Source organism: Salvelinus fontinalis, chromosome 7 (assembly GCF_029448725.1).
Source record: "Salvelinus fontinalis isolate EN_2023a chromosome 7, ASM2944872v1, whole genome shotgun sequence".
Lineage (NCBI taxonomy): Eukaryota > Metazoa > Chordata > Actinopteri > Salmoniformes > Salmonidae > Salvelinus > Salvelinus fontinalis.
In genome coordinates, this window is record NC_074671.1 from 30,175,716 (window position 1) to 30,247,418 (window position 71,703).

General features: G+C 43.4%; 4 protein-coding genes across 5 annotated transcripts in view; 2 read left to right on the forward strand and 2 right to left on the reverse strand.

The window, feature by feature from the left end:
• Positions 1-269: 269 nt before the first annotated feature.
• On the forward strand, positions 270-14,646 carry vps41 (VPS41 subunit of HOPS complex). Its single transcript, XM_055929088.1, has 28 exons — positions 270-470; positions 800-838; positions 2,570-2,677; positions 4,126-4,203; positions 4,299-4,373; positions 5,777-5,839; positions 5,974-6,039; positions 7,654-7,773; positions 7,984-8,197; positions 8,316-8,413; positions 8,539-8,668; positions 8,799-8,914; positions 9,102-9,158; positions 9,460-9,521; positions 9,654-9,735; positions 10,243-10,335; positions 10,453-10,580; positions 10,716-10,860; positions 11,174-11,215; positions 11,312-11,362; positions 11,481-11,618; positions 11,763-11,817; positions 12,005-12,145; positions 13,029-13,165; positions 13,268-13,367; positions 13,450-13,494; positions 14,195-14,274; positions 14,378-14,646. Exons 1-28 carry the CDS (start codon positions 450-452, stop codon positions 14,456-14,458), a joined length of 2,565 nt encoding a protein of 854 aa, XP_055785063.1. The 5' UTR covers positions 270-449; the 3' UTR covers positions 14,459-14,646.
• A 2,941-nt stretch (positions 14,647-17,587) lies between these two features.
• Positions 17,588-30,430, forward strand: LOC129859372 (mucin-5AC-like). 2 transcript variants are annotated; one of them, XM_055929091.1, is made up of 12 exons: positions 17,588-17,662; positions 18,380-22,670; positions 22,789-23,484; positions 23,698-23,832; positions 24,117-24,204; positions 24,534-24,603; positions 24,698-24,806; positions 25,106-25,237; positions 25,474-25,563; positions 25,879-26,022; positions 26,792-26,976; positions 27,283-30,430. In XM_055929091.1, the coding sequence occupies exons 2-12, from the start codon at positions 18,381-18,383 to the stop codon at positions 27,449-27,451; spliced, it is 6,108 nt and encodes a 2,035-aa protein (XP_055785066.1). In that variant the 5' UTR covers positions 17,588-17,662; position 18,380; the 3' UTR covers positions 27,452-30,430. The 2 variants fall into 2 exon arrangements, with proteins under 2 accessions (XP_055785066.1, XP_055785065.1); XM_055929090.1 differs by lacking the exon at positions 17,588-17,662 and adding an exon at positions 17,669-17,925.
• A 2,414-nt stretch (positions 30,431-32,844) lies between these two features.
• LOC129860056 (uncharacterized) lies at positions 32,845-44,093 on the reverse strand. Its single transcript, XM_055930398.1, has 3 exons — positions 43,443-44,093; positions 43,026-43,086; positions 32,845-40,935 (listed from the first exon to the last, which is right to left on the reverse strand). Exons 1-3 carry the CDS (start codon positions 44,082-44,084, stop codon positions 33,296-33,298), a joined length of 8,343 nt encoding a protein of 2,780 aa, XP_055786373.1. The 5' UTR covers positions 44,085-44,093; the 3' UTR covers positions 32,845-33,295.
• A 25,783-nt stretch (positions 44,094-69,876) lies between these two features.
• LOC129859373 (transcription factor Sox-17-alpha-A-like) overlaps positions 69,877-71,703 on the reverse strand; it is a 2,362-nt gene continuing 535 nt past the window's right edge. The window contains exon 2 of the mRNA XM_055929092.1: positions 69,877-71,252. Coding sequence (XP_055785067.1) covers positions 70,360-71,252 — 893 coding nt within the window. The 3' untranslated portion in view covers positions 69,877-70,359. The remainder of the gene's footprint in view (positions 71,253-71,703) is intronic.

Here is a 71,703-nt window from a genome sequence, read left to right on the forward strand (position 1 = left end):
GTTCTCAAACCTCTCCTCGGGCCCCCCAGACATTTCACAGTTTTGTTGTAGCCATGAGCTAGCTCACCTGATTCAAGTAGTCATGGGCTTGATAATTAGTTGACAAGATTAATCAAATGGTAGCGCTGGAATTGTTAAATACATGGAATGGCTGGGAATCCCTGAGCCGAGGTTTGAGAACTACTGGGCTAGTGAAGACTGGATGACGTGCAGTCCATTTGGCAACAAAAAAACTCTGAGACCCATAATGCCACACGTTTCTGGTTTCTGTCATGTGATTTTTTCTTATGACTGGCACAGTTACGTTTGTCAACGAGGGGGTGCTTTGTGAATATACTGGCATTTGGTGAATTCGTTTAGTTTTCTTTTGAGCAGCATTAGCTCAATATCTAAATTGACTAATGGATAGTTGCAAATAGAACGCTGTTTTGCTTTCTCTTCCAATCATCATGGCAGAAGTAGAGGAGAAGGTAAGCCTCATCTTGTCTGTCAGACATTACAGCAATGTTTTGCAGTCAATTCGACAATCGACTTTATCTTCATGTATCGGTTTTCTAGGAAATGATTCAAAATTTAAATGGTTTAATTGCATTTGCGACCTCGTGTGCAATCATGCATTGTAATGGAGAATGCCTGGACATGGCTAAACAATGTAAACAAAGACAACATAACACTTAACAGTATTTTCCTAGCTAGCTAACGTTACTCTTGTACTATTGCTCTATTATGCGTGTAATGAGTTTGCTCTAGCAGATTATAAAGTATTGCCCTTGTTCATTAATAAACACGTGTAATTTAGGGCAGGAAACCAAGTGAAGAATCCACAGATGAGTCTGAGGTAAGTGTTGTATACAAACAACAAGACATTTCATTAATTTAGGCTGAAGTAACTGTAGCAAATGTATATGCTGTCCGCATTGATGCTATACCGACCAGTAAGCATAATACAACAACCTCTTATTTTACAGAAACAAAACGGCAGATTTAGAGAAATGTTCTTATGCAATTTTCTGGATGTTTTCATGTTGTGAAAAAAAAATCTGGATCAACAGCAGAATATACCATGTCTGACTGTCAGAGATGCATGCGGTTGTGAAGTACACTGTTGCAACAAACATTTAGATTTTTTGATATGTTTTAAATCATCCAGCTCCTTTAATTTTGTGTCTGCGAAGCGCTAAATAAAATATAGCATGCCAGACTGCTCGGGTGAGGAGCAGCCTGTTTTTAAATGATACAGAGAATGAAATGTCAGGAATAGCCAGTACATTGAACAATTCCATCCTTACTCCCCAAAAGAAAAACAATTCAGAATGGGGGGGGGGGGGGTTAGGGTAGAAATCTCAACCAGTAAATGAAAAGCCTGCTGCCCCCCTATCACGAGTCCACAAACAGAATCCACTCTACTACTTTAACACACAAACACTGACAGGCAAAACAAAAGCACCTGGGACTGCATGATTGTATGTCCCCTTTGAATTGTTACAAGGCCCTGTTTCTTTAGTTATTGTGTTGTAGCTTGCCCGTTTGCTATTCGCCTGTCTCCGTCGCTGGGTTGTCAGCAGACAAACTTGATGAAGGCAGTGAGAGTGCAGCCGACGTGTTTAAGGCTTTGCCAGAGATTACTAGATAGGAACCAAGTAACATGCTCCCACCAGTCTCTTGGCCCATGCTCTGCAGACCGATTCACGTTCACTCAATTTTTCCCCCTCATGGGTTGTTGTAATATACATTTTCTGTCAGACTCCTAACTTAGCATGCCCTACTGAATATTTATTAATTGAAAAATGTGTTGATGTGGTAGAGCCTCATCAGCCTAACAAAAAAAGAAACGGAAACTTACCACACTAAAAAAAGTCTGCAAAACAGTGCATGTTGTCTCCGTATGGGGCAAGAGTTTGTTGTTGTTCTGTGTTATGGCTCGGTAAACCGTGACAAATGCCCATGCATTAGAAATTTCACAATGGGAATAAACAGGAAATAGACATGGCGGTGTGGAGTGGGAAAAGATGGTTCTTGGAAATGACATTCTCTCCACACATTGCCAGCCCTCACCTTCTCCCATAGTGCTCATAATAGCAGTCTTTGTTTTGTGTTGATGCACCATATAGGCGGCCACAGTCTATGCAGCATTGGTTATAAACTGGGTTATGGGGAATATTCAGGCTGTGACCGCAAATGTACACAGGAGAATATGGCAGCAGCGCTTATTCTCTGGATTCTAGGGAGGGCTGTAAATCCATTTCAGTTCCTGGGACAGTGTGTGAAGCAGGCAGTAGAGAGGTTGGATGATCTGGTTACAGGTGGAGAGTTGACTGACCTTTGACATTTGTGTGACTGTGTGTATCTAGAAACATTTACCTTGCTGATAAGGAATGGGAATTTTGAATGAGATGTATTGAATTCCCTACCTTGCTGATAGGGAGTGGGAATGGGTATTCTATAAATTCCATACAAAATTCCCATTCCCTTCAGCAAGGTAAATGTATGAATCTGTGCCAGTGTAATAGTCTGTATATTATAGATTAATCATGTTGGATTGTTTCAACTGAATCCCCCTTTAAACTAGGAGGAGGACAGTGTGGAGGAGCCTAAGCTGAAGTATGAACGATTGGCCAATGGGGTGACTGAAATTCTCCAAAAGGATGCTGCTAGCTGTATGACTGTCCATGATAAGGTACAGATCCTAACCAACCAGGGCTCTTCAGGCTAAACTAAAATAGATTTCAAATGTAATTGTTTGTGCACGTTTGATATATATTCAACATTGATTGGCATTCTCTCTGTAAAGTATGGAGAGGCAGGCCATTCCTTTCTCACCCACCACTCATTAGCAGCCACCAGCCATTGTCATTTTCCCTTGTTCCATTTCATCCATCTTTTCGCTCCCCTCTTCTCTTTTTGAATGTTGATATTTTTCAGTGGGCCACTCTGAGCTGGATGGCTAATCGTCATGGCACCGAGTGCACTCATGCACGCCTGAACAGAGGACGAGTCATACCTGGTTCTGTCTGCTCACCTGATGTTTTATTAGCCACTATTGATTTTCATTTATTTATTTTTACTTTGAGGATTTTCTTCCCCCTTTTCTCCCTCTTTCATCCTATTAAAAAAAAGCAAGTGTGGCAGAGTGAGAGACGAGACATTGCTGTGCTGAAATGCCAGATTTGTTCTGACTCTCTTTCTTACCAGTGTTTTTGTGCTCCTGTACCTCCTGCCGGCTACAGCACCTGCACTGTCACAGAGACCCCCGACCCAGCCAACCCCCAGCACCTTTAAAACCACCAACATCCCGCATTGCCTGATGTTGCCTCATATTTTAAGTGCCTGAATCGGGATTTAATTTGAACAATTCCGTTCTGATAAATCCTTTTAAAAGTCACTCCGCCTCGCTAGGTTGACCCTTTTTATTTATTTATTTTTGGTTATTTTATTTGGGGAGATTGCAGGGGCTCTGTTTGACATGCTCAGCTGTGCCTGTAAATATAAGCATTTCATTACAGACTGCACTGAAGCATGGTGGGCTCACCGCACACGCAGGCCTGGGGGAGGGAGGGATTAGGGGGAGGGTCTGAAGCTGGGCCTGGGTGGAAAAGTGCACACTTAATCTAATGCCAAAAAGTCACCCAGTTTTTTTATAATTTCTTGTCCCAGTGGACCTACACACACTCTCTCTCTCTCTCACACACACACATACTCAAACACACTCTCACACACATACTCTCATACGTGGCAGAAGCAGGAAACATGGGGAACCAGTTTCTGCTCTGTAGAAAATAATAGCTTTATGGTGGGCAGGAGAGGCGGTGATTGGGTTGCTGGCGACGCGAGGAGAAGCCAGATGTACAGTGCATTTATTATGTTTAACCCTTTTAATTTGAGAGACAAAATACCATTTCACACTGTCTGCCTTAATAAATAGGGTTTTCCCTCCCCCTGTAATTTCACAGTTTTTGCCCCAGAGCAAACTGATTCCACCCCACTCTACCCACCTCCCTCAGCTACGCTAGACAGGGTGCATTTTTAATCCTCTTGCCACAGCTTTCGTCAGTATAACATTTTTGCAAAAATCTTGGATTGTTCCCAGGTGTTTTAAAGATTAATCTCAGGTTCATTCCATTTCAGTTCCTTGCGCTGGGCACTCACTTTGGGAAAGTTTACCTTCTGGACATCCAAGGCAATGTGACTCAGAAGTTTGAAATTGTAAGTACTCCACACAATCCCCAAAAAGTCACTTGCTCTCTGCCTCAGAACTTTCCCAGTCATTTAGTGTCCATGTTGTTGTGGTCTCTCCTCAGAGTCCAGTGAGGATCAACCAGATCAGCCTAGATGAGAGCGGAGAGCATGTTGGGATCTGCTCTGAGGACGGCAAGGTGAGAGCTCCCTGCTCAGAACTGGTGGCCATAAAGGAGGCTACGTCCTAAATGGCACCCTATTCCTATATAGCCCGCAGGGCTCCGGTCAGAAGTAGTACACTATGTAAGACAAGGGTAGGCAACCCTGATTCTGGAGTGCCGCAAGCACTTTGTGTTTGTGATTTTACCGACCTGGAAGATCAGGTGTGTTGAATTTAGGCAATCACTGAACTAGTGATTAGTGGTCAATTAGCTCAGATGGTCAGGTGTGGTGCCTAGTTGGAACAAGATCCTGTGGCACTCCAGGAAAAGGGTTGCCTACCGCTGATGTAGGGAATAGGATGCCATTTGGGATGCATCCTAGATTTCTGCACCATCATTAGGTGGTATGCATGACACATTCTGACATTCAACATCACTTTCCACTTACCCCATGCAATTATACAATTTAATGAACTCATATCATTCATATTTAGGATTTAATAGAACTTGTTACCTGGAGAAAAGTAATTTAGAAATCTGTGCCCAAGTTCTCATAGATTTACAAACCAGAAGCTGTATCTTCCTCATACCTGTTTACTTTCATAAATCTACACATTTCTAGGAATTTTGAACAAGCACTTGTTCGTGAGGGGAACGACTCTCCCATCCATCTGCCTGTCAGTCATCAGATCTCTATGGATACCCTGTCAGTGTTCTCTGCCTTGTTGTTATCTCTCCTCTCCTGATCATTATTACCATCCTTCATGGATCCTGCAGTCCAGATATGCTCTCTGATATCGCCCCTCACACGCACTCCAGCAGCAAAACAAGATCTTATCGACACCGAAAGTGGCGCCAACAATTAAAATTGTCGCCACCGCAGTTGTTCATCCTTGACCAATTCAGTTTGCCGTTAATCCATGTCAATCCTTTCAGATAATCCAGAATCATCTATGCGATTCAAGATGGAGAGTGCAAAGGCCGTGATGTTGTTTATGTTTGCCTTTTTATGACTCGCGGACAGTCAAGCTGTGGTACAGTATAATTGTTGCATTAGATATTGCTGCAGCTACGCTAACTGCGGCTGTGGTAAAAACCTGGTATCAAAGCACCGGACGGTTCAGAGAATCAACCTGTCCACTAATTGGTGACCCGTCAGATGGCTAGCAGTGATCCAATCAAAGTCTTACTGTCCAGAACTCCCCCTTCATACACAACAGTGACTCTGTAACTCTCAGACTGCTCCCAGACAGCTGCAGACAGACATTAATTAGGGACAGAGATGTATTTTGCCAAAGGCCCTGGCCTATTCAATGAACCCTGTAACTAGGTTGGAGGAACAAGTTGGAAAAACATTTACATACATTAGTTTCATTATTTTTCATTTCGTACTATATTGACTGATCCTTTCTTGTCATTCTATCATGTCTTTATTGCAGGTTCAAGTGTTTGGACTCTACACGAGGGAAGGCTTCCATGAGAACTTTGACTGTCCTGTCAAAGTAAGCAGATTTCAATATTCGTTTAACTTCATACTTTTATGACAAGCTGAGAGTATATGTACCGGGCGGTATAATAATAGCACACAACATAACTTGTATGCGTTCCAAATGGATCTAATTCCCATATTCTCCAGGTGGTGGCGTTACACCCTCGGTTCAGCAGCTCAACCCACAAACAATTTGTCACTGGAGGCAACAAGGTGAGATTGAAAGGGATTTTTCAATGTGAGTACAGTATACAGCCCATCTCAACAGTGTTGACAGGAGTGTAGTTAAACTGTTGCGGATTAGCTAACGTGGACAGAACTCTATATTCATGTTTTAGTTAACAAATATTCAGCATAAATTAGCCTTTGTTTTTCAAAATAATGAATTTAGATTTTGTTCTGGTGAAACAGATTCACTTGAACCCCCCCCCCCCCCCCCCCCTGTGCTTGGTTGATGGCTGTGCACACACAGGCCTTTGTTGACTGGTGTGAAAGCCTCCTACTTTCCCCTGTCTCTCGTCTGGAGTGCACTCCGGGGCAAGCGGCCCATTTTCACAAAGTGCTGCTCGCTCAACAGTGTTTGAAAGGCAGTGCTTCACAAGCACACCAAATAGATGTCATTATCAGGAGGACCCATAGTCTTAGGGTCCTGGGTAGGCTGACACAGCAGTCTCTTCTCTATCATACCCATAAATGTGTCTCAGATTCAGAAAACACTTTATGTTAGGTACTAATGTTCCCTTTCCATGGCCAAAGACTGCAGTCTGCCGCAACACCACTTAGTGCAAATGATACAACAGACAAAAAATCTGTACAGTACGGTACAATCCCCCCCAACAACATTGGAGAAAAAAAGTTATATACATACCTACAACCCTGGCGAAGGTAAAAGTGTTTAAGCTGCTCTACTTATGAAACGCTCATTGTTAGTGTTATTTTTCCATTTTCTCACAATTGGTACTGATTTCTTCCCTCTCCGTGTGCTCAAGACCCTCCATAAAGCACCCTGTGAGGAAAATCAATAAGCCTCAAATGGAGCCACATCCTGTCAAAGGCAATTCAATTCCGTCTCCACAGTTCTTCCAGTGTCATATCCTCTCTTTGTGGAGAGAACTGTTAACATTTCCAGACTGTTGAATTAAAGGCCGGGGCTGTCTCCCTCTCCCCCCCCCCCCCCCCGTTCATAATAACTAAAGGCTATTGTACATCCGTCTGTATGACTATGACACTGAGAGATGCTTTTTATGTATATGGCCTTCTCTGAGGTGAAGCCACAGCCGACTGAAAAGAGGGACTACAGCCAACGTTATGTCTCAAAGCCATTGACGAGAATCAGTGATTCAGAGAAATAGCACGTATGCCGTCAAACCTACTGAAATAAGGAAGTTCTCGAGAATTGATTTTGTCAGTCTTGTATGAAGACCACAATCTTTCGTGCCATCTTTAGTTTACCCTTCCAGTTCTTTACTCACATCATGTAAATATCATAAACATTGATCAGTTAGTTGAATCAGGTAAAGATGAGATCATGTCTGCTCACCGAGCTGTGCTAGACGGTGTTGAAAGACAATGTCTGTTTACTTAATATTTATTATGTTAAAGCTCAAGTTGAATACAATCCTCCCACTCTGGGAGACCCACTGACACAACACTGTCTGTCCTCCTGTCCCTGTGCTCTACTGCCCTCTGGTGGTGGAAATACAAGAACCACAATCCACAGCTCTAAGGACACAGTTGCTTGTGCCTGTCTTGAAACCATGGTAGTAAGTTGTATATTAATGGCACATGGTTCTGATGTGAAATGTTTTTTTATGTTGCTCTCCCAAGCTTCTTCTGTATGAGAGGAACTGGCTGAACCGCTGGAAGACATCCACTGTGCACGAAGGGGAGGGCACCATCACTAACGTCCAGTGGAGGGCCAATCTCATCGCCTGGGCCAACAATGTGGTAAGGACAGCAGTCAAAGCCTCAGATACATGGACTATACAAGAAACACGGTGGACTTTTATTGTATGTGTTTGGAATGATATCTTTTTTTGCATCATACAGCGTGTCGTCTTAAATAGACGCGTTGACATGTCTGTCACAAACATGAAATGCGTAGTGCGTTAGACATGCAAAGAGTGAATCTACTCTGTTTGTATTGGTCTCTTTCAGGGGGTGAAAATCTATGACATCAGCACCAAACAACGAATCACCAACGTCTTGCGGGATAACGTCAGCCTGCGGCCTGATATGTACCCGTGCAGTCTGTGCTGGAAAGACAACTCCACCCTCATCATCGGCTGGGGCTCCTCCGTTAAGATCTGTGCCGTGAAGGAGAGGGACCACGCGGAGATGAGAGACCTTCCTAGCCGTTATGTGGAAATTGGTGAGGGCGGGGCATGCATGTACTAGTCACAGTATTAATGTAACGACATGTTCTGTTGGGACTTTACTGTAACAGGATGTGGAGGTGATGTGGAGTCATTTGAGCTTCTCTCTTGCAGTGTCTGCGTTTGAAACCGAGTTCTTCATCAGTGGCCTGGCGCCTCTAGCAGACCAGCTGGTCAACCTGTACTTTGTGAAGGGAAACTTTGACCACATGGTACTGTTTGGTTAGATACTGTGTGATGGAATGGCTTAAGTGGTCACAGACATGATATTTAAATGTTGATCTGGTCGACATGTTTACGTGTGTGTGTGTGTGTGTGTGTGTGTTTGTTTGATCAGGAGGAGGAGTTCAGAGCGCGGCCTCGTCTGGACATCATCCAGCCTCTCCCAGAGGGCTTTGAGGAGATCTCATCAGACGCCCTGACCGTCCGCAACTTCCAGGAGAACGAGTGTCGAGACTACCGACTGGGTGAGTCGGTCAGATGCCTCCCCCCGGCAAACACTACTCCGAGAGACAGTCTGCATTTCCACGTTCTAGCTACTTTAACCTACTATGCAGGATAGATCACATGCTCTGTCCTGTACCCTCGTGTCAACAGAACATTCTGAGGGAGAATCCCTCTTCTACATCATCAGCCCTAAAGACATTGTGGTGGCCAAAGAGAGAGACCAGGATGACCACATTGACTGGCTGCTGGACAAGAAGAAGTATGAGGTCAGTGTTTTGAATGTTCCAGTCAAGCAGACTTGGTATGAGGATTTCAGTATTTTTGCTGCGATGTACAGTATCTTCTCATCTGATCAGTTGAGAGCAGATTTTCAGGAAATGTGTTGCGTTGAGATACATATTATATACCTTAGAAGATATGCGTGCTTATAACAGGTAATAATGCATTATACAGGAAGCTCTGATGGCTGCTGAGATCAGCTTCAAGAACGTTAAACGCCATGAAGTCCAGGTACTGTATAGGCATTGCTCATCTTTTATTCGTACCTTGAATAGTGCTATTCACTCTCTATTCTTGCTCCTATTTTACCTACACATATGCATTTTACCGGATCCCACCATAAGTCAACCCGCTTTAGCAAATTAACGACGCAGAGGTTGGTAAAGTCACCTTTGTCTTCTCAGTTGGTTGAAATCACATGATACACACCAGATGAAACTACAGAACATACAAGACTTGATGAAATTCCAGAAGACACAGTCCATTACTCATGTTTTGTTCCCTAATGGACTTTCTCTTCTGTTCTAATCAGAAAATTGGGATGGCCTACATAAATCACCTGGTGGAGAAGGGTGACTACGACACCGCTGCCAGGTACTACAGCCTTTTAGTTCTGTCAGTTGTGTTTCTTCTGCAAAATACCAGTACAAGGAGTAGATTAAGTGGTTGTTCCCCCTCTCTCTCGCTCTCTCGCTCGCTCTCTCTCTCTTGTTCTCTTCAATCCAGGAAGTGTCAGAAGGTGCTGGGGAAAAACATGGAACTCTGGGAGAATGAGGTGTACAGGTTTAAAACCATTGGGCAGTTGAAGGTGAGTCAGACCACCTTGTCACATCGCAAAGTGACACATTCCGGACGATACCCGTATTCGCGATACTCCTTAGTATCGTGGCAAGGAAACCAAACACAAAGCAGATTTAACTTTAGGAAAACAGCCCTAATGTTGGACACAAACATCATTATGTTGTCATCCAGTCACAGGTATTTATTTTGCAAGCTATAGCACATAATATTTTACATACAGCAGGTTTTAAAGAACCAAAGAGTTTGGTCTGCTTCGTGTTTTCATTTTTGCCATGGAAAAAAATATTGTGACACAAGCGTCATCCCGGCCCTAAAAAGTGATCAATTATGGCATTAAAGACTAAGTAAGTTTTAGAAGTAACAATACTCTGTGTTGCCCTCAGTATTAACTGTTGTTGTAAGTATCTCTCTATCATTTTCTCCCTATCATTTTCTCCTCTCCATATATACTCATATAACTCTCTCTCGTCTCCTTTCGTCCTCCCCGCCTCTCCTCCGGTCTCTGCCTCTCCAGGCCATCAGCCAATACTTGCCCAGAGGGGACCTGCGTCTCAGACCTGCCATATATGAGATGATCTTAAATGACTTTCTAAAGACGGACTATGAGGTATGTCTGTCTGTTCCTGATGTTCTTCTTACTGCCGTGTTGTAGTATTATATCAAGTAGCAGCAAATATGAACTCATTTACCCAGCCTCTCTCTGCAACCTCTCTCTCTCTCCAAGGGCTTTGCCACGTTGATCCGCGAGTGGCCCGGAGAGCTCTACAATAACATGACCATTGTTCAGGCAGTCGCCGAGCACCTCAAGAAGGACCCCACGAACAGCACCCTGCTCACCACACTGGCTGAACTGTGAGTGACTCTCCACTGGTTTCACAATTTGGATTGACATCATAACCTCTCAATTGTTGCAATGTCCATTTCCTTTTTGATAGCTTGAGAGCGTTTGAAGTGTCACTAAGCTGCGTCTTTGTAATGTCCGTGCAGGTACACATATGACCAGCGGTATGACCGAGCCCTGGAGATCTACCTGAGACTGAGGCATAAGGATGTTTACCAGCTGATCCACAAACACAACCTCTTCTCCTCCATAGAAGACAAGATTGTGCTCCTCATGGACTTTGATAAAGAGGTGGGTAGCCAGAACATCACGCATAATCTTTTGATAAAGTCGACTCCTTGCTGTATCATAGGACCTTGCACCTGTATAGCTGTGTTGTGTATACTTGTCCTCACTTGAATAGTAATATCATCCTGCCTTAAAAAAATAAAATAAAAAGTCTGTCTTTGGAGTGCTTTAAGCTGTGCAAAAGTCATGGAAAACCTTTGCCTTGAGTCATCGTGCCTCGCACACCTCTTAATGCGTTTGGATTGGAAGACCACAAAGGTCATAAGTCACTTTGTGTTTATCTCCGTCTGAAGAATGGGTTTATTTGTGTTGTCAGAAAGCTGTCGACATGCTCCTGGATAATGAAGACAAAATATCGGTATGTGTACCTTGCTACCCTTGATCTTTTCATAGAGTTTCAAATAAAAATGTTAAAAAACCTGCTAACCACGCTTCTGTCTTCAATGTGCTACAGACCGACAGAGTAGTGGAGGAGCTCCGGGACAGACCTGAGCTGCTACACATTGTGAGTCGCACTTAGTCGCAGTTATTTTCGTGATTTTAAAGTTTCTCGTTTCCTGGTGATTATCTTGATTTGAAAATTGTATGACTTTAACAATGCCCCCCCCCCCCCCTTCCTTCAGTACTTACACAAACTGTTCAAGAGGGACCACCACAAGGGTCAGCGGTACCATGAGAGACAAATTGGCCTGTATGCTGAGTATGATCGGCCCAACCTGCTGCCATTCCTCAGGGACAGCATCCACTGCCCACTAGAAAAGGTACTTAGAGACACTTTCATACTGCCCGCTCAAATACAATTGTCCATGAAGTACATTTCTTTGAGTTGACATTCATATGATCTTATCAAGTATGTCAGATATATTAGAACCATGATGAATCATCTTACGTGTACAATCCTTCAGGCTCTGGAGATTTGTCAGGAGAGAAACTTTGTGGAGGAGACTGTCTTCCTGCTCAGTAAGTGTCCCCGTACAGTTTATGTTCGTAACGCTCATGAATAAGCCATTATAAAGTGCTTTATAAATTGTTACAAAGGCTTCTAGATGTGGGGGGGGGGGGCAAGCTGAACTAAACCACCAGCCAGTCAGGTAATTGACTGCATTTGGTCTGAGGAAACTGACCCACTGTTACTTGCCCCTCATAGGCAGGATGGGGAACTGTAGACGGGCCCTTCAGATGATCATGGAGGAACTGGAGGATGTGGACAAGGCCATAGAGTTTGCTAAGGAGCAGGATGACGCTGAGCTGTGGGAGGATCTCATCTCCTATTCCATTGATAAGCCACGTAAGTCACATGAATACGCAAGCACTTTCAAACTAACATGGTCCAAGCACACCAAGACAGTCGTGAAGAGGGCACGACAAAACCTATTCCCCCTCAGGAGACTGAAAAGATTTGGCATGGGTCCTCAGATCCTCAAAAGGTTCTACAGCTGCATCATAGAGAGCATCCTGACTGGATGCATCACTGCCTGGTATGGCAACTGCTCAGCCTCCGACCGCAAGGCACTACAGAGTGTAGTGCGAACGGCCCAATACATCACTGGGGCCAAGCTTCCTGCCACCCAGGACCTCTACCAGGTGGTGTCAGAGGAAGGCCCAAAAAATTGGCAAGACTCCAGCCACCCTAGACTGTTCTGTCTGCTACCGCACGGCAAGCGGTACCGGAGTGCCAAGTCTAGGGCCAAGAGGCTTCTAAACAGCTTCTACCCCCAAGCCATAAGACTCCTGAACACCCGATCAAATGCCTACCCAGACTATTTGCATTGTCTCTCCCCCTCTTTTACACCACTGCTACTCTCTGTTGTTATAATCTATGCATAGTCACTTTAATAACTCTACCTACATGTACATATTACCTCAACTCACCGGTTCCCCTGCACATTGACTCTGTACCGGTACCCCCTGTATATAGTCTCGCTATTGTTATTTTACTGCAGCTCTTTAATTATTTGTTACTTTTTTTTTTTTTTGACCTTTTTTTTTTAACTGCATTGTTTGTTAGGGGCTCGTAAGTAAGCATTTCACTGTAAGGTTGTTGTGTGTTGTTCACCTGTTGTATTCGGCGCATGTGACTAATACAATTTCATTTGGATTTGTTTAAAAAAGGTCTACAACATAGTGTTTCCATCACTGTCATTTTAAGTTCCTCTTTTTTTCCTCTTAAGCCTTCATTACTGGTCTCCTTAATAACATTGGGACACATGTGGATCCCATCTTGCTCATCCACCGCATAAAGGAGGGAATGGAGATTCCTAACCTCCGAGATTCTCTCGTCAAGATCCTACATGACTACAACCTGCAGGTCAGAATATCAGCCATCGCATATTGCACCTAGAATATCACCGTAACAACAGATGAACAGTCCAGCCTTACCTCTTCTCTCATTTGTTTCTCTGTATCTCAGATCTTGCTGCGGGAGGGCTGTAAGAAAATCTTAGTGGCTGACTCGCTCTCCCTGCTCCAAAAGATGCGTAGGACTCAGATGAGAGGAGTCCGGGTGGATGGTGGGTAGATGGTCAGTTTGAATATGTGTTCATGTTTACTGCTTAAGATTGACTTAAACCTTGTTATTGTTGTCTTTTTCAGAAGAGAGCATCTGTGAATCCTGTCACACGTCAATATTACCATCAGGTGGGATTACCTTTAACATTATACAGTATTATATTTTATATTGTTATACAGTGTCTACACTACAGTATCATAATTGGGACGCTTCTTACCATCATTATATTTTAAGCTATTCAACACACCTCTATTCAGTAATGGCCCTGGCTAATAAACTCATCTGATGAGGCTTGCTGGGTGGAGCTAGATTATTTTATGCTGAATTAGTCTCGGACATCTGTTAGCAATTTATGTTGTTCTTCAATAACACAAACTCCAAAGCAAATCAGGGGGAGAAAAATAGGTTTATTCAGAGAGGACAAATCCAGATGTTATGCTGGGAGGTAGATGTTCAGATGTCAGTCTCCCCTGTCCTCAGCTTTTCTCCCCCGAACAAAGGAACAGGAATGTCATTTATAATCCCCCACACTAGCCTGGGGTTGCCAATCAGAAGTCCTTGTAGTACAACTTGGCCAATGGCCAAATAACAAGCATCCTGCCCCCGACTCAATGTACAGACCAATGACAACGTGGCACATGCCGCTCTGAGTTCAGGAGTGACATCCCACAGATCCTAAACAGATGTTGAACTGAAACCCAACTCCTATTTACAATTCGCTATTGACCATTAGTACTCTAGTTTTTAGTCCTCTCATCCTCTGCATTGTGTATTTATCTTCAAAATATTCTTATACATCCATTAATGCATTTGCTCCTTTTGTTGTAGATATGGCCCAGAACTTCAGTGTGGCTGTCTTCCACTGCAGACACATGTTCCACAAGGAGTGTTTACCTTCTCCTGGAATAGTAAGTATCTACTCCATCTCCCCTTCTCTTTCTCACTCCATATGGCCTTTCAGATGAGAGCAGCAGACTAGGGACTAATATGGCTTTTGCTTTTCACTTTCAGATTCCTGGAGTCCAGTTTTGCAACATCTGCAGTGCAAAGCGGAGAGGACCAGGAAGTGGGATACTGGAGATGAAAAAGTGACAGGAAATGCACACCTTATCATGCCATCGCTTCGTCTTTCACCAGTTGGGATTAATGGCAGTCTCTGGGTTGATAGATTTGATCTTTCTCCTTTGCTACGGTGTGATCTTCTGAATCAATGGCATAATATATCATTATATTAACTGTTACCAAAATAAAACAACAAATGTTGCACTATGACCTCTTAATACACTTCTTGCAATTTGCTTTGTGATCCTAAATTCAACAAAATCTCAATGTGTGCTTAAAGTGATCTTTGATTTTAACTGTAGCTCATTGACGAATATATTTGGTCCTACAAGGAAAACATAACTTTTGGTCTTCAGTGACAACACATGTGTGACTCAGTCGGTAAAGCAATGCACTTGCAACACCACAGGTCGTGGATTCAAATCCCATTGGAGCCACCCAATCGTTAAAATGTATGCTAGCATGACTGTAAGTTGCTTTGGATAAAAGCGTCTACCTATTCAGAGGAGGGCATGCTGTACCGTCATAGGAGGATATTCCAGTTATACAGACGCGCTGTAGACTATGTCCCTACTGGACACAGCTCTGCACTGACTTCACTGTCAGCCTCTTCAACCCTCCATTCAGAGACTGGCTACCCCTGACCGAAACAGTGACTGGCAGGAGCAGCCTAAACCAACTGACCATACCAAAGTCGAACTGAACGGTACAAGGGGTCACCCATCCCATATTTCTGCTAATTAATGAATGTCACTTTAAGACCGCAGGACATTTTTGATTTATTAGGAGTTCACAGTGAAGCCAACTGGTTTGCGACTATGACTCCCCATTGTAGGCAATTCAATCGCATAATTATAAAAAAAAGTTTGGTCAAATTACACAAGCATAGATTGACATGTTTTTTTTCTAATTTGGCACAGAAACTAGAGGCCATGAGTAACTTGGTCAAAAAGAATGGCATCGATTGGCCTATAGGTGGCGGTGTTATAAGCGGTCTCACTTAAACCTTCATATCTGTCACCCTTAGACAATTGAAACTTTGTCTGTAGGTGTCTTTCCTCATGCTCAACAAATTTGCCTAAGTCCTCAGGATCATAGAGAATGATAGAGGCCTCTCGTAGCCAGAAGGCAGTGTTAGTATGGGCAGCACCATTGAGGGCTTCCACCATTTTAATGTAGTCAACTTTGTATCTGTGCCATTATAGCGGCTTTGACGGCTATCTTCTTCATGGTTGGCTGATCCCTCTTGATGACCCGGTTGGACATGACTCCAACAGGGTCACCAGGGATTAGCCAATGATATTGGAAGTCCCAGACAAAAGATTGGGGTCACTTAGAAATATCCTTGCTTTCCATGAAAACATACATGAAATGAGTTGTAAAATGAATAGGAAATATAGTCAAGACGTTGACAAGTTTATAAATAAAGATTTTTAATTGAAATAATAATTGTCCTTCGAACTTTGCTTTCGTCAAAGAATCCTCCATTTGCAGAAATTACAGCCTTGCAGACCTTTGGCATTCTAGTTGTCAATTTGTTACAGTAATCTGAATAGATTTCACCCCATGCTTCCAGAAACACCTCCCACAAGTTGGATTGGCTTGATGGGCACTTCTTACGTAACATATGGTCAAGCTGCTCCCACAACAGCTCAATAGGGTGAGCTCCAGTGACTGTGCTGGCCGCTCCATTATCGACAGAACACCATCTGACTGCTTCTCCCCTAAATAGTTTTGCATAGTTTGGTGCTGTGCTTTGAGTTATTGTCCTGTTGTAGGAGGAAATTGGCTCCAATTAAGCGCCGTCAACTGGGTATGGCATGGCGTTGCAAAATTGAGTGATAGCCTTCCTTCTTCAAGATCCCTTTTACCCTGTACAAATCTCCCACTTTACCACCACCAAAGCACCCCCATACCACCACATTGCCTCCACCATGCTTGACAGATGGTGTCAAGCACTCCTCCAGCATCTTTTCATTTTCTCTGCATCTCACGAATGTTCTTCTTTGTGATCCGAACACCTCAAACTTAGATTCGTCTGCACATTGAGAAACAGATGCCTCACTGGCAGCTTCATTAAATAGTACCCGCAAAACGCCAGTCTCAATGACAACAGTGAAGAGGCGACCCTGGGATGCTGGCCTTCTAGGCCAGCACATTTGCACATTTGTGGCCTGCTGGAGGTCATTTTGCAGGGCTCTGGCAGTGCTCCTCCTTGCACAAAGGCGGAGGTAGCGGTCCTGCTGCTGGGTTGTTGCCCTCCTACGGCCTCATCCACGTCTCCTGATGTACTGGCCTGTCTCCTGGTAGTGCCTCCATGCTCTGGACACTACGCTGACAGACACAGCAAACCTTCTTGCCACAGCTCGCATTGATGTGCCATGCTGGATGAGCTGCACTACCTGAGCCACTTGTGTGGGTTGTAGACTCCGTCTCATGCTACCACTAGAGTGAGAGCACCGCCAGCATTCAAAAGTGACCAAAACATCAGCCAGGAAGCATAGGAACTGAGAAGTGGTCTGTGGTCACCACCTGCAGAATCACTCCTTTATTGGGGGTGTCTTGCTAATTGCCTATAATTTCCACCTTTTGTCTATTCCATTTGCACAACAGCATGTGACATTTATTGTCAATCAGTGTTGCTTCCTAAGTGGACAGTTTGATTTCACAGAAGTGTGATTGACATGGAGTTACATTGTGTTGTTTAAGTGTTCCCTTTATTTTTTTGAGCAGTTTATATATATGTGTATATATATAATATGTATATATATATATATATATATATATATATATATATATATATATATATATGTGTGTGTGTGTGTGTGTCCATATTGTTTACTTGTGGATATATCGTATGTTTCAAGAGAAAATAGCCTAATTAAAGAAAAAAGCATCTAATCAACAATGGCATTATTTTCAATGAACTCTGTAACTCTCCCAACTATTGACTTCTTTCACAACTGCCCCCAAACGTACCCAAAAAGGCCATTAGATGTAATCTTGTAAAATTCCCGCAAAAACCCTTAAAAGCTACCAAAATTCTGATATTTACTGGTAACCCTGTCACTAATTTAGGTATAACTGAGGTATAACTGAGGTATAATAATTACGCTCTTAACACACCCTAGCCCCGCCTCCTCAGTTCCGGCATTTTTGCTCCGGAAGTACACCAAATCTTTGGTTCACAGGAAAAGGAAAAAAACAGCTGTTGTTGGGAAACAAAACAGTAAAGTGAGTTTTAGTGACGAATGTGTTTATTTTATAGTTTTATTATAGGACTACGTATCATAAAAAATGACGAGACGTGATTTAGTTTAGCATTTTTGTTTCTTGCAAATTTTAGCTAGCTAACATTATTAGCTAGCTTGGTACGACACTAGGCTGTAGCCAATTCTCAAGTGTCAACGTTATCGACTGAAAAGCAGTGGTTTGCTCGCAATCTATTCATTATCAACTAACTGGCGTGCTAATCTCTACCTGCATAGTGAATGGACGTGAGTTTGATCATTGGAGTAACTAGATAGGTGGCTAGATAAATAGCTAAGTAGCTAGCTTTCTTGTTATTGTTGCAGCTAACAACATTAGCTAGCTTGCTAGCTGTCTAGCCATCCACTTAGCTGTTGCGCTCATTACAGCAGGCAAGCTAATTCGTTTTCGTGCTGTACTTAGCTAGGTTACATATTCCAATTACTAGCTTTATAGGCTACAGTACAAGATTTGAGCAATAACCACATACCACGCTTCGAGTAAGTGTTTAATCTGTCATTGGCTGCTTACTCTGATAGTTATGATTTGACACTGACACAGAAGCACATACAGCTTACCAATACTCCATGTAGCGTGGTTATTATATTCTCAATGGTATTGACTGTGTTATACTTTTTCAATAATAACAATGACAACAAACACCTATTGCCATTCATACATTGCATCACCTTTTCTTCATAGAATGCCTGCCCCTAAAAGACAACAGACTTCTCAGGATCCTCAAACTAAGAGAAGAAAGTTGGATCAGAATGAAGTGGCCATGCCATCTAACAAAATGACACCAGCCTCTGCAACATCAAGCAAGACCCATAGAGAAGGACCTTCACAGAGAAGGAATAAGAAAAAGCCCCCAGTACAACGAAAAGACAGAAATAAACCATCAAAGTCCGGCCGTCATTCCTCTAAGACAAGATCAGCCCAAAAGGCCACCACAAGGACAAAGTCCAATCCCCTTGTCAAGAATGCCAAGCTGCCGAAAGCCACAAGTACCTCATCAAATAATCCCAACTCCAAAGGAACCCTAAAAAGACCAGCCAAGATCTCGAAAACAGCTTCCACAGAGTCAGACGAGGAGCTTATCAGAACTCGCAAACCCGATTGCATCAGAAAATACTCTAATGGGGATAGAGGGAAGCGTAAAGGGGCACAGACTAACCCAAATGAAGCAGCCTTACCCTCAGACCCTGTGCAAATGGATCACAATTATGGTATACCCCCTGCATCTCGTAGTCATTCTGAATGTGAGCAAAGTAAAACGAAGGGATTCACAGAGTCCACCAGAAGCCCAGAGAGCCAGAGAGATGTAAAGATGGGAACTCAAGCATCTTCAGTGAAGGCTTCAGATCCCGTACCTGGACAACCTGAGCAGGTGAACCAGAGCAGTGAGACACAGGAGATGCAGGGAGGTTCTGTGACTACAACTACAGATGAAGTTAATGAGAGTGTAGAGACCAAGCCTGACACACAAATAATGTCTCCTGCTATAGTAGCATCCTCTGAGAGAGCTTCAGACCCTATCCTTGAGCAGTTGAACCAGAGCAGGAAGATACAGGGAGATTCTGTGACTACTCCTACAAATGAAGTTAATGAGAGTGTAGAGACCAAGCCTGACACACAAATAATGTTTCCTCCCGCTATATTAGCATCCTCTGAGAAAGCTTCAGACCCCATCCCTGAGCAGTTGAACCAGAGCAGTGAGACACAGGAGATGCAGGGAGATTATGTGACTACTCCTACAGATGAAGTTAATGAGAGTGTAGAGACCAAGCCTGACACACAAATAATGTCTCCTCCCGCTATAGTAGCATCCTCTGAGAAAGCTTCAGACCCCATCCCTGAGCAGTTGAATCAGAGCAGTGATACACAGGAGATGCAGGGAGATTCTGTCACTACTCCTACAGATGAAGTTAATGAGAGTGTAGAGACCATGCCTGACACACAAATAATGTCTCCTGCTATAGTAGCATCCTCTGAGAGAGCTTCAGACCCCATCCCTGAGCAGTTGAACCAGAGCAGTAAGATGCAGGGAGATTCTGTCACTACTCCTACAGATGAAGTTAATGAGAGTGTAGAGACCATGCCTGACACACAAATAATGTCTCCCGCTATAGTAGCATCCTCTGAGAGAGCTTCAGACCCCATTCCTGAGCAGTTGAACCAGAGCAGTAAGATGCAGGGAGATTCTGTCACTACTCCTACAGATGAAGTTAATGAGAGTGTAGAGACCAAGCCTGACACACAAATAATGTCTCCCGCTATAGTAGCATCCTCTGAGAGAGCTTCAGACCCCATTCCTGAGCAGTTGAACCAGAGCAGTAAGATGCAGGGAGATTCTGTGACTACTCCTACAGATGAAGTTAATGAGAGTGTAGAGACCAAGCCTGACACACAAATAATGTCTCCTCCCGCTATATTAGCATCCTCTGAGAAAGCGTCAGACCCAATCCCTGAGCAGTTGAACCAGAGCAGTGAGATGCAGGGTGTTCAGGAAGGTTCTGTGACCACCTCTACAGTTCAAGTTAATGAGAGTGTAGAGAACAAGCTTGATGCATGTATCAAGTGTGCAGACCCTGTATCTGAACAGAGCACCAAGACGCAGGAGATGCAGGAAAATGCGACGACCACCCCTACAGGTCTTGTTAATGAACGTCTAGAGACTAAGGTCAATGCGAAAATATTATCTCCTCCAGCTAAAGGCCTAGTAGCATATAGCAGCAGTAGTGATTCCGAAAGTGAAAGTGAGGAAAATGAAAGGAAGGCAGTCGAAGAGTCAAGAGATGTGACAATGGAAACTCAAGTGTCTTCCGAGAAGGTTCCAGACCCTGTACATGAACAGGTGAAGCAGAGCAGTACGAGCCAGCAGATACAGGAAGATTCCATGACCACCTCTACAAATGAAGTTAGTGAAGGTCCCATGACCACGCCTAGTGAGAGTGTAGACACCAAGCTTGATACAAATATAAAGTCTCCATCTATAGAAGCGTTTTCAGAGGACGCTTCAGACCCTGTCCCTGAACAGGTTAATCAGATATGTATCGAAATAGAGGATATGCAGAAAAATTCTATGACCACCTCTTCCGATGAAGTAGTTGAACATTTAGATACCAAGCTTGATGCAAAAATAGATATCCCTCCACCTCTAGAAGCATCCTTTGAGGAGACCCATACAGTTGAAGTCAGTGAGAGTGCAGGGACCACGCTTGATGCAAATATGAAGTGTCCACATCCTGCAACTGTACATGTGATGCAGAGCACTGAGATGCAGGAAGATTCTGCGCCCACCCCTGCAGATCAAGTTAGTGAGAGTTTAGACACCAAGCTTGATATCGAAGTAAAATCTCCTCCACCGGTGGAAGTAGCCTCAGAAGAGACGGTAGACAATGTCTCAGAACAGGTGAAGCAGAGCACTGAGAGACAAGAGGTCCAGGAAGATTCCATGACCATCCCTACAGATAAACTTAGGGAAAGTTTAGAGACAATGTCGGGTGCTAAGATAAAGTCTCCACCCCTAGAAGCACTGTTCAGTGCTCTGAAGGAGTCCAGTCTTTGCAAACACCCCCTGTCTGATACAATGCGCTCAAATGTCAAAGAGTTTCTGGAAGTAGAGGATTCTTTAGAAACCATGAAAAAAGACTGTGATTTTGATGTGACAGAGAGTATTGAGTGTACATTAGACCTGGAGACCCCGATTATTGTTGAGGATATGGAGATCGGTCACTGTGTTGTGGAGGTGGTGGGAGAGAATGGGGAAGATGTGGATATGGATAGTGATCTGGAAATCATAGACAACTCTAAGGAGGTGCCAGAGAAGACAGTCCAGCTAACCAAAGGGTCTGAAGATGAGTGTCGTCTAGATAACAGTGAAGCTGGTACTGAAAAGAAAGGCACAAGTTCCTCTAACCAAGACAACACAAATTATGTCAAGAAGGAAGTTGCCAAAAAGACACAGGGTAGCCCGGAAAAACCTAAGAAACAGCAGATGAACCCTCAGGCCCGGACTAAAGCCAGACTAGCAGCGCTAGCTGAGCAAAAGGCAGCCGCCTCCAAAAAAGCGAGCAGGCAGCTCAACCTCCTAGCCTTATGTGAGGAAATAGCGGACGATATCGCCACGGACACCATGCTATTAAAGACGGAGGAAGAGGATGAGCAGGTTGTAACGGTTGAGGCTGAACCCAGCAAGGAGCCAGAATGCCCACAGCCTTTCACACAGGCGGAGACTGTCCCTATCCCTCCAACTCCTGCCGGGCCCAAGGAGCCCTCTACCCCAGTAGTACCCGCTGCTGCAGTTTCTGCTCCAGCCAAGCCCCCAGCTCCAGAGCCACCACAGAGACGCTTCTTCATCAGCCAAGTGACGGTGCCCCTCAAAATCCACGAGAAGAAGAAGCTTACCAGGTTCCAGAGGCTGCGGCAGGTGGAGCTGCAGCGGGAGAAGAATATGTCCTGGACCATGGTGAAGAAGCTCAAGTCCGATCAGGCCAATCAGAAGATGTTTCCGGAGACCGAGGCTAAACCTGCCCCCCCATTACTGTCCACTCCAGCAGTAGCAGCACCCATCCCAGTGACCGCAACACCCCCACCCCCCTCAGCCAGTCCAGCAGCACCCACAGTAGCTGCACCCTGTCCTACCCCAGCCGCAGCCAGCCCAGCAGTAACCCCTAAGCTTGAGCCCCCCAAAGTTGAGCCCCCCAAAGTGAACCCAAGTAAGGGACCCACCCTTAGAAAGAGGACGCTTCCAGCAGTACCCCCACCGATGCCCAACGGACTGAAAGCTCAGAAGGCCAAGCCTGTGGCGGAGTATAAGCCTTACAAAGCCAGGCCCAAGTACTCTTTTGATGACTTTCAACTGGATGACGAGCCGAAACCCACAGTGCAGAAGGCAGTACTACCGACCGTGCAGAGGGCAGCATTGAGACCTACGTCTACCACTATTCCGAGGGCAGCAGTGACACTTACGACAGCGGCCAAACATGAGGTAACTTTCTTGAACGATGATCTTAAATGATAAAATGCACGGATTAGTTTTTGTGTGGCAAAAACTGGATTGAAATTCATTCTAGAAAATGCATTCTAAACCTGTTCTCCTTCCACAGGACTCAAAACCTACCGGCCAGAAGACAGCAGTGCCTACCGGCCAGAAGGCAGCAGTACCTACCATGCAGAAGCCAGGGGTACCTACCAGCCAGAAGACGGCAGTACCTACCATGCAGAAGCCAGGAGTACCTACCGGCCAGAAGACGGCAGTACCTACAGGCCAGAAGACGGCAGTACCCACCGGCCAGAAGACGGCAGTACCTATTATGCAGAAGACGGCAGTACCTACCAGCCAGAAGACGGCAGTGCCTACCAGCCAGAAGACGGCAGTGCCTACCAGCCAGAAGACGGCAGTACCTACCAGCCAGAAGACGGCAGTACCTACCAGCCAGAAGACGGCAGTACCTACCAGCCAGAAGACGGCAGTACCTACCAGCCAGAAGACGACAGTACCCGCCGCGCAGAAGACGACAGTACCCGCCGCGCAGAAGCCGGCAGTACCCGCCGCGCAGAAGCCGGCAGTACCCGCCGCGCAGAAGCCGGCAGTACCCGCCGCGCAGAAGTCGGCAGTACCCGCCGCGCAGAAGCCGGCAGTACCCGCCGCGCAGAAGCCGGCAGTACCTACCGCGCAAAAAATAGTTGTACCTACCACTCAGAAGACCACACCAACTGTGCAGAAGGCAGTTGTGACAAAACCAACAGTGCAGAAGTCAGTAGAGACACCGACCCCTATGCCCAGAAATGGCAAACATGAGGTAACATTCTTGGTTTTAATTCTCCTTGAAGTAACCTTCTTGGTTTTTATACTATTGAAAACGACTTGTAGTACAATGAGTGCATACATTTTAAAAATATCCCTGTGGGATTTGAACCCTCGACCTGCAATGCTCTTACCTACATCCTTATAATTGATCTAAAAAATATTATCTTGTGTGGTGCAAGTGTCTTCATCTCCCCTCCTCCCACAGGACTCCAAACTCACTGTACAGAAGGCAGAAGTGCCTAAACCCACTGTACAAAAGGAAACAGTGGTACCTACACTTACCCCTCAAACTGAGCAGAAAGAAGAAGCATCACCTACGCCCAAAACTGCCAAAGATAAGGTAACATCCTTGGACCTGATCTTTCTTTATTAAGATGTAAGAATGGTATTTTTGTTGATCAATTATATTGAAATCTATTCAATAACTGTACAGGAGCCGGTTTCCCGAACGTTTCTTAGGGATAAGTTCATCATATGAACTTAGCCTTAAAATGCTTTTCAGAAACTTAACCCTGGTAACTTCAGTGACACATTTCGAAGCAGTGTGGATGATCATACAGCAGTTTTCATGCCTGACATAGTTTTGGGGATGCAATTTATCCCTAACCGCTTGTCTTTCCATAGGACTGCATAGCACCAGTGTCTTCCCCTCCCTTTGAAGAGACCCCACGAGATTCTGTTGACAAGGATCAGTGTGAAGAAAAGCCTGCTGGTACCCTCATGTCTGATAACATCTAACCAAATGACATTTTGAACAGTGTTATAACTACGGCTGTTAGATTGCTTTATCAATTTACCTGATTTTGGTAACCGTTACTTTGGACAGAATCAAGACGTCAATATCCTGGTAATGCTTTTTGTAGAAAAAAAATCTGAAAGTACAGCTCAATTTGAGAAAATTCTGAATTTGTGATTAATCACAGCAAATCCTGCAATTAACTCTATTACATTTTAAAAAAAATAGTTTGACAGCCCTAGTTATAACATATCGTCATATCCCCAGTGTAACATGCTTTGTTATAGAATCTGTCTCTTTCTTAGTTGCTGAGATTAAACCGGCATCCCCAGAGGTCAAGACAGAGGGCACGACAACAACAGAGTCCTCTGACTCGTAAGAACTAGCACTCAAATTGCAATACATCTTTTCCACACAAAAAACTATTTTCCAGAGTTAATTCGAACAAATTCTGTGTTTCCCGTGGTAGTGTGGTCGTGCAATCAGCAGATAATAGCAGTCCCCTCTCTGACGTATGTCTGCAGCAAGAGATAAAAAAACTAAAGGAGGCCGACAAAGATGAAAATCAAACCACCACTGTGAGTGTTTTGGTCTTTTGCCAAATACTGCCCACTGTATTACTGTACTTTGAATAGTTCTCTTTTGTAGAAGAGGGGTGTTATCCAAAGACTATATATGTTCCTACCATGGTCCCGGATCTGTTTGTGCTCTTGCCAACTCACTCGCTGTCATTGCCAAGCATTTGGCATGACAAAGATTGACAAGGAGTTGATTGCACAAACAGACTGGCACTCAGGCTAGTAAGTTCCTGTAATTATATAGAATCTAGGTACCGTATTTATGTCAGAACTGATCCAGTCCACGCGTCGTCTCCTAGGATGCAGGGCAGAAGCACTTTGGAGCGGTGACCTGCGGTGTGTGTGGGATGCTGTATTCCGCTGCCAACCCGGAGGACGAGTCCCAGCACCTGCACTTCCACAACCAGTTCATCAGTGCTGTCAGATATGTGGTGAGAACTAGCGGTCTCCCGCAGCATGTATGCGTCCAAAATGGCACCTTATTCCCTATGTAGTACACTACAAGAGTAGTGCAATACTGCATATAGGGAACAGGGAGAGCCATTTGGGACACAACCCTTGCGTGCCAACTCTACCTAACGCGTCACCTCTGATTCAAACAGCATCTCTCACACACATCATGCATCTCTCATCCTATAAAGCCACTGATTTGTCATGTCGTCCACAGGGGTGGAAGAAGGAGAGGATTCTGGGAGAGTACCCCGATGGCAAGATCATCCTTGTCCTTCCAGATGACCCCAAATATGCACTGAAAAAGGTGTGCTTCAGGCTCGGACTTTACACATGATCACATATGGAAAAACCTTTACTGTAATACAATCGAAATATAACAGCATTATTGATCTTAAATATACTTTGAAGCCCCTGATACATATCACAATAGTTTATTCGTCCTGTAGTCAAGGGTTGTATTCACTAGGCATCAAACGGACGAAAACTCACCGGAACGGGGAGGGATAAGAAACTCTGGTTTTCGTAGCGAAGCGTTTTCTGTTGCAAAACCGTTTTGGATACGACGTGCACTAATGACTAGGACCCTGCGAGGATGTCTCACAGTTTGTTGTGCTGTCAGGTTGAGGAGATCAGAGAGATGGTGGACAATGACCTGGGCTTCCAGCAGGTGGAAACCAAGTGTCCCTCCCAGACCAAAACCTTCCTGTTCATCTCCAATGACAAGAAGGTGGCTGGGTGCCTGATCGCTGAGCACATTCAGGAGGTGAGCAAGACGTCTGTGTGGGTTGGGGCTGTACTACTTCCTTCTCCCCCAATGCTTGTTAAGTGTTGTAGTATTCTCTATAGAGCTCAGTAGGAGCATTTCCCAAGCAGTCACAAGTATAGGGATATCACAGTAGACTGTCTGCTCAGTCTGAGTCAGTATAACACTAGTAATTAGTCAGTCCTATAATTAGGACTGCAGGCAGTTTGTTCCCAATTTATTTCACCGCAGGTTCATGTCATTATAAAAGCCTTATTGTTTCCCAGGGTGCCCATGTAAGTGATCACGTAGTACTGGATGCAGTATCCATCATCTAGCTTGTATTGCAATAACAAAGCCAGGAGTATGTCATTGGCTAATTACTGTAGAAGCCGTTTTGTTGTCTGATTGTAGAAGTCTGGTACTGTGGCCATTGTGAGAGCAGGCTAATTGAATAATAGTCAAACGACTGAATGAGTGGGTGTGTGGAGTGATTTACCGCACAGAGGAGTGTGCTTATCTCTCCCTCTGCCCCATGGTGGAAACAGGGATGTCACCAGGCAGATTAGAAACTTGGCACAGCTGATACAGAGCGCTGTAAAATAAGGGTGTGGGACCTCTGAGTGTGTTTCTGTCCACGAATGTGGGTGCTGGGATGATCTGCCGTTACGGGAAGTGTGCGTGTGCGTGGGAAGGGGTTTGAGATGGAGACTTTATTGTAATGATGTATCTGTGTGTGTGTGTGTGTGTGTGTGTGTGTGTGTGTGTGTGTGTGTGTGTGTGTGTGCAGGGCTACAGGGTGATCGAGGAGGCGGTACCTGAGGGCTCGGAGGGAGAGAAGGTGATGTTTGAGCGTCAGAGAGCCTGGTGCTGTTCCACTGACCCAGAGCCAGCCCTCTGTGGCATCAGCCGCATCTGGGTCTTCAGCATGATGAGACGGACGGGCATCGCCTCGCGCATGATCGAGTGTCTCAGGTCAGTCTTAACTAGCTGCAACACGTTTCTTTTTCATTTTTGTGTGTGTGAAAATCTACAGAATTTCATTGTGTAGTGCAGAGCGTGTGGTTTTCGGGGCATAACGCTCGCTCCTTCGGTCACCTATATACACCGCTCCCCATCGGAGACGGTTAAATCGCTGCGTCCACCTTTCCTGCTGTACTCCCACTTGCCTGTCTCCACCTCTGTTTCGGACTGTCCAAATAAGTGTCAAAAGTGTGCTTATAAAATGTCAAAGAAATATATATTTAAATCTGTAGTTTCTTCTCGTATTGCCCTCCTCAGGAACAACTTCATTTACGGCTCCTACCTGAGCAAGGAGGAGATTGCCTTCTCCGACCCAACGCCCGACGGGAAGCTCTTCGCTACACACTACTGCGGCACCTCGCAGTTCCTGGTTTATAACTTTGTCAGTGGGAATCGTTCAGACCAACCAAGTCTTAGCGTGGTGTAAGCAATCGCATCAAAGTGGATTTATGCTGAGGCCCAGTGAGACTTGCCCTCACCAACTAACCAACCGATCTCTGGATCTTGTCGTGGGGACAGCCTGTCACAAGCACATTGTGGTTCTTTTAGACTGAAGAGTTAAGACTCGGACTGGACTCTTCTGAGGGGGACATCTTGGTTTTTAATCTCAGGTTGAAAACAACAACTTGTTGTTTGAAAAATATTAAAATTCTCCCTTTAATCCCTGCATAGTATTTTGAGACAAATAATATTTTTCTTTATGTTTTTTAAATAAGAAACAAGCGTTTTATTGGAAGTATTAAAGCGTTTACATGCATGAAACTTGACAGCAATAGAATACAAAGAGCATTTCACAATTCATAGTTTCCAAAAATCGGAGAGATACACTACATTTTACTCAAACGGTCCTAAAACAATGCTGTGGTCCTGTTCTAATAATGCATTTAATTAATTTTAGCCTCTTAAATCAGGTTAAAAGTTGCTGTACTAAGGTGAAGACTTATTCCTCTTGTGTAGGGGATGTTCTTACACACATCATGTTCATCATCTCTTGGCATTTCATGCAGTGATATTATGACCACAGAGGTTCCATTATGTGATGGGGTACGTTACTAAACTCAACAAAAAAAGAAACGTCCTCACTGTCAACTGTGTTTATTTTCAGCAAACTTAACGTGTTAATGTTTGTATGATCATAACAAGATTCAACAACTGAGACATAAACTGAACAAGTCCCACAGACATATGACTAACAGAAATGGAATAATGTGTTCCTGAACAAAGGGGCGGTTGAAATCAAAAGTAACAGTCAGTATCTGGTGTGGCCACCAACTGCATTAAGTACTCCAGTGCATCTCCTCATGGACTGCACCAGATTTGCTAGTTCTTGCTGTGAGATGTTACCCCACTCTTTCACCAAGTCACCTGCAAGTTCCCGGACATTTCTGGGGGGAATGGCCCTAGCCCTCACCCTCCGATCCAACAGGTCCCAGACGTGCTCAATGGGATTGAGATCCGGGCTCTTCGCTGGCCATGGCAGAACACTGACATTCCTGTCTTGCAGGAAATCACACACAGAACGAGTAGTATGGCTGGTGGCATTGTCATGCTGAAGTGTCATGTCAGGCTGAGCCTGCAGGAAGGGTACCACATGAGAGAGGAGGACGTCTTCCCTGTAACGCACAGCGCTGAGATTGCCTGCAATGACAACAAGCTCAGTCCGATGATGCTGTGACACACCGCCCCAGACCATGACGGACCCTCCACCTCTAAATCGATCCCGCTCCAAAGTACAGGCCTTGGTGTTACGCTCATTCCTTCAACGATAAATGCGAATCCGACCTTCCCCCCTGATGAGACAAAACCGCGACTCGTCAGTGAAGAGCACTTTTTGCCAGTCCTGTCTGGTCCAGCGACGGGGGATTTGTGCCAATAGGCGACGTTGTTGCCTGTGAGGACCTGCCTTACAACAGGCCTACAAACCCTCAGTCTAGCCTCTCTCAGCCTATTGCGGACAGTCTGAGCACTGATGGAGGGATTGTGCATTCCTGGTATAATTCAGGCAGTTGTTGTTGGCATCCTGTACCTGTCCCGCAGGTGTGATGTACCGATCCTGTGCAGGTGTTGTTACACGTGGTCTGCCACTGCGAGGACGATCAGCTGTCCGTCCTGTCTCCCTGTAGCGCTGTCTTAGGCGTCTCACAGTACGGACATTGCAGTACATTATTGCCCTGGCCACATCTTCATGCCTTCTTGCAGCATGCCTAAGGCATGTTCACACAGATGAGCAGGGACCCTGGTCATCTTTCTTTTGGTGTTTTTCAGAGTCAGTAGAAAGGACACTAAAGAGGCCTAAGTTTTCATAACTGTGACCTTAATTGCCTACCGTCTGTTAGCTGTTAGTGTCTTAACTAACCGTTCCACTGTTGCATGTTCATTAATTGTTTATGGTTCATTGAACAAGCATACAGTGTTTAAACCCTTTTACAATGAAGATCTGTGAAGTTATTTGGATTTTTACGAATGATCTTTGAAAGACGGGGTCCTGAAAAAGGGACGTTTCTTTTTTTGCTGAGTTTACAAGAGTTCGCTCTCACACAATTTCTCATAATGTGTTTGTTTGATTCTGGTGAGTTCTTACTCACTATTTTCTTCACATGAAATTGTCATTCTCACTCTTGCTGCCATGTGTCCTAAAAGGGAGATTCCTTTTTTGGATAGTCATCCCTAGGCGGTAGCATGGACGGACTAGCAGGCAGGGAAACCGAGCTAATAACGTTGGTTGGATTTCTAGATGGGGCATTTTGCTGTAGTGTTCTTATTCAAGGCTCTTTACCCAAGTTGCCTCAAATATATCTAACTGTACAAATGTTACATTTGAGCCATGATATAAGTGAATTGGCAAGGCAGTGAGCATTTGCTTGTTTCCTCCGCTGTGTATGTTTGTGCCTGACAGATAGACCGACTTGTGATACTGTAGACTTCCTCAAAAGTTCTCGTTTAAGCTGCCCTCAACGGAGCCTTTTTCCCCCCCTGAATTCACATTTTTTTATGATATATTATTTCTTCTATCGTTAGAAAGTTTTATCAATGAGGTCATGCATTGTCCTAAATGCAAATAATAACTAAGAATTCAAAGTAAACCATGTGATATCAGCAATGCCATTGAAAGGGTTTTAAAGGCTTCGTGTTATTTGGTTTTTGAGGGAGTTGAAAACATCCATGTCAAATATTATTATTATTATTATTGTTAGTACTACAGGAAACCAAGGAACTGTTGCTCAGCCATCACAAAGGGTTGTGATTTATACATTTTCTTGTATCCATGTGATGCATTTAATCATCACATTGCCCTTCATGTTAAAACATTTTCTTTTTGAAAAATTGTCATGTGTAAGAAAACGAAATGGATTTATACAGAGCTGTCATGTAAATAGTTATTTAAAAAATAAACATTTTGAAAAACTCTCCTGCGATGGGTAAGTTGATTTAAGTTGCAATGTCTCAGTTGAGTGTTTTGAACATGCATGTCGCAATCATAATATTATAGCTGACATTGACAAGTAAAGCTTTGTGGTTACATATCACATCTATTCTATACCACCTTGGAATAGGTTGGGTGATGAAAGCTTCTTCCACCACCTAGTGGACACAGTACATGTCAACATATTTTCTCTGTTCTGTCTTACCGGTGGTGGCCAGTACAAAGCCCAATGTTACCAGGAAGTTTGATGAGATATTTCTGTGCATCTCTTATCAGTCATGGTGGCTCTGTTTGACAGACAGGTTTCTATCTGAATGTTCTAATTTAAGCCACTGTCATTATTACCCCAACAGCATGAGTGGGTGGGGGTTGTATTACTGTCAGTCCTATGTGTCAGAATAGTCAGTCACACGTTTCCTTATGAGTTTCATATCAGCTCTCTGAGACTGGTTGATACTAGAACAGGAAATAATTGATGCTACGACACCAGTCATAACTCAATGGACCCGGCCCGGCAACCGTCACGATTTAAATCCCCAAATCCATCTGGCCACCATGTTCTCATTCTGTTTCTTTGTAGATGGATCGACGTAAACACTCTCCTGTTAGTGCATTCCACGGCTCTCCTGTCACAACACCGGGCCTGCTCGAAGGTTACTTCAGAGAAACAAAATAACCTTAGAACAACATGGACACTTCCTCAGACGGTGGGCGTGAGAAAACACTGAGCTACGTTGATCCTCAGAGCTGCTCTGATACTGATCAGGAAAAATTGTGGAAATGACTGAATGTTTATACCAGAAAATAACAGGCCGGCAGAACTTTTCAAAACCAGGAGGTTAATCTCTATTACAGTGTAATGCATTACTACTTCCAAACGCTATATAGAGGAAATATAGCTAATATAATTATTTCCACAAATGCAGGGTCTACTGATTAGCCACTAAACGTGACCACACACATAATCAGTATATTCACCCAAAATGTGCATCTACAGTAGATGAGCCCTTTACAGATGAATCTTGTCAACCTGTGGCTACATTAAACACAGAGAATAGACAAATAGGTTGCACAAAAAACAGGTATAGCTTTTGTTTTGATTAACAAATGACAGAAATTCGGTAAAGAAACACTCAATAGAATAAATCACAGCTGCCAGAAATTTACATCTATGATAGAAGTAGTGTAATAAAAGTTTGTTATTGCAAGTTGTGCTTATGGCTATTGTTTATAAATGCAAATCTAGAGATGTATGCTTTCTGAATTCATTCTATACTTTATGAATTCACTCTCTTATGTAAGGATGCAAGAGAAATGCATTTACACAAATAACTGAACTGTACAGTTAATACACTATACAACGTTAAGTACCAGGGGGTTACTGACAGACAGTACATTTCTAGAGCTTGTGATCAAGCACCGTTTTGACCACACTGCACAGGCATGACCATGAACCTTGAAGGGGGGTCGTTCCTCCAATTAGGGGCCTTTTGAGTAGTGTAACTTGGTGAAACAAAACAAACATTTTGTTTCACCTAATTTAAAAATTCTGTCATAAAGAACACATGTTCAACTTAATAAAAAATATGTTTTCCCATCTCAGGAGGTTAAAACCCTGTTACAAATCACCATAACAGGATTGATGGATTCATCTGAAATCATCCATTAATCCCCTTGTGACAGGGGGAGGCAATTGAATGCTAGCTTCACATTTTCTTTAAATTTATTGTTAAAATATTTAGCCTGTCTATCTATGGGTAACAGCGTTGATGTGTTATGCTAGACCTGCTCAGTTTTCCACCGCAAATTGCTCAAAATAGTAGAACCAGCTCGCCTGCTTTTACACGGTTTGACTATTAGATGTTCAGTGTTTTTAAAAATTTGATTTTAAAAAAGATATAGAAATTTTAAAAAGGAATTGTTTACCATATTGAGTTGAGTTCACGTTATAGGGCTCACCTTAAGAGAGACGTTGTTGTTTTTTTAATCTTAAAATGAATCACTAATCACATTAAATAAATCATCTTTATTCATATAAAAAAAATCTGATTTTTGAATTTTCCATGTGGTCTATATTAAAGGGAACTTTATTTAATATAGCAGACTTTTAAATTCTATATTTGTGCACAGTTTCTACTTAAAATATCAAAGGGACGTGGGGGTTGAAGGCACTGATGGCGCAGAAGGTCCTCACGCAGAAGGCACTGATTTTGTGGTACGACCCAGAGGCATGTTAGGTTCTGAGTGAAGGGGATTGCCATTGCGTGACATCAGTGAGGACCTGATCTGTTTAAAGCGTTTTAAACAAGATTACAGTAATGCACAGTATGCTCATTCTTAGGACAGCCCACCTACCTAGTGCTAATGGAGGGTGGAAAATACACAGTACACAGAAAATACACAGTACACAAAAAATACACAGTCAAGGTGTTATTGTAAAAATATGTACAGATGCAATATTTACAGAATATATTAGAAGGTATTAAAAGTTGAACATGGCATAACAGATTGTTGAGTAAAATGTTTTTTGAAAATTGTACAATTCACATGATATTTAAAAAAAACTAGTGAAATAAGTTTCACCCATTAGTGTTGTCTATTCCACCAAAGTTATTGTAAAATGTATATTTTCTTAACAATCCATTACAATGTGTTACGATATCATGCTGTATAAGCCATCATAGTGGCAACGTTAATGTTCAGGCACAAAGTATTCATTAATAACTTCATCCCACAGGACACACTGAGTCTTATCCAGCTTAAAGAAATATATGACATCTCCTTGTACCTTGAATGCCCTCAGTAATAAGCTGACTTTTGCAGAGAGCCCATATTTAAGTGTCACAGTCAAAGGATGGGGCAGTGCTGGCCACAGGAGAAGTAGAGCATCTCTAGTGCATCTGGCTCCTGTGGAATTTTCTTGACATCTGTCTGACCTTTGCCAGACTGACCTTTGCCAGGCTGGACCACCACAACCTTTCCACCTCCCGGGCCTTCTATCAGAGGGTGCACTTTATTATCTGGCATCTTGAAGTCAGTAGGGGAAAAAGCTGGCAGTGTTTCATTCTTCTCAGCCCACAACTTGGGTTCCTCTGCATTGTCTTTCGTGTCCTTCGAGACGTCACCCGTGGCACTGCCCTTGCTGACAGAACTTAGGTCATCCTGGTACGGGTCTGAGTCACAGCCATGAGGCAGGTTGAAATAGGTGCACTTTGCCACTAAAGGCTTCACAGTCTTTAGCATGTCCTCCCGATCGGTGTGTCCGAAAAGGGAGTAAGGAACATCTTCTTTTGTGTCTTTGCGATCATCTTCGGTTAACGCAGATGTGTTCTTGTTTATATTAATAGGCTCTGAGACAGACTTTCTGATCACGCACTCTCTGAGGAGCCACCTGTTTTCTTCCATTGGGACACAGTCTCCAGGCCCGACCTGTGTATTGAAGGCGATACACCGCGTTGGCTCACTGTATGTGTCAAAAGAGCTTGTGGCGTTGAAGTATGATAAGTCCAACATTACTTTGGTCCGTGCATTATGGAATGGGGAAAGGCTGATCTTACCAGGAAATTCTCTGGACTTTGGTCTTGGGACAGATATGGGCTGACTTTCACTGGCAAGAACTTTTTCATTTGTATCTTTCTTCCCATAAAGCCTTTCAATAGTTCTCCTGACAAAGCCTTTTGTGATGGATTTCTTCACAGAATCATCCTCACCACTGGACATCTCAGTTGACGTCAGTGATCGATGACTACCATCAGAAGTCTCTGGTCTGTTGTCAGACAGATCTGAGATGTTTGTGCTGGTTAGTCTTGTTTGTCCATACTGAATGTCCACAATGCTTTTTGCCATAAACATTTCCTTTATTTTCTTGACCCTATTTCCCTCAGGCTCTCTAGTTATACAGCCATCATAGCTAAATGCTAGCGAGGAGGATTGTGGAGCTAGGGGGGACATGACTACAGTTTCTGATGTATTTATAGGCCACGTCCTTTTACAAGTGTGCACAGGAGCTTTGTCTTGCTCTTTGAAATCCTTAACAACATAATTGGTTGTTTGCCTCTCAGATGCTTCCTCCACAATCTCGGCTTGTTCGTTAGATAGATGGGATACGTTCGTTAAATCATCGCCATCTGGGAAAGCGGGAACCTTTATGTGGGCAAATGGTTTGATGCCCGTTGTCTCTGTAGGAATGCTTTTCCTTTGCTCTACATCAGCAATCTTCTTATCCAGTAGTTTTACTCGCTCTGCTACAGATGGCAATGGGTCCTCCAAACGGTTGGTTGTTTTTGCCTCAGTCGTTTCGTAATTCGTGTCCTCCTCAAACGGCTGTTTCTCTACGAAGCTTTCCTCGTACTCTGCATAACTCTCATCCTCTGTATATGGCTCATCCTTTACGCCAACATGTTCTGCCTCAGAGCTAGGCAGCTTCTCTTCATAGCGTACTTGCTTCTTCTCTGTGCTACGCCAATTAACCTCAACGTTGGCTTCTTCTGCAGTATCAGACTGTTGTTCAAAGCTGACATGCTGCTCACTATCCTTTCCGCTGTCCTTATCCATCCTGTCATCGCTAGAATGCTGTTTGACCAAGCTAGGCTTCATTTCTATGACAGTAGACACTATTTCTTTGTCAGTAGGCTGTTTCATCCATAAGTGAGTCTGCTCATCCTTCACGTTAATGTGTGCATTTGCATTGGGAAGGTTGTCTGCACGGTTTTCCTCTTCCTCGTCTAAGCTAGCCCGGTCGTCTTCAGGGGTAAACTCTCTTTCCTCTCTACTAACCTGCGTCTCTACACATTTAACCCCTTTCTCTTCGCGACTTGGTTGGTTCTCAATGTGACATTCAAGCTCTTCCTCTAAGCTAGCCTGCTCTTCTTCAAGACTAGACATGCTTTCCTCACTGCTAACCTTTACATCTGTACATTTAACCTCAGGCTCTTCATGGGTTGGTTTGCTCGCAATATGACGTTCCAGCTCTTCATCTGAGCTAGACTGGTCTTCTTTAGGGGTGGACTTTCCGCTCTCACTGCTATCCTGCAGGTCCAAGCATTTGACCTCTGGGTCCTCATGGTTTTGGCTTATGTGACACTCACGTTCTTCCTCTGAGCTAGCCTGCTCCTGAGGGGTGGACTCTCTTTCCTCACGGCTAACCTGCAGCCCAAAATAGCTTGGCTGATCCACTACGTGACATTGCTGCTCTTCCTTAAACCATTCCTCCTCCATACATTTATTTTCTGACTCCACATGGCTAATTTGGTCCTCAGCATGACATTTCTGTTCTTCCTCTGAGCTAGCCTGGTCTTTTTCTAAGCTTTCTTTACAGCTGACCTGCAGCTCCATAGATGTAACCTCCTGCCCCACATGACTTGGTGGGTTCTCAATGTAGTATTCCTGCCCTTCTTCCAAGCTTCCCCCTTCCTCACTGCTAACCTTCAACTCAACACATTTAACCTTTGGCTCCTCATGGTGGTTTGAGCTACGCTGGGCTTGTTCAGCGGTGGACTCTCCTTCCTCATTGCTAACCTGCAGCTCAATACATTGGATCTCCTGCTCCACATGTGGGTTCTCAATGTAGTATTCTTGCTCTTTCGCCAAGCTTTCTTCCTCCTCCACATAGCCTGCTTGTATGTCCCCATCCTTCTCTTTAGCCTCCACAGAACAGGCTGGCTTGTCCAAATAGCCATCATGCAATACTAAACTGTAAGCTTGCTCTATCTCTGAGGAAGTCTCTTCTTCATCATGGTCAACCTGTTTTTGTGTACATTTAGCCTCCTCTTCTTCCCAGTTGTCCTGCTCAACTTCAGAACCTTCCTTCTTTGCTGCCTGTCTGTTTCTGTGGCAAATATAATTATCTTTAAAACTGTGTTCTTCTGAGGAGAAGTACTGCTCTTGCCTACTGCTTGGGCTCTCTGAGATTGGTGACATTGTATTTTCAGCCACCTCTTTGGGATGGTGAATATTTGTAAATGTTTTAATGATGGATTTAACATCAAGATTAGCCTCTTTATTAAGCACATTATCATTGGCAGCCTCTTCCTTAGGGACTGCAGTTGAATTGTCATTTACCCTTCCCTCTGGGGATGACTCCACTTTTTCATTAGCTTTTTGAGACATTTGTATTTCATTCCCATCCATGCTCATGCTCACCCCTGTTGAAAGGGCTGCCAATGCTTCCTTGACCGTTTCAGGCACATCAAGCTCATTTATTAGCTCATCGATATCCAGTGTTTTTTCATTAATGTTGTAGTCCTCCACTGGGCGTGTCTCAAACAAGAGATCATGCTCTGAACTGTTCAGCGCTGAGCTGCGACTTCTGACTTTGTCATTGAGTTCCTGGAAGCCCTTCCAACTTTGCAGCAGTTGTGCCGAAGTAGACTTTTGCAAATCTGACAGGCTAGCTTTCAACTCCTCTGCATCCTCTATGTTGGCAATTTCTCTCAGAGACTCTATCATTTTCAAAGCCTCAGCACAGCTTACACTGTTTGCATTCAATTCAGGTATGTTCCAGTTAGTGAAGCTTTCCTTTAAGGTAATAACAGATAAGAATGCCAGGAGAGCTTTGGAGGATGACCCAAATGTAGAGGCCACATGGGAGGAGAAATCAGGTAAGCTGTTTGACTTTTCAAGACAAGATGGACGATTGTTGTGTGTGATTTGTCTAATTGACCGAATTGAGAAACAGAGGTTCTCTAGCACAGGTTTCATGTCTGGCTGGGGAGGCACTTTTTCTCTGTATGATGGTATCTGTGCTTTTGTTAGAGGCTCCTCTGCTGTTACTTTTGTACTGTCTCCCTGATCCGAATTGCTCAGGTTATCATCACCATTTGTCTCTTCATGATTCGCCAAAGCAGGACTGGGAGGTATTGGTGTCTTCTTCATGGAGGAGTTGAGGTGTACTGGTGTTGACTTAGGCGATAATGGCGTTTGGCGGCTTTTCCTTGGTAAAGGTGTCCTTTTCAAGGTGGGACTTACTGGGGATGGTTCGATTTCCAGAGAGTGATTTCTAGATACTGGCTTTTTTTTTGCCTTGAGTCTCATAGGTGGTGACACTATTTCCAAAGTCTGAGAATATGGTGACAGTCTATTTTTCAATGTGCGATTACTAGGTACTGGTATCTTTTCTGAAGAGAGATTACTGGGAGCTGACTTATTTCTCGTCATAAGAGTGGGTACATTTGTTCTTTCAGGTGAAATATTGTTGTGCAATTGTGTTTTCAAAGAGATATGTCTTGGTAGTGGTGTCCTTCCTTGTTGAGGACTGCTAGATAATTGGGTATTTTCTGAAGTGGGGTCACTGGGTAATGAAGACTTATTTGGTGGTGATGTCTCTTCCAATAGGTGGCTGTTAGGTAGTTGTGTTTTGTCTACTGTGATTTGAACAGGATTTGATAACTGGGCCTTCTCCAAAGTAGGATTACTGGACAATGAAGACTTTTCCACTGACAATCTTCTGAGTGATAGTTGCTTTTCTAGGGAGACATTACTGATCAATCGTGTCTTCTTCGTTGGGAGTTTAGGTGATGATGTTTCTTTCAGAGTGGAGTGGTTGAACAATGTTGTTTTTTCCAATACATGGCCAGTGGGTGATAGAGCCTCCTCTGATGAGGGGGAGATTGATAAGGTTCTGTCATCTGATGTGAGATTAGTAGGTGATGTCGAGATGAAACACGAGGGACTACTAGCTAATGAAGCCTCATTTAAGACATTGTTGGATGTTAAGGTTTTAGCAGGCTGTGATGTCTTGTCAGATGAGAGACCATTGAAGATTGGTGCCTTATCCACCAACATTTTTTCCACAGTAGGATCACTGGATATTGAAGACTTCTCAGCTGAGGCTTTCCTGAATGATAGTTGCTTTTCCAGGGAGAGATTACTGAGCAATCGTGTCTTTTTTGTTGGGAGTTTAGGTGATGGTGGTTCTTTCAGAGTGGAGTGGTTGAACAATGTCTTTTCAAATACATGGCCAGTCGGTGACGGAGCCTTGTCTGATGAAGGACTGCTTGATACGGGTTGTTCTTCATCACCTAAACTACTAGGTGATGAACACATTAAATATGAGGGACTGCTAGCTACTGAAGACACATCGAAGACTTTGTTGGACAATGGCGTCTTCTCTGTTTGTGTTTTAGCAGGCAGTGGTGTCTTCACAGGCGAGAGACTGTTTGAGACTGGGATCTTCTCTTTTAAGGAGCTATTTTGTACTGATGTATTTTCCAAAGACAGATCATTTGGGATTGGGAGCTTCTCTACTGAGATCTTTATGGGCATTGAGGTTTGTTCCAACGAAGGACTGTCAGAGGGTGATGGCTTTTCTACCGAGATTATTGCAGGAGGAAAGACAGAGAAACCGTTGGAGAGAGGTGGATTTTCAGCTGAGGGATTAGTGGGCAACCTTTCCTGTATAGTATCAATGTGTAATGGGGTCTTTTGCAATGATGGGTCAGAAGGACATGGTAATGTTGTGTTTTCCATAGTCAGGTTTGTCTGTGTTGCTATATTTTCAAATGTTCTATGTGGAAATGCTGCTGTTACCAAAGATGGAATACTTGGTATTTGTGTTTTTTCTTTTAAAAAACAAGACTCATCTTGTTCAATATCCATTTCACAATTGATTTGTGACACATCTGGAACAATGTCCCCCTCAGTTTCTACCTGAGTCATTGTTGGTGTCTCCACATTTTGAGTTTCCTCCACTGGGTCTGGGTACACAGTTGGGAGGGCTTTCTCTAACCAGTTCTCAACATATTCATTGATATTAGAAGAGGACGAAAGGAGTGCAGGCAGTGACATATCATGACTCTCTTTCTCAATCCTTCTCTCCTCGTGCATGGACCTCTGCCTTTTCAGTGTTCCCTTTACCTGGGCCTCCGTAGGAAATGAAACGTGCAATAATTTCTTCTTTACTGAAACTGAAGTTTCATTTCTATTTTCACTAACATTTAGTTCTTTCACTGACGATTCCTTTGGGTTTTCAATATTTAATTTGATTTCCTTTCCTTTTAGTTTATTTTTCATTAGACTTCTGGCAGGTTTTGGTCCATAAATTTTCCTTATTGATGCATTGCGGCTAAACCCCCCAGTTTTCACTCTTTTATTGTTATCAGGGCCATTTGCATTACTCTCTTTACGTCTTTTGTCTGGTGTTGTACTCTTACGAACCTTGTACTTTCTCAAATTGGGCTTTGAGAACCTTTTCTTGACTTTCTTTACACCTTTAGTGGTGGAATCATTAGTGGTGGAATCATCTTTGCTTGCTTCAGAGACCAACTTTGGGGTCTCATTGTCTTTGGTGGGCTTGGAGAGACTGGTTTCATGGATATTTACTACCCTGTTTTTTAGGACAGATCCTCCAGCCTTAGATGTGGGTATGGTGAAGTCAGATGACAGAGACTGGTCAGCCCTCCGCTCGCTGAGTGACTCTGAGGCTGTAGAGAGTCTTTCCAGCTCCATCTCTAAGTCATTACTGGAGGAGAAGCGGGCTGTTTCCGAGGTGGCTGGTCTCCCATACATCAGATCATACATGGACACACCCTGGACACTGTACTGGCTGTTAGCAAGGAAATCGTCCTGACAGGTCTGCTGCTCGTATATGTGCATTACACTTTCTCTGACTTCCTCCTCGCCATTTTGGATCTGTAAGATCTCAGCCGCCCCTGATTTAAAAGTGGATTGAGTCTTATTGTAATTGTTGATATCCATAGAGCCAACTCTCCTTGGTTTAGGGACTGGCCTGCTGCTGCATTGTCTGACCATGCAGTACTCCTCTTTGACCTCTCCATTCTTAGTTGTCTCTCTGTAGGAGTATGATCCCACAATGTTCTCCTGAATCTCATCTCCTGATGGTGTGTTGATGTTCTCCAATGAGGCCTGCTTCTGTCTGGATCTCCTGGGTCCTGGGGTAGGAGCCCTCCTGAGAGAGACCTCACCGACATGTATTTTAGAATTATCCTCATCATCTCCTTCCACACTGGTAAGTCCACTGGCCTCTGGAGACATATCATCCTCATCATCACGATCATCCTTTTTAGCATTGTGCCCATTGATGGTGCCCATGGAGTTGGGTTGTGTTGGTGGTAGGGCATTGGACTCAGGAGATCTGATCTCCAGCTCAGACTCAGCCACACTGAGCTGGCTGGCCACACTGGACCTGGTCAGGGTGGTGGTCCAGTGGAGGGTCTCCTCCTCCTTGATGGTCAGTCGTACCTTCATCTCCACCGTCATGCTGCCATCCTGGTTCACCCGAAAGGACTTCTCAATGTCATCATCACCGGGCATACAGTTGTCTGCCCCTTCATGTCGATTGTAGGTGTCGGCGTCCGTTTCGGCAACTGACTCCAGAAAATGGCCAGCCTCCAGCACCACAGATCCCGTGTTGTTACTGGGGAGGTCACACTGACTTCCTGCAATGGAGTGGTGTATCTGATTCACAAAGTATCTCTCTGACGATGAGGAGAAAAGACGTGATTTGCTGCTGGATACAGACTTCTTTTTCCCTTTGGAGTGGATCAAAGGAGAGGATGTGAAAAATGATGGATGGACATTTTTTGGAGGGAAGGACGTTTCAGCAGGTCATCAAATCCCCCAGAAGCAAGAAGAAAAGAGAACAAAAACATTAGTTAGAAAACCAGATCCACTGTCCACACACTTCTTACTGCATAATGACCGGCCGCATATGAAGAGAGTAGGTCTATGTAGGTCATCCATGGTATTATGGATGAAACTAACGTCTCAGCACTTTCCCACTGCTTATCCCGTACGTAGACAGGGAGGGGATAGATTACTGCTAGACAGACAGTAGCACTGTAGATGTGACATACATTCATGTCTAGCAGTGCATTTACATATTCTCAAAGTAATGCGAAACATGTCAGTTAAAAGGGATATGCTGTCAAAATTCTATTTAAAACATCAAGGCAAAAACATACAAAATGTTGAGTGAACATAGCTAATTAGACTTACGGGGTGCCGGTTGTTTTAGTCTTTTAGATGCCATTCGTCTGGCAGGAAGCCATGTTGGAGCAGAAGATCTCTGTGTCTTGTAGTTTCCAGATTTAAAGGCCTCCCGACCGGCAGCTACTACAATCCCAGAGCATAGAATCAGAGCAGGGAGCCCATCCACCTGCAGACAGACAAATTAAATATTTTTATTGTACTCTAATAATAGTGGAGTTACATTTTGATGGGAAAAACTGCATCTATTAATTATTAAAATAGCCCACTTTTAAAATCCTGCCTTAAAGCTAATACTGTATTTATCCAAATTATTTTCACCAAATATGTATCAAAATCATTGTAGGTACCTAAATCATGTGCAATTTTCTAAAAAAATAGAAGTAGAAGAGTTGAAATTATCAATTGAATTGTTTGTAATTGATAAATTGATAATTCAATAAATGTTGGACACCAAGGCTAAATCAATCTCACGACACATCAAAAAAAGGTGAACTTTCTGAGGTCCCTACTCCCTAGAAACAGTATCCCAGAATGCCTTCTTAGTTAATATGATTAACAATTAAGGAGCTTAGGACTTTCTCTTTCTCTGGCTGTTATGTGTCAGTTAGGCAACATGCTGCCAATCAGTTAAGGCTGGGTCACCTCCAGTCATGACGTGAGGGCATCACAGGATAATACCAATGTTGAGTGAGGTAAGACTTGAGAGCCTGAACCTCTAAAGGAGAGGCACACGTGTTTGGTTACAGTATCAGCTGTGGTGTCCTGCTCTAACTGGAGCTTGAGATGACGTTACAGTAGACGTTACAGTATCCAGCTGTGGTGTCCTGCTCTAACTGGAGCTTGAGATGACGTTACAGTAGACGTTACAGTATCAGCTGTGGTGTCCTGCTCTAACTGGAGCTTGAGATGACGTTACAGTAGACGTTACAGTATCCAGCTGTGGTGTCCTGCTCTAACTGGAGCTTGAGATGACGTTACAGTAGACGTTACAGTATCAGCTGTGGTGTCCTGCTCTAACAGGAGCTTGAGATGACGTTACAGTAGACGTTACAGTATCAGCTGTGGTGTCCTGCTCTAACTGGAGCTTGAGATGACGTTACAGTAGACGTTACAGTATCAGCTGTGGTGTCCTGCACTAACTGGAGCTTGAGATGACATTACAGTAGGTGTTACAGTATCAGCTGTAGTGTCCTGCTGTAACTGGAGCTTGAGATGACGTTACAGTAGACGTTACAGTATCCAGCTGTGGTGTCCTGCACTAACTGGAGCTTGAGATGACATTACAGTAGGTGTTACAGTATCAGCTGTGGTGTCCTGCACTAACTGGAGCTTGAGATGACATTACAGTAGGTGTTACAGTATCAGCTGTGGTGTCCTGCACTAACTGGAGCTTGAGATGACATTACAGTAGGTGTTACAGTATCAGCTGTGGTGTCCTGCACTAACTGGAGCTTGAGATGACATTACAGTAGGTGTTACAGTATCAGCTGTAGTGTCCTGCTGTAACTGGAGCTTGAGATGACGTTACAGTAGACGTTACAGTATCCAGCTGTGGTGTCCTGCTCTAACTGGAGCTTGAGATGACGTTATAGTAGACGTTACAGTATCAGCTGTGGTGTCCTGCTCTAACTGGAGCTTGAGATGACGTTACAGTAGGCGTTACAGTATCCAGCTGTGGTGTCCTGCTTTAACTGGAGCTTGAGAGGACGTTACAGTAGGCGTTACAGTATCAGCTGTGGTGTCCTGCTTTAACTGGAGCTTGAGAGGACGTTACAGTAGGCGTTACAGTATCAGCTGTGGTGTCCTGCTCTAACTGGAGCTTGAGAGGACGTTACAGTAGGCGTTACAGTATCAGCTGTGGTGTCCTGCTCTAACTGGAGCTTGAGAGGACGTTACAGTAGGCGTTACAGTATCAGCTGTGGTGTCCTGCTCTAACTGGAGCTTGAGGTTGAACATATGAAAGAAGTGTTACTAAACAATAACAAGCAAATCTGAATGATTATTATTATCAGTAACTGTAGTGTCCATAGGCATGGAGAGAGCTTACCCTTCTTCCATCCGGTGTGTGTAGTTTGACCACAGGAAAGTGCATCAACTCGGACACGTAATCCAGCAGCGCCTCAAAGGTGGGAGTGGTCCTCTTCTGTAGCATCATATTGTGTTTGACACTTGGGTCCCCATTCCGAAACACCATTAGCCTCTTAGGTGTGCGCACAGTCACAGGTGTTCTTTTGCGCATGGGCCTGCCAGGGTTCTGTTTGGCCAGTTGCAAGGCCCGATGGCGGGCGCTCATGGGCCTGGCATGGTACCAGGGCGGAAGCTTCTTACTGGCTGCTGCCATGTTGATGGGTTTGACCTTCCGCTGGTCTGAGCAGATGTAGGCCTTCCCATCCTCCAGTTCATCTAGTGTGTGCACCGCGTGGACACCCCGCGGGGTGGTGATGTTCCTCACTCCGAACGGCAGCGGGACCTTCTTGGAGAGGCTGTCCAGGAGGGCATCGAAGGTCTTAAAGGTGCGGCTGTTGATGGCCATGCGCAGGCCACTGAACTGAGGGTCACCGCTCTTGTAGAAGCAGACGTGCTTGGAGGCGATAGGGTCTGTGATATAGGGGTGACGTGACGTGGTCACTGTGTGCCCACTCCCCGAGGACTGGTCCTGGGGGGGCCTTCTTGGCCCCACCTCACTCATTTTGGCTGGTTAATAGGCTATGGAAAGAAAGAGGAGATGAATGACAGTTGGTCATTTAATTAGAAGAAATCATGATAAACAGTAGATTGATTATTATCAAATCCCATTTTATTTGTCACGCTCCGAATACAACAGGCGTAGGTAGACCTTACAGTGAAATGCTTACATACAAGCCCTTAACCAACAATGCCGTTTTAAGAAAATACCTAAAAAAAACTAAGAAATAAAAGTAACAAATAATTAAAGAGCAGCAGTAAAATAACATACAGGGGGGTACCGGTACAGAGTCAATGTCACGAACGTCGTAAGAAGCGGACCAAAGCACAGCGTGGTTTGAGTACATTCTTCTATATTTAATGAAGAACACTTAAACAAAAAACAACAAAACAAATAAGACGAACGTGACCGCTATATAAACACTGTGCTAACATGCAACACAACATAGACAATCACCCACAACCCACAATGACAAAACAGGCTACCTAAATATGGTTCCCAATCAGAGACAACGACTAACACCTGCCTCTGATTGAGAACCATATCAGGCCAAACACAGAAACAGACAAACTAGACATGCAACATAGAATGCCCACTCAGATCACACCCTGACCAAACAAAACATATAAACATACAAAGCAAACTATGGTCAGGGCGTGACAGTCAATGTGCGGGGTCATCGGTTAGTCAAGGTAATTAAGGTAATATGTACATGTAGGTAGAGTTATTAAAGGGACTATGTATAGATAATAAACAGAGAGTAGCAGCAGTGTAAAAAAAGAGAGGGGGGGGGCGGTAGCAGAGAGAACAGTCTATGACTAGTGTGGCTGGAGACTTTGACAATTTTTCGGGTTTTCCTCTGACACCGCCTGGTATAGAGGTCCTGGATGGCAGGAAGCTTGGCCCGAGTGATGTACTGGGCCATACGCACTACCCTCTTTAGTGCCTTGCGGTCGGAGGCCGAGCAGTTGCCATACCGGCCAGTGATGCAACCAGTCAGGATGCTATTGATGGTGCAGCTGTAGAACCTTTTGAGGATCTGAGGACCCATGCCAAATCTTTTCATTCTCCTGAGGGGGAATAGGCTTTGTCGTGCCCTCTTCACGACTGTCTTAGTGCGTTTGGACCATGATAGTTCATTGGTGATGTGGACACCAATGAACTTGAAGCTCTCAACCTTCTCCACTGCAGCCCCGTCGATGAGAATGGGTCTGTGCTCGGCCCTCCTTTTCCTGTAGTCCACAATCATCTCCTTTGTCTTGATCACGTTGAGGGAGAGGTTGTTGTCCTGGCACCACACGGCCAGGTCTCTGACCTCCTCCCTATAGGCTTTCTCATCGTTGTTGGTGATCAGGCCTACCACTGTTTTGTCATTTGCAAACTTAATGATGGTGTTGGAGTCGTGCCTGGCCAGCAGTCATTAGTGAACAGGGAGTACAGGTACAGGAGGGGACTGAGCACGCACCCCTGAGGGGCCCCCGTGTTGAGGATCAGCATGGCGGATGTGTTGTTACCTACTCTTACCACCTGGGGGTGGCCCGTCATGAAGTCCAGGATCCAGTTGCAGAGGGAGGTGTTTAGTCCCAGGGTCCTTAGCTTAGTGATGAGCTTTGAAGGCACTATGGTGTTGAACGCTGAGCTGTAGTCAATGAATAGCATTCTCACATAGGTGTTCCTTTTGTCCAGGTGGGAAATGGTAGTGTTGAGTGCAATATAGATTGTATCATCTGTGGATCTGTTGGGGCGGTATGCAAATTGGAGTGGGTCTAGGGTTTCTGGCATAATGGTGTTGATGTGAGCCATGACCAGCCTTTCAACGCACTTCCTGGCTACAGATGTGAGTGCTACAGGTCGGTAGATGTTTAGGAAGGTTACCTTAGTGTTCTTGGGCACAAGGACTATGGTGGTCTGCTTGAAACATATTGGTATTACAGACTCAGTCAGGGACAGGTCTAAAATGTCAGTGAAGACACTTGCCAGTTGGTCAGCGCATGTTCGGAGTACACGTCCTGGTAATCGGCCTGGTTCTGCGGCCTTTTGAATGTTGACCTGTTTAAAGGACTTACTCACATTGGCTAAGGAGAGCGTGATCACACAGTCATCTAGAACAGCTGATGCTCTCATGCATGCTTCAGTGTTACTTGCCTCGAAGCGATCATAGAAGTAATTTAGCTCGTCTGGTAGGCTCGTGTCACTGGGCAGCTCGCGGCTGTGCTTTCTTTTGTAGTCTGTAATAGTTTGCAAGCCCTGCCACATCCGACGAGCATTGGAGCTGGTGCAGTACGATTCAATCTTAGTCCTCTATTGGCTCTTTGCCTGTTTGATGGTTTGTCGAAGTGCATATCGAGATTTCTTAAAAGCTTTCGGGTTAGAGTCCTGCTCCCTGAAAGTGGCAGCTCTACTCTTTAGCTCAGTGCGGATGTTGCCTGTAATCCATGGATTCTAGTTGGGGTATGTACGTACGGTCACTGTTGGGACGACGTCATCGATGCACTTATTGAGTAAGCCAGTGACTGATGTGGTGTACTCCTCAATGCCATCGGAAGAATCCCAGAACATATTCCAGTCTGTGCTAGCAAAACAGTCCTGTAGCTTAGCATCTGCTTCATCTGACCACTTTCTTATTGACTGAGTCACTGGTGCTTCCTGCTTTAGTTTTTGCTCTCATATTAATGTTGTCCATCTATGACAAAAACATTTTTTTTTGTTTAAAATCTATTGGCTATAAATCGATTTCTGAATGTGCTATGGCAACAAAAACCACTCTCTCCTGCTGTGTTATGATATAAGGATTCCAGGCATATGCGTTGTTAGTGGCTGGGACGTAGGGTTCAGCCAGGAGTTGATGGACAGTCGGAAGATCGAATTAAATGGTAGGAGGGACATCCCAGCTTCAAGTGGTGTCAGATTTCACATCCTGCTTCACACAGGCAGAAGAGACATAATGCTGTGTCCGTGGGAATCAGGGCTACCGCTCAATGCAAGCCATTTCGATTTATAATAAAAACTGTTGGTTGGAACCAGAACAGGTCCCCAAAACAGGGGACCTGTTCAAAAAGCTGTGCAAATATTTTCAAAATTAGAAATAGATCATACAAGTTTGAGGTAATGCAACAATTATCTTTCCGTATGTACTTGAATGAGTATGGTATTTAAAGTATTTTTAAAAGTAAATATTTTTTTTGTCTATTATATAGGATATTTACTAAAGAAGAAGTGAACACATGATTATGATTACAGACTTAACACAAGAGACAGGCCCCATTAGCAATGCTCATTACGCATAAAGGACATCAACAAAATCAAATTTTCCTCGTTAGGCCTAATTGTTTACTGGTCCAATTAAACTGGTAACAGATTGAGTGACGTCTTGAGGGCATATGCTGTTTACTTCAAGGGACATGGTGTTATCAGGCTTAACAGACTACTGAGCAGTGGAACCTTGCATGACTGACATTGTCAATTGCCGAATTACCGATGTATAGGCTACTGCTGACTACAACAATGAAACAACATTGTAATTCATTATATAGGATTCTTTGCTATTTCATGCTATTGGATAATATTAAAGTAGTTGAAAATAGTTTCGTCTCTTTGATCCAATTTCTGATCAGGAATTTGTACAAATAAACATTTGTGCCAATAGTGGAACTATTTATCACATAAGCCCTTTCATTTCTATCACAAAATATTATTGTAAAGTAACATTGCCGACACTGTTATATGGTAGAAATATACACTGTTATCTATGTATTACCTACAAGGTTATCTATGTGTTACCTACAAAGTAGCTAGGCTAAAGGTAGATTAATTTGAACAGAGGTATATGCGACAGCGCAACTCCTCTCATCGACAATAAGACGAAAACAAAAGTAAAATGAACATTTCATGAACATAAAAGATTGAGTAAACTCACCTAATAACCCATGATAAAAACGTCAGTTGGTGTATCCACAAAAGTATCGACAAAATGTTGTCCCGTGCTCTGCCATATGGCTACTGTTGGCCAGCTCTGTGCTGGGAGCTAAGAGTTATTTAGGGAAGCAACATCTTGGTTCATTTGCTTAATCTTTGCTCAAAGATAATCTCCCCTAGAACAGTGTTGTGTGTGAAGAGAGCGACTGTGTGTGATAGGCCTATACACTGCCCAGATCAAAGAATATAATTAATTCAGCTGTCATTTTAGGGGCTAGATCAGCTTTAATATTGCAGATAGATTGTAGCTTCCATCAATGTAATTGTCTGCGTCATCTCCAATCACCCATATATTTTGGGGTAAGTACTGTCTATACAGTACATTGATACATACATATACATAGATACATACATATAAACACACATACACACACACACATATACAGTGGGGAGAACAAGTATTTGATACACTGCCAATTTTGCAGGTTTTCTTACTTACAAAGCATGTAGAGGTCTGTATTTTTTTAAATCATAGGTACACTTCAACTGTGAGAGACGGAATCTAAAGAAATCACCTAGCCGGTCTCACCTAGCCAGAGTGGCCTAGCCAGTCTCCAGACCTGAACCCAATAGAAAGTCTATGGAGGGAGCTGAAAGTCCGTATTGCCCAGCGACAGCCCCGAAACCTGAAGGATCTGGAGAAGGTCTGTATGGAGGAGTGGGCCAAAATCCCTGCTGCAGTGTATGCAAACCTGGTCAAGAACTACAGGAAACGTATGATCTCTGTAATTGCAAATAAAGGTTTCTGTACCAAATATTAAGTTCTGGTTTTCTGATGTATCAAATACTTATGTCATGCAATAAAATGCAAATTAATTACTTAAAAATCATACAATGTGATAAATGTTTATTTTTATTCCGTCTCTCACAGTTGAAGTGTACCTATGATAAAAATTACAGACCTCTACATGCTTTGTAAGTAGGAAAACCTGCAAAATCGGCAGTGTATCAAATACTTGTTCTCCCCACTGTAAAAATCTCTTCCCAACTATTTTCTATATGGCACAGCTGTCAATTTTTTGGTCCTCAAATTAAACTGGTATACTTTTTTATTCATCACAATTTTCTTTAACCAATTTTGGTCTTTAATGCAGGGCCGACAGACAAGTGCCTTACTTTTTCCCCCTTCCACTTGTCTCTTCCATTTTTTTGCGGTAATGCTACAATTAGTTGGTTGTAATTTTGGGTAGGGCAGACATTTCCAAATATTTTTGTTAGCTGCATGTGTGACATAACTTTACCAGTCATATTAATGATATAATTTACAAAGATTATACCTGTTTTAAACATTTTATTGAAAAATAAAGTATTTTTTTAATCAATTACCGTATTTGAGTTTAACCACAATAATTGTTGTATTATTTGTTCTGTCTTTTCTGGTGGATTAAACTGAAATTGCAACCAACTTTCTATGGTTTGTTTTAAAAATAGCGATATTTTTTAGATTATTTCATTTTGAAATAATTTAAATTGAGAGGTTGTATTCAGAATAAAGGGAAAAAAGCCATTCTTGAACATGTGGTGAGACATTCTTACTAATTTGCTAGAGAACCAGTTTGGATTTAAGTATAACTTTTGTATGACTGACACCTTTAGTGAGAGGTCAAATGCTTTCATATTTAATCATTTCTGCCCTCCGAAATCATATTAATTAAAAAATAGGCCCTTTTAATTTTGTCTGGCTTGCCTCCATTTGTCGCCCATCTTCCCCATTATCCCTTGTGTATTTATGCCTGTGTTCTCTGTTTGTCTTATGCCAGTTCGTCTTGTTTGTCAAGTCAACTAGCATTTTTGTGTCAGCTCCTGCTTTTTCCAGTCTCTCTTTTTTCGTCCTCCTGGTTTTCGACCATTGCCTGTCCTGACGCTTTACCCGCCCGACCACTCTGCCTGCCCCTGACCCTGAGCCTGCCTGCCGTCCTGTACCTTTGCCCTTGTTGATGTAATAAACATTTTTACTTCGACACGGTCTGCATCTGGTCTTACCTTGATACCTGATAAGCATCATACCCAAGAAGATTCAAGACTGTAATCGCTGCCAAAGGTGCTTCAACAAAGTACTGAGTAAAGAGTCTGAATAATAAATGTAATATTACATTTTTTTTGTTTGAATACATTTTCAAACATTTATTATGGGGTGTAGATTGTGTGTAGATTGTTGAGGGATTTTTTTTTTTAAATGGACTGGATATTTAGATTTACCATTCGGATCCAGTTTCAGTAATAATGAAATCCGATCTTCTTGTTGAGCGTCTGATAATTTACCATTTATATAGGAGTGGTTAAAACATGCTAATAACGGTCCTCTGAGTACGGTATATGAAAAAAAAGGTTTGGTATACCTCCACTAGTACGCTATCCAGCCCTGGAGTTTTCCCAGACTTAAAGGCTTTAATTATATCATACAACGTCGCCTATGGGCACAAACCCACTGTCGCTGGACCAGACAGGACTGGCAAAAAGTGCTCTTCACGGTTTTGTCTCATCAGGGGTGATGGTCGTATCCGCGTTTATCGTTGAAGGAATGAGCATAACACCAAGGCCTGTACTCTGGAGCGGGATCGATTTGGAGGTGGAGGGTCCGTCATGGTCTGGGGCGGTGTGTCACAGCATCATCGGACTAAACTTGTTGTCATTGCAGGCAATCTCAATGCTGTGCGTTACAGGGAAGACATCCTCCTCCCTCATCTGGTACCCTTCCTGCAGGCTCATCCTGACATGACCCTCCAGCATGACAATGCCACCGGCCATACTACTCGTTCTGTGCGTGATTTCCTGCAAGACAGGAATGTCAGTGTTCTGCCATGGCCAGCGAAGAGCCCGGATCTCAATCCCATTGAGCACGTCTGGGACCTGTTGGATCGGAGGGTGAGGGCTAGAGCCATTCACAACAGAAATGTCTGGGAACTTGCAGGTGCCTTGGCGGAAGAGTGGGGTAACATCTCACAACAAGAACAGGCAAATCTGGTGCAGTCCATAAGGAGGAGATGTACTGCAGTACTTAATGCAGCTGGTGGCCACACCAGATACTGACTGTTACTTTTGATTTTGACCCCCCCTTTGTTCAGGGACACATTCTTCCATTTCTGTTAGTCACATGTCTGTGGAACTTGTTCAGTTTATGTCTCAGTTGTTGAATCTTGTTATGTTCATACACATATTTACACACGTTAAGTTTGATGAAAATAGACGCAGTTGACAGTGAGAGGACGTTTCTTTTTTTGCTGAGTTTATAGCTCACTACGTACTGTACCTTACCATTTCGTATCTCTGCAAAACCATGACAGTGATTGCTTTGTAGGAGGTTAAAGGCAACATTTGAATTATGGCTAATTGAAACTTAGGCTACCAGCTGACAACAGGCAATACATTAATTTCAAATACAAATATAATATATCATACAAATATATCATACAAATATGGCAAATATTGCTAAATTAAAACATAAAATATATCGTTTTAAGAGTGTTAGCCTGATAATTCAAATGTAAAATAGGGCACCACGTTTGTTATTACACTATAAGTGAGAATAACATTGAATACTGATAATATAAAGTGTAATTAGTAGCACATTTGTCTGGATACTTATAAAATGAAAGCAGGTTTGTCCATTCTGACCAGTAGGGCCAGCAGATGGTAGCTTACCCATTTCTAATCTTCCAGCAAGGCAAGGCAGTAGGCCTAATCTCATTCTTTAGATGATAAGGATTAAGGGGCTTTCCATTAGAATACCCTCAGAGAGGAGCATTTTATTCTCAATGAGGTGAGGTGTGTAGGGCACACACGTCACGCCATGCCATGGTCATTTCAGGGATACACTCACCTTTACGTTGAGTTTAACCCACTTTCTCACGTTGTTTAATTAATACACCTGTATCTTATACATGCAATCAGTGGCGCCAGTGAATGCAATTTACCTTGAATAGCTTTGACGTTTGTGATCCCACATTTTCCTATAGAAACTATATTTATTATTAATACACATTTTATTTTTGATACACGTCTAACTTTCCACCGATTACAGAGTTATCAAGGTTGTAGAGTGGATTATGATGAAATCTGAACTGAGGGTATAAGCCGGTTGTTTATGATCATCTGTATATCTGCACTCAGATGTTATGCAAGGGCGACCAAAACTGAACTACACCAACTATTTATAGTGGGAGAGGGATTTACTCAGGAGGTGGCTTCATTCCTGGGAAGGCCTCCTATGTAAGGCCTTGATCAGTATAGTAAGGGACCAAAGGAACATTCTAATGCCAATTCTACTTACAGTAACAAATGTTTCAAAACAAAACAATGTCAGAGTGACATGATGTAACAGCAAACATCCATTTTAAAATCATAATTGTGTGTGTGGGAGCAGCATATGTTTGTTTGTTTGTGTGTGTGTGTGTGTGTGTGTGTGTGTGTGTGTGTGTGTGTGTGTGTGTGTGGTGTGTGTGTGTGTTGTGTGTGTGTGTGTGTGTGTGGTGTGTGTGTGGTGTGTGTGTGTGTGTGTGTGTGTGTGTGTGTGTGTGTGTGTGTGTGTGTGTGTGTGTGTGTGTGTGTGTGTGTGTGTGTGTGTGTGTGTGTGTGTGTGTGTGCTTGCTTGATGTTCCAGGAAAGAATTCCTGCTGAGCCTGACCAGACAGACGTGGAAGAATTCAGGAATGCCACTGCGGCCTCCCTGTGCACCCACTGTGTGGCCTGTTCCCAAAACAATACAGAGCAGAAAAATTTGACAAATCCTTAAAAGGAAGCTGGAGTGAACAATGGAGGAAGGCCTCCAAGTAAACAGGTAGGCCTGGAGCCTGCATACCCCTCATTTCAATCCTCTCCTCCCTCCAGTGATAAGAGACTAGGGAATGTTTAAAGCAGGGGGCTTGGGTTGGGGGGGGGGGGGGGTACACAGATAGAGCAGCAGAGATCCTATTCCCACAACTGACAGGATTGTGGGACAGGATTGTTCCTACTGAAAATTCACCCAAGCTTCAAGCTTCATCCACCTTCAATATTGACACAAGGGTTCTGTTTCTTTAACTTTCTCAGTCAGGCTCTACTAAACCAGATGTTAATGTGATCATTTGTGTGTGTTTTCTTCTTCCTCTTCTTCTCACAGTCCCGATTACACTTAAAATCACACACTGTCACAACATCTGTCTCAACATTCCATGTGCATTGCCACTCATACCATACCCTTAGCATCTATAACTAATTGGTGACAAGTTAGATTCAAACCTATTCTGTTAACGGGAAAAAATGTGTGATATGTTTTGGCCGTTGTACCCTCTCTATATTTGGCCTGGTGTTCTCTTTGCAGCTGCTCCTGCAGATCTGTCTGGGCGTACTCACGTCAGACACCTCTCTACAATGTAATTCCTCAATCCACGGCCACACTCCTCCAGTATGTCACACACTAAGTGTTGGGGTCAATTCCTGCTCTTCAGGTCAGCAACACCCAGCATTCACAGAAATAAACACCTTGGTTTTGCTCTTCGTTCTAAAGATGTTATGGGAGGCAAGAAACAAAAGCTTGTTGAGTGCATTGTTTTGAATTAGAATATGCTTATATGGCTGACGTGGGTTCCTGGTAAGATTCCAACCATCGCAGCTGCCAGGCAACCAATTATATGTAACTCAACTGCAATCTCACCAACAAGAGTCATGACTACGACTGGCCATTCCAATTAAAAACCAAGCAGCTGATCAATCTCCTATCTAAGCTATGCTCTGTAACATACACCAATGGAAAAGTTTTCATATTTTCAGAGATTTCTTAGTAGAGTATGTAATGGTACAAATTCCATTTATCCTGAGAGGACAGTTAAATGTGGAGTCAAGTTTTTAAAAATCCAGCCTGCCCACTTTGTTAATGTCCAAAAAATGCCTGCTATTCAGAATTCCATCCGAATGACATCATGCTTATAAGATTGGACTTTTTTTCCCTTTTTCATCAGCGGAATTCCCAAATTTTGAATGAGCAGTGTCTGCCAAACAGGACTCAAGAGGTCACTCCACCCATTCGCACATGCATGTATACGCGCACAAACTTCCCGACAGATCCTCCCAAAACACACATTTGCGGACAGAAACACATACACTCAGAGGTCCCACACCCCTTCCATTTTACAGCTCTCTGTATCAGCTGTGCCAAGTTTTTAATCTGCCTGGTGACATCCCTGTTTCCACCATGGGGCAGAGGGAGAGATAAGCACACTCCTCTGTGCGGTAAATCACTCCACACACCCACTCATTCAGTCGTTTGACTATTATTCAATTAGCCTGCTCTCACAATGGCCACAGTACCAGACTTGTACAATCAGACAACAAAACGGCTTCTACAGTAATTAGCCAATGACATACTCCTGGTTTTATTATTGCAATACAAGCTAGATGATGGATACTGCATCCAGTACTACGTGATCACTTACATGGGCACCCTGGGAAACAATAAGGCTTTTATAATGACATGAACCTGCGGTGAAATAAATTGGGAACAAACTGCCTGCAGTCCTAATTATAGGACTGACTAATTACTAGTGTTATACAGAATCAGACTGAGCAGACAGTCTACTGTGATATCCCTATACTTGTGACTGCTTGGGAAATGCTCCCACTGAGCTCTATAGAGAATACTACAACACTCAACAAGTACTAGGGGAGAAATGACTTTGATAATCTAAACATGTTTCTATTACGCCCCATTGTAATGTTGTACATTTCACAATCTTGAAGTGTGCAGAGTAGATCTCTCTTTCGGGTCGATTGGGAGACAACAATCATTTAATAGCTGACGCAATCATTCAATAACATTGTAATAAAAAAGCAGAAATGTGTCTCTGTCACTGTGTGAGTACTGACCCCAGGGCTGAGTGCCACACGGCTGTTAGCTTTGGAGAGAAGTGGGGCGGGCGGAAGGCCAGTCTGCTGCCGGGATGGAGGACGGCCTGGCTATGTTGCGCCCCAGATAGCGTCCCGGGGTGAGGAGTGATTTATCCGTCTACGTTTGGGATGGGGCCACCATCAGACAACCTCCCTCTGATTAGGGGTCAGTCTCAGACAGAGCAGCCAGCCAGCCATGAGCGGAGCAGAACAGACCAGACGGGCAGCCTGCCTCCGTCGCGTCCGAGACACCGGATGCATCCTGACCACCACACAAATGGAGTTTCCATACGCTGCCCCAAACACACACACACACACGCGCACACACACACCGGTGAGTCAGGAGTCAACTCAATTGAGGTGGCCTTGACATTCCCTCAACCCAACAACAAAAGGATTCGATGAATCTCAGTCCCCCACTGTTTAACTCCTGTCCCAGTGGAGTATTAAATACCACTGTGTCTTCCTAACACTCGGGGTTCACTTGCAGGTTACTGCCACCCCTGTTTTACTGGGGCCCTGGATCCATTGTAGGCATTTTCGGAACATTGCAATAGCTGACCCTTTCAATATAAAGGTGAACCCCTTCAGTTCACTGTACCTTTCATTTGTAATCTTAATTCCATTGCTACAACTATAATTATGTATTTAATCAATTTCATCAGTATTTCATCATTTTTATTTCATAATCAGTGCTTTGAGCTCAATGTAAAGTGGTTATATATTTTATATATATTTTTTAACATGATTTCATTTTGTTTCTTGCTGAATTTGTCATGTATACATTTTTTTGTACTCTTCCATACAGTGTTATGACAAAGCAATGTGCAGTTTTCACATAGAAAACTATGTCTTCAGAAGTCATTTTCCAGTTATTCAAGGAAGTGACTGCTAATCAGTGCAGATTAAAACCTGAACAATACATTGTAAACTATCTACACAACTATCCCGGGACTGTTCATAAATCTTACAGCCATAACCACTATCTGCATCGGAGTTTCTGTTCTACAATATACAGGGAAACAGAGGGCTGGACAAAGCCTGGAAACATACTAAACGACCTCATACAGAGTACATGCAGGATATTTACTGCCCATTTCTATGAGTGATTTACAGTCCTGTATAGATACCAGGACAATAAGCCATGATTGATCAGACTACATATACATAGGGAAATGTGATGTAATTCCATTGAAGCCATTCAGGCTTTATCCCATCAAACTGTAGCCTACTGTACATTCAGCCCACAACACTCAATTAAATCATACACATTCACGAACAAACACATACAATCTCCTGCCTCTCCTCTACCCCTCGGCTCGTTCTCTCCCCTCCTCTCCTCTGTATCTCTATCTTTCTCACTGATTTTTGAACACCCCTGTTCCAACATGAACATGAAACAGCATACAGGTGTAAGATCTTAATTTGACCTGTATTTGTTGCTTGAGCGGTGGTTAGGCTATTAGCTGGTCAAAATGAGGCTACATGAAAAGTGGAATACTGTTAAAATAACCGTGTTAGTACGGGTTTTCAGTAATTGTATGTAAATCCTCAGCAACAAAAAAGTAATCCAATTAAGTTCTAACATCTGTATGCACAACAACAGCAGATAATGAAATCACCCTGTAGGAATGACTTTCCTTAAACAAAATCACTTTTCAGATCTATGCAAATAGAGCACACATGGGGAAGTCTAAAACGAAACGGTGATCCTGTATTGTCGTGACCAAACAGTGAGCTGTGCTGGGGATTACAGGGCCAAGGATACCCCTCCTTCTCCTGCATGCTCCACATAGGACCCACTGGTGTTCACGTGCTGGTACACTCCCTTGCCTCCCAACTCCGTCTGCAAATCCCAACGTTACCTGTACACCTCCCGGCCCTGACGTCTGACACAGACCATGTGACACATACACTCGCCTACATATTTATTTGGACAGAGAAGGTAAAACTTTTAATCTGGCTCTATACTCCAGATTTTTGGATTTGAGATCAAATGTTTTATGAAGCAACAGTAATCACATGTTTTATGAGGCAACAGTACACAAAGTAACCTTTTATTTGAGGGTATTTTCATACATATCTGTTTTACCATTTAGAAATGAATGCACTTTATGTATGTAGTCCCCTTATTTGAAGGTGTCATAAGTATTTGGACAAATGCACTTATAGTGTGTTACATTTTGTCAAAAGTTTAGTATTTGGTACAATATATTCCATGCACACAATGACTACATTAAGCTTGTGACTCTACAAACTTGCTGCATGAATTTGCAGTTTGTTTTGGTTGTGTTTCAGATGATGTTTTTGCCCAATATAAATGAATGGTAAATAACGTATTGTGTCATTTTGGAGTCATTTGTATTGTGAATAAGGATATCATATGTTTATTAACACTTCTACATTAATGTGGATGCTTCCATGATTATGGATAATCATGAATGAATCGCAAATAATGTTGAGTGAGAAAGTTACAAATGCACAAAGATCATGGGGGGTATGATATTTATGCTTCTGTAACTTTTTCACTCATCTTTATTCACGATTCATTCATGATTATCTGTAATGATGGTAGCATCCACATTATAAATGAGACAATATTTGGTGTCATTTGCCAGTCATTGAGCCTGAAGACAAAATGCTCAACAACCACAGTGACAACATAGTATATACCCTGGCCTACTACTAGTCTATTACTACTACAACAACAATACAATAGTCAAGTGTGACATTTTAGTTGATTCTCCCAAGCTATGTCTTGGGAGTGAAAATGGTGTGCTCGTTGTTTTGCTATTATTATTAGTAGCCTAGGCTAACACGGCTAATACAATTAGCCAGTTAGTCAAATACCGACCCACCTTCTCAGAATGTCTAGGTCGAGAAAACAACATAAGTATGTATTGCTCAATTGTCACCGTGTGTGGGTTAGGAAAACGTCGATTAATTTAGGCAGACTGGTGAATTTCGAGTGAAAATAAAAATAAGAGTTTTGCTGTCCTGCGTAACCTTACCATTTCAAATTGTAAGTGAACCATTTGCTAGGGATGGAGTTTGGTGACACACTGTAATCATTTTGCAAAGTGCAGAAGAAAGATGTAGGTAATATAGTCAGCAACTGCACCTCACTGTGTGGAAAGGTTTAGTTGAAAGGCTGCTGCGCTGACAAACTGCGCGAGACTGCCCTCTGGCGGGATTTTTTCAAATGTTGTTTTAGTTTAGCTCCTAACTTTATTTTAAAAGGAATTCAGAAAGATGAATTTGCTGGTGCAAAAAAACGGCACAATATTATATAGAACTATAAACATAAAACTAATTGCATGTAGACACATCTGAGAAAGCAGGATGAGAGTAGCCTTCAGTAGCTTAATGCCTTTTGAATGGGTGTCAATTTATGGATAATAATACACTAGGCCTGGATACTGGAAAGGAGACTGTACTTGAAAAAGGGAGGAACCCGCCGTCTGCTCTTGGGGAACTGGAAGTAAACTGTTTGCTATTCTAATGACACAGTGTGTTTATAATTTGTTTGAAGCTTATAGTAGCTCAAAAACATAAATGGAGACTTACTTTCCTGTGTAGGACACACTCTAAAAAAGGCTTCTGTTACAAAAACAGAAGACAGACCTGACTTATATCCACTATTAATGTAATACTGTGGAGAAACATAGTGGCACATTTTGATTTAATGAACTGGTTATATTTCAGTTCCAACCCTTAAACTTGAATAATACTGTTATAAGTTATTATTAGTCAGACAGTCCTTGAACAATAACGCGTAATGGAGGTATTTAGCTAACACGCATAAAAGTATAGGCCACCTACCTACGCCATAGATGTGAGAAAAGAAGTGAGAAAAGAATAATGGCAGCTAGGGACTGTCTGTTGTTGCAGATGTACCAGTGTGGGTAAGTCATGTTACTGGCGTTCTCAGCACTTGGTGTGAGTCTAGTTCCTTGTTGTTTATCCTACGACAGTGTTTTTAATATCGCACCTGAACTGACACACACACACACACACACACACACACACACACACACACACACACACACACACACACACACACACACACACACACACACACACACACACACACACACACACACACACACACACACACACACACACACACACACACACACACACACACACACACACACAACAAAGGGGCCTGACCCGGGTCATGACACTCTGACCTCTCTCTCACTCTATTTAGATTTTATTTTCATGTTTTTTTGTAGTTCTTTTTTAGGAAATCCTACCGGTGATCCAAAAATAGGAAGAGCGGTGTGAATTTTATAGAACAAGGTTTCCTCCCGGATGGAGGATGTTCCCAGCCTATCTTTCATGGATAGAGCAAACAGGAGTCATTGGGACGAGGAAGTGTGGACAGGTGCTCTTGGAAATATTCAAAGATCCACAGAAATAAAACACAATGGTTCACGTTAATCATATTATCACTGCCATTAAACACTATATCAAATTCCACCAAATACTTTTTTCAATCGAAATTTTCTTTATTGGACTTTTTTCAATGTTCTGGTTTTATTAGTATGCCTATTATCAAATGAAATACATATTATAAAACGTTATTTAATATCAATTAATATATTTTAAATATCAGTTACCTTCATTATACCTAGTTTCAAATTATTGTAAAATTAAGACATTTTACTTATGTCATTATTTATTTAGAAATAAATAAATACATTCAATCATTTGTTACTTGTCCTTTATGGGTGGTTCTATTCAAAGCACAATTGTTCATGAAATATTATCACTGTATTTTATTCCTGGTTATGGTGAACCGGTGGAGGCTTCTCAGAGGGCGAAGAGGAGGATCATCCTCCTCAGTGAATATCCTTTTTTTTTTAAATAGTGAAACATAAAAAAAAATATAATTTTCAGATAGAACTATACTAAATACATTCACGTCACCAAACAATTGATTAAAACACACTGTTTTGCAATAAAGGTCTACAGTAGCCTCAGCAGCACTCTGTAGGGTAGCACCATAGTGTAGCTGGAGGCAGCTAGCTTCTGTCCTCCTCTGGGTACATTGACTTCAATAAAAAATCTAGGAAGCTCATGGTTCGTACCCCCTTCCAATGACTTTCTACCAGCATGTCACATGTGCAACCAGAGGGGAAAAATACTCTAGACCACTTTTACTCCACACACAGAGACGCATACAAAGCTGTCTCTCACCATTTGGAAATTCCAACCATAATTCTATCCTCCGGATTTGGGAGGGGTTGAAAAATATTACGGACCACAAAGGGAAACCCAGCCGCGAGCTACCCAGTGACGCGAGCCTACCAGACGAGCTAAATGCCTTTTATGCTCGCTTCGAGGCAAGCAACACTGAAGCATGCATGAGAGCACCATCTGTTCCGGATGACTGTGTGAACACGCTCTCCTTAGCCGACGTGAGCAAGACCTTTAAACAGGTCAACATTCACAAAGCCACGGGGCCAGGTGGATTACCAGGATGTGTACTCAAAGCATGCGCAGACCAACTGGTAAGTGTCTTCACTGACATTTTTAACCTCTCGCTGACCGAGTCTGTAGTACCTACATGTTTCAAACAGAGCACCATAGTCCCTGTGCTCAAGAAAGCGAAGGTAACCTGCCTAAATTATTACCACCCCGTAGCACTCACGTCGCTATCCATGAAGTGCTTTGAAAGGCGGGTATTGGATCACATCAACACCATCATGCCGGAAATCCTAGCCTAGACCCACTCCAATTCGTATACCGCCCCAACAGATCCACATATGACTCAATCTCAATCGCACTCCACACTGCCCTTTCCCACCTGGACAAAAGAAAGAATCCTGTTCATTGACTAAAGCTCAGCGTTCAACAATATAGTGCTCACAAAGCTCATCACTAAGCTAAATACCCTGGGACTAAACACTTCTGTCTGCAACTGGATCCTGGACTTCCTGACGGGCCGCCCCCAAGTGGTAAGGGTAGGCAACAACACATCTGCCACACTGATCGGCCATCCTTTTCCTATAGTCCACGATCAACACTGGGGTCCCTCAGGGTTGCGTGCTTAGTCCCTGCACGACTCCAACACAATCATTAAGTTTGCTGACGACACAACAGTGGTAGGCCTGATCACAGACCACGATGATACAGCCTATAGGGAGGAGGTCAGAGACCTGGCAGTGTCGTGCCAGGACAACAACCTCTCCCTCAATGTGAGTAAAACAAAGTAGCTGATCGTAGACTATAGGAAAAGGATGGCCGAACAGGTCCCCGTTAACACCGACGGGGCTGAAGTGAAGCGGGTTGAGAGTTTCATGTTTCTTGGTGTCCACATCACCAACAAACTAACATGGCCCAAACACACTAAGACAATTGTGAAGAGGGCACGACAACATCTTTTCCCCCTTAGGAGACTGATAAGATTTGCCATGGGTCCCCAGATCCGCAAAAAGTTCTACAGCTGCACCATCGTGAGCATCCCGACTGGTTGCATCACCGCCTGGTATGGCAACTGCTCGGCATCTAACTATAAGGCGCTACAGAGGGTAGTGCGTATGGCCCAGTACATCACTGGGGCCAAGCTTCCTGACATCCAGGACTTATATACTAGGCGGTGTCAGAGGAAGGCCAAAAAAATTGTCAAAGACTCAGTCACTCAAGTAATAGACTGTTCTCTCTGAAACTGCCGAGAAAATAGGTCCTGGATGTCAGGAAGCCTGGCCCCAGTGATGTACCAGAGCGCCAAGCAGTACCGGAGTGCCAAGTCTAAGACCAAAAGGCTCCTTAACAGCTTCTACCCCCAAGCCATAAGACTGCTGAACAATTAATCAAATGGCCACCGGGACTATTAACATTGACCCCCCCCCTCCCTTTGTTTTTACATTGCTGCCAATTGCTGTTTATTGTCTATGCATAGTCACTTTACAAATTACCTCGACTAACCACCCCCGCACATTGACTCAGTACCTGTAGCCCCTGTATATAGCCTCATTATTGTTATGTAATTTTCTTGTGTTGCTTTGTATTCATTTTTTTACAACTTTAGTTTATTTAGTTAATATTTTCTTAGCTCTGTTTCTTCAACTGCATTTTTGGTTAAGGGCTTGTAAGGAAGCATTTCACGGTAAGGTCTACCCCTGTTGTATTCGGTGCATGGGACGTATAACATTTGATTTGATTTTGATTTACACAGTAATTATGACAACTTCCGTAGGACTTCCTGCAACCTATCAGAGCTCTTCCAGCATGAACTGACATGTTGTCCACCCAATAAAAGGATCAGAGAATGAACCTAGTACTGAAAGCATAAGCTACAGCTAGCTAGCACTGCCGTGCTTAAAATGTGGTGAGTAGTTGACTCAAAGAGAGAGAAAGACAATAGTTGAACAGTTTTCTTCCAAAATTAAGGAGAAGCAAGAAAGAGAGAGCGAGAGAGCTAGCTGTATTTTGTAGTATATATTTTTTCACTTTCACTTACTTAGATAGCATCAAATGCAGCTAGATAGTTTGGCCTACTTAAACACCCGGTTCAAACAGAGAGGGATGCTATGTTAGCTAGCTGACTATGGCTATCCAACACTGAAACTCTTCCAAGTCAAGGTAAGCTTTTCATTTTTTAACTTTATTAACAGGGGGGGGCTTGCTGGTGTAACTGCTAAACTGCTTGCTGCTGACTGTACACTTTACTGCATGACTGTAGCGGTTTTACTAACACGTTAGTTCTAGTAGCTGGTCACAGACAGCTGATGTCTTGTGCACTGAGGTCCACATGCGAAGGGAAAAGGTGAGAGGAGTAGAACGCGTAGATAGACATGAGAAGGAATTATATATACTGTTCATGAGCTGTTTGTATGTGGCTGCTATGAAAGTGAACTGTGTTTGTGTGTGATCAGGGGTGTATTCATTGTGCCGATTATGTTGAAAAACGTATCTTAAATGGAAGCAAACGTAACGAAACAGGGATAACCATACCTGAATATGTCCAATAGAAACTATAGTTTGCTGTTGGACTAATGATCGCACCCTAGATCAGCTAGATGCAGGCAAGAGTGTGCAATGCGGTATTGAATGTGTCACTGTCTGTCACCTTGATTACTCAAAATTCTCTCGACCTGTGCACCTACGTTGTAAACCTTCATTCATAGGCTAAGTTGTAGCAACCTCATAATGGGTACAGGGTAAATTCGAGTATCATGTAGTAGCCTAACCCTATCGATGTTACATTGAGCTGGGTGAATGGAATATAAATGACAGTCATCCAATATGCTGTAATAGAAATAAGGCCATGTTCATAAAAAAATAATCACCCTCCCTCATCTAAAACGGCACCGACCGCCACTGTGCTGAACCCGTCATATTACTGGTAAAAGTTAGTTGCAACTGTTTGTCAATATAATGTCTGTTGACAGACATGCACAGGGGTACAAAATTGATCTCTGATACTATTTCCTGAGGTTTTCCTTAAGTGTTTGAGGTCTTGACGTACAGGGGGTAGCTGTGAAGAAAAGATACTGGGCACAAACATCAACACTACCCCCAGTTATTTGTGGGCTCTACCGCAGCCTTGCCTCCCCATACCCCCACCTCAATCCCTTTTTACTTATGGCAAATAAGCCAAGAGCTAAATGTTTAATGTACAGTATATCCATTCACAGTGTGTGCTCTGCTATTAACATTTTATTTATTTTAGTGGTAGTATTTACTGGTTTGATCATGTTTACATTTCCCATTTTCCTTCAGGCAGAAATTAGTGCATTCATATAGCATAAATCTATAAAAGTTGCATAGAGAATATTGTATAAAAGTAAATTGTAAGGCTACTCTTAATGTCTCCGAAAATGGTGCTGTAGAACCACTCAGAGAATCACTGATTTAGTAACGGAGGTCATGTCAAAAGGAGAGGGACCCACATTATGTCTCTTCACCACCCACACCCACTCCTGTGAGAGCTATTTCTAATCATATGAGACAAGGCAAGGGGCAGAATCAGAAGAAAAATAAACGATTGAATCACTGCATGGAACAGAGATTGACTTGATGTGGACTATATTTAGTGGCAACACAACTGGACCCTGGTCGTTCTGACAGGCAGGGGCTATGAAACCGATCAGTCCCCGAGAAGGAGGGCATTTGCCTGGGATTATAGAACAACCCTCCACCCCAAACCCTGGTTTAGACAGGGAACAGACACACCCTCCTCTGTGTCTGCAGCTGTCTCACATTCTGTATATGCAATCCATTATTATTGACTTCATCGGCAGCCAGGGTTGCTTACTATCAGTTTTACTGTCCTTTCTTTCTCTTACTTTCCTTGTTTTAATGTGATTTAATTGCACAACCTAAATATTCCAACTTTTCATTACCAAGAATAGTTTGCAGGGAACTGCTTTGATTTTGCTCTTGTATGTTCTCTATCTTCCTGGGTGCCAGTTATGACTAAAGTATGCAGGTTTTACTTTGATTGTTGTTCGGATTAATAGATTGTATCTCATTAGTTTGTTTTGTGTGTTTTTGTTGTCATAGTAACCCTTAACAAATACTCAATTGGAGGCTTAGGGCAAAGACAGATTTTTCAAGGCAAATGTTATTCATGAGACATAGCATGGGTCTCTTCTGTCTGTTACAATACAGAGACAGAGGATTTCCAACAGTGTTAAGTTGTGTCAGATATTGGGGTATCTATTTATTTATGTTCTGTACTGGTTAAAGCTGTTCGTGACTTTATCTGTGAGTGGATGAAACTTGTTTTACCATGTTTGTGGTGAATAAAGCCATATTTCCCAAGTTTTTTGCGTTTGAATAAAGCTGTATTTGTGAAAGGCAGCTAGCTACCTGAGGTAAGATTAGTGCGTTGCTGTGATTAAGTGCTCCTGTGTTAAAGTAGGGAGCCGCCCGGCCGAGCCTAGAGGTAATCTCCCTGACTACTCCCCTCCCTCCCCTTCCCGGCCTGGCCGGCCAGACAGACAGGCCTCAGGAGACTTCACCACCTCTCCTAGTACACAGGAGCACCACATAAAGCCACTCTTTCTTGGACTGTAGGGTGTGTCTATCAGTGTGTTCTCTCTCTCTGTCTTGTTCTCTCTCTCTCTCTCTTTCTCTCTCTTTCTCTCTCTCTCTCTGTCTTTTCTTATCCATTTTCCTGCCATGTTCCTGCCCATTTTCCTGCTCCCCCCCAAACCATCCCACTCCCAGTCTGTGCAGGTGACCCCCCCCCACCCACCCACTCTGTTGATCTTGCTGTGGGGATAATGGTCTGAGCCGGTCGGTTATGCCATTAGCTATCCCAACAGAGCTAAACCCAGCTGCAGACTGAATTTACACAGATTCACACCAATTAGACTAGATTCTCCAGTCTAGCCCAAGGGGAAGTGGGTCACCTGTTATAAAGGGGGGTGGGGGTGCAAATGTTTCATCTGTAGGGCGAAATATTTGCCTATCTGTGTTTTGTGTATGAGTTTGGGGTAGTACTTACAGTATATCACAAAAGTGAGTACACCCCTCACATTTTTGTAAATATTTGAGTATATCTTTTCATGTGACAACACTGAAGAAATGACACTTTGCTACAATGTAAAGTAGTGAGTGTACAGCTTGTATAACAGTGTAAATCTGCTGTCCCCTCAAAATAACAACACACAGCCATTAATGTCTAAACCGCTGGCAACAAAAGTGAGTACACCCCTAAGTGAAAATGTCCAAATTGGGCCCAAAGTGTCAATATTTTGTGTGGCCACCATAATTTTCCAGCACTGCCTTAACCCTCTTGGGCATGGAGTTCACCAGAGCTTCACAGGTTGCCACTGGAGTCCTCTTCCACTCCTCAATGACGACATCAAGGAGGGGGTGGATGTTAGAGACCTTGCACTCCTCCACCTTCCATTTGAGGATGCCCCACAGATGCTCAATAGGGTTTAGGTCTGGAGACATGCTTGGCCAGTCCATCACCTTTACCCTCAGCTTCTTTAGCAAGGCAGTGGTCGTCTTGGAGGTGTGTTTGGGGTCGTTATCATGTTGGAATACTGCCCTGCAGCCCAGTCTCTGAAGGGAGGGGATCATGCTCTGCTTCAGTATGTCACAGTACATGTTGGCATTCATGGTTCCCTCAATGAACTGTAACTCCCCAGTGCCGGCAGCACTCATGCAGCCCCAGACCATGACACTCCCACCACCATGCTTGACTGTAGGCAAGACACACTTGTCTTTGTACTCCTCACCTGGTTGCCACCACACACACTTGACACCATCTGAACCAAATAAGTTTATCTTGGTCTCATCAGACCACAGGACATGGTTCCAGTAATCCATGTCCTTAGTCTGCTTGTCTTCAGCAAACTGTTTGCGGGTTTTCTTGTGCATCATCTTTACAAGAGGCTTCCTTCTGGGACGACAGCCATGCAGACCAATTTGATGCAGTGTACGGCGTATGGTCTGAGCACTGACAGGCTGACCCCCCACCCCTTCAACCTCTGCAGCAATGCTGGCAGCACTCATACGTCTATTTCCCAAAGACAACCTCTGGATATGACGCTGAGCACGTGCACTCAACTTCTTTGGTCGACCATGGCGAGGCCTGTTCTGAGTGGAACCTGTCCAGTTAAACCGCTGTATGGTCTTGGCCACCATGCTGCAGCTCAGTTTCAGGGTCTTGGCAATCTTCTTATAGCCCAGGCCATCTTTATGTAGAGCAACAATTCTTTTTTTCAGATCCTCAGAGATTTCTTTGCCATGAGGTGCCATGTTGAACTTCCAGTGACCAGTCAGTATGGGAGTGTGAGAGCGATAACACCATATTTAACACACCTACTCCCCATTCACACCTGAGACCTTGTAACACTAACGAGTCACATGACACCGGGGAGGGAAAATGGCTAATTGGGCCCAATTTGGACATTTTCACTTAGGGGTGTACTCACTTTTGTTGCCAGCGGTTTGGACTTTAATGGCTGTGTGTTGGGTTATTTTGAGGGGACAGCAAATTTACACTGTTATACAAGCTGTACACTCACTACTTTACATTGTAGCAAAGTGTCATTTCTTCAGTGTTGTCACATGAAAAGATATACTCAAATATTTACAAAAAAGTCAGGGGTGTACTCACTTTTGTGATATACTGTATGTATTACAGTATAAAGAGAAAATGGCTGTCATATGCAGCGCTGGATTAATGACTATCTTGGATGTTTTAAGTGGAAAAAAGCACAATGCGTAACAAATTTGATTAATAAAATAGGACCGGGACAGAGCAAGTCACCCACACTCGGATATGGTTTATCCATATATTTAAAACAAGCCTTTTATTGTTCTTGAAGATTTAAAATCTCTAAAATGACAGCATCATTATGAGTGTGGGAAGTACAGGGAATAACCTTGAGTGCCAACCTCTGCTTGTGTTACATGGGAGAGATTTCAAAACATCGGACATGAACAAAGTGGAGGAATATAAGGCTTTGGAACATGCTTCCTCTAGAGTACTGAAAATGTATTCTGGGGTCAGGGGGATTGACCCCTTAGAGAAGACCCTCTTCCTTTCAAAAGGAACATCTTTATTTATGAAACGGTACCCAGTTGTTCAACTATAAATACATCTGAATTGTTGTCTTGATGCACTTCATAATACCTTCCTCATCCTTTCAACATCAAATGTCCATATCCTTTTATCTGTTTTCTGAACGAATCCATGCTATAGATATACCACCTGTTGAAAAACTTGAACATATACCTTTTATTTGGCTATCAAAATATATTTGTATAAAAAAAATTATTATTGTATGACTCTCCATTGTCTAGCATGGGTGTAGTAAATACAGTGGGGCAAAAAAGTATTTAGTCAGCCACCAATTGTGCAAGTTCTCCCACTTAAAAAGATGAGAGAGGCCTGTAATTTTCGTCATAGGTACACTTCAACTATGACAGACAAAATGAGAAAAAAAATCCAGATAATCACATTGTAGGATTTTTTATGAATTTATTTGCAAATTATGGTGGAAAATAAGTATTTGGTCACCTACAAACAAGCAAGATTTCTGGCTCTCACAGACCTGTAACTTCTTCTCTAAGAGGCTCCTCTGTCCTCCACTCGTTACCTTTATTAATGGCACCTGTTTCAACTTGTTATCAGTATAAAAAACACCTGTCCACAACCTCAAACAGTCGCACTCCAAACTCCACTATGGCCAAGACCAAAGAGCTGTCAAAGGACACCAGAAACAAAATTGTAGACCTGCACCAGGCTGGGAAGACTGAATCTGCAATAGGTAAGCAGCTTGGTTTGAAGAAATCAACTGTGGGAGCAATTATTAGGAAATGGAAGACATACAAGACCACTGATAATCTCCCTCGATCTGGGGCTCCACGCAAGAGCTCACCCCGTGGGGTCAAAATGATCACAAGAACGGTGAGTAAAAATCCCAGAACCACACGGGGGGACCTAGTGAATGACCTGCAGAGAGCTGGGACCAAAGTAACAAAGCCTACCATCAGTAACACTACGCCGCCAGGGACTCAAATCCTGCAGTGCCAGATGTGTCCCCCTGCTTAAGCCAGTACATGTCCAGGCCCGTCTGAATTTTGCTAGAGAGCATTTGGATGATCCAGAAGAAGATTGGGAGAATATCATATGGTCAGATGAAACCAAAATAGAACTTTTTGGTAAAAACTCAACTCGTATTGTTTGGAGGACAAAGAATGCTGAGTTGCATCCAAAGAACACCATACCTACTGTGAAGCATGGGGGTGGAAACATCATGCTTTGGGGCTGTTTTTCTGCAAAGGGACCAGGACGACTGATCCGTGTAAAGGAAAGAATGAATGGGGCCATGTATCGTGAGATTTTGAGTGAAAACCTCCTTCCATCAGCAAGGGCATTGAAGATGAAACGTGGCTGGGTCTTTCAGCATGACAATGATCCCAAACACACTGCCCGGGCAACGAAGGAGTGGCTTCATAAGAAGCATTTCAAGGTCCTGGAGTGGCCTAGCCAGTCTCCAGATCTCAACCCCATAGAAAATCTTTGGAGGGAGTTGAAAGTGCGTGTTGCCCAGCAACAGCCCCAAAACATCACTGCTCTAGAGGAGATCTGCATGAAGGAATGGGCCAAAATACCAGCAACAGTGTGTGAAAACCTTGTGAAGACTTACAGAAAACGTTTTACCTCTGCCATTGCCAACAAAGGGTATATAACAAAGTATTGAGATAAACTTTTGTTATTCACCAAATACTTATTTTCCACCATAATTTGCAAATAAATTCATTAAAAATCCTACAATGTGATTTTCTGGATTTTTTCCCCTCATTTTGTCTGTCATAGTTGAAGTGTACGTATGATGAAAATTACAGGCCTCATCTTTTTAAGTGGGAGAACTTGCACAATTGGTGGCTGACTAAATACTTTTTTGCCCCACTGTATACTCAAATTTAATGGCCTCTGCCATTAATCAGGGGAGACTAAATCACTTAGAAACAGGATGTCCGGGACATAAACTGTATTCCCATACTGTGAAAACAAGGCGCCATGTGTAAATCAGACCCTGAGATCACCTCTATTCTGAACGGGGCAGGAAGCCGGTCTAGAGTCTTCCACTGTGGATGAACTTAGTTGCCAGGTGATCTGTTCCACAACATTCCACAATGATACCGTCAAGAAAAAAAAGATCTATATTTGTTAGATTTTTTTTTACATTGTTGTGAAATTAATCAAGGCTACCACTAATGTCTACAAAGTATACAAATAAGTTACCTATCTTACGGCTAAAAAAACTGCTTCAACAAATTTGATTATTAATAACTTTAAACACATGGTCTATAACCTCTACAGACGAAGTAAGTGTTGCTATATATAAACAATGAAAATATTGCACTAATAACTAAATATGGCTACCTATGTGCTTGAATATACTGTAAGAATCTATGTGGTACAGTGAAAAGAGGAAATCATGTAATTTAAAACCAAAAAACAGAGAAGGGAACATCTATTTTGGTTCAAAACTTTATTTTTGAAAAGTGCAAAAGTATAAAACAGCTATACATAAAACCTTCAAATAGTAACTGTACATTATTTATTATCACAAAATGTATTTATATTCCTGCTCAGGAGCTTTCCCCTTCGCACAGTGTGTGAAACTATCATCATCACAATTCAAATGTCCTATAGCTTCTCAGCTCATAAAGTGACACAAATTGACCGTCCTTCACACAAAAAGAAAATAACATACTGCATTTAAAACCTCAAATTAAAGAGTTCCCACTGTTCCCACTTGCCTTTAATGGTAACAGAATGAAAGAGAAAGACAGAGCTAGACAGGGAGGGAGAGAGAGCGAGTGAGAGAGAGCGACAGAGAGAGAGAAGATAGAAATAGAGAGAGGAAACAGAGAGAGACATTTGAGGTCAGGTTATGTACTGTAATAGCTGCAGTAGTAGAGACGTGATTGACAGACAGGGCGGACCAGGAGGTTAGGAGTTGTTGTAGTTACAGTAGTACACTGTGCTGGCGTCAGAGAGCACAGAGGATATCAGGCTCTCAGGTCCCTGCATGTTGGCCTCATGCACCCCATAAGACAGGCCTGTCATGTCTCCAGGTCTGGAGGAGCTCAGGTACTGCTCAAACTCACTGCGGTCCACCTCCCCTATCAGCTCTGAGGGGTGCATCTGCTCCACCTGGTCTGCTGGGTGGGGATGGGAGTCTGGGGGAGGGGAGAGCTGTCCTGCCCCATGGCCTGGGTGTCGCTTGGGGTGACTGGGGCTGCAGTGCTGGCTGTAGTACATGGCCAGTTGGTTGAAGGTGGGGGGCATGGGGCCAGCCTGGGAGGCTTGCTGCTGCTCTGTGGGGGAGGAGTGGTGTCTGTGGAGCATGGGGTTGGCGTGGTGGTTGGAGCGAGGCTCCTGAGGTGGGTACTCTGCCCCCTGGGAGTGGTAGGCATACACGGGCATCATGTGGCACTCCTCCTGAGAGTGGCTGTGGAAGAACATGGAGTCTGTCTCCACGGCATCCAGCGGGGACGTGTCGGGGGTGGGCAGGCAGTAGGATTCGTAGGAAGCCCCTCCGAGGGCCTGGGCTTCGCGGTAGTGGCTGAGGGATTGAGGAGACACTTGGTAGCCGTGCTCATGGTGGTAACCCATGCTCTCCATACACACCCTACCGTCCCCACCCAGGGAGGTGCTCTGCTGGTCGGACATGCTGTGGACTAGGAACCCGGAGTCCAGGCGCTTAATCCTCTTCGCCTGCTTCCTCCTCCGGGGTCGGTACTTGTAGTTGGGGTGGTCCTGCATGTGCTGCACCCGAAGCCTCTCAGCCTCCTCTACAAACGGCCGCTTCTCTAACACAGGAAGGGCTTTCCACGACTTCCCTACAGATCAACAACAAAGTCCACGTCAGTTATAGCGGCATCAGGCATGCAGTCTGGTGATGCGCTCCAAAATAGCTCATCGTCAATTTAGTAACAGCAGAACTTTCATTTCGAAATAACATTAGTGTTATTATTGATCGTACATTTGTTGTGATTCATTCATTTGAGTTACCTAGACTATATTTCAATGGCCAGAATAAGGGCAGGGCGTTAGCATCATGTGCTTTTTCAAGATAATTTGGCACTATGCAAATAGCCTACTACAAACCAAAATCATGGAAGTATAGGCATAAAATAATATTTATAATATTGCTGCTCGAATAAATGCAGTATGCTTCCACGTGGTAACACACTGCTTAAAATTATACAAATTCCCTAGCATTTGATCACTTATGAAATATTATTGAAATACTTGCTAAACAAGAAATTCCCATTGGTCTTTATAAATATC

Bases quoted from the DNA above. Each gene is read 5' to 3' on its own strand.
- vps41 (XM_055929088.1), top strand. From the start codon at position 450: ATGGCAGAAGTAGAGGAGAAG. The intron at 13,166-13,267 runs GTCAGAATATCA...TCTGTATCTCAG, and splicing joins TACATGACTACAACCTGCAG to ATCTTGCTGCGGGAGGGCTG. The intron at 13,368-13,449 runs GTGGGTAGATGG...TGTCTTTTTCAG, and splicing joins GAGAGGAGTCCGGGTGGATG to AAGAGAGCATCTGTGAATCC.
- LOC129859372 (XM_055929091.1), top strand. From the start codon at position 18,381: ATGCCTGCCCCTAAAAGACAACAGACTTCTCAGGATCCTCAAACTAAG. The intron at 25,564-25,878 runs GTGTGCTTCAGG...TTGTGCTGTCAG, and splicing joins CCAAATATGCACTGAAAAAG to GTTGAGGAGATCAGAGAGAT. The intron at 26,023-26,791 runs GTGAGCAAGACG...GTGTGTGTGCAG, and splicing joins TCGCTGAGCACATTCAGGAG to GGCTACAGGGTGATCGAGGA.
- LOC129860056 (XM_055930398.1), bottom strand. From the start codon at position 44,084: ATGAGTGAGGTGGGGCCAAGAAGGCCCCCCCAGGACCAGTCCTCGGGG. The intron at 43,087-43,442 runs GTAAGCTCTCTC...CTCAAGCTCCAG, and splicing joins ACACACCGGATGGAAGAAGG to TTAAAGCAGGACACCACAGC. The intron at 40,936-43,025 runs GTTAGAGCAGGA...TCCACTCCAAAG, and splicing joins TAACGTCATCTCAAGCTCCA to GGAAAAAGAAGTCTGTATCC.